Raw genomic sequence first — 72,089 nt, 5'->3', positions numbered from 1 at the left:
AGAGAAGATTCAGAAGAGGCCGGCATGAGGACTTTATGCAGACATTCCACTGTTTAAGGACATTTTTTAATGAAAGACGTGCGCGCAAATTCGCCGAGTCGTTTCCGTGACGACTCGGTGAATCTGTGTGCGCCGCGACAGGAAAAACACCTCTGTGTTGAAAACCATTTGTAAAATTCAGGCGGCTTTTGATGGCTTTCAACAAGTGAGTAACTGAGAAATTGTTTAACAGCTTGGGCATGTTCCAACTTGCCCGTTAAGGTTTCCAACTGAGGTTTTTCCTGTCGCGACCCCCCGTGGTCGGGTCCGGCCTGACATGCGACTCTGCCCGCACGTTCTTTCATTACAAAATGTCCGTTAACCATTGAATGTCTGAATAAACTCCTCATGCTGACTTCTTCTGAAAGTTCTCTGTTCTCTGACGACTTACTGGGTCAACAGAGCCTGAAATGTGGAAGTTTTCAACTTGAAATGGCAAGACGCTGCCGCCTCGAAGCGCAGATTGCCGTCAGGTGCCGTCCTTAAAGCGACACTACCAGACCAAAATCTCTCATCAGCCATTAAAATTTTTACTGAAAACCAGCTGAATTTATCGAATGTGTCCACTCAGTTGTGCCTTACAGGTTTTGAAAAATTTTTTATCAAACAAAGCAGCAGTCTCTGAGCCATTCCTAAACAATGAAAAAATCGACAAGAGGGTGGGCGACTCTCACTCAAAGACTGCCCACAGGCGAATGACGTAACCGACAGGCGTGAAAAAACTGTTGCATGCCCACGAGGGTTCAAGCATGTCTGATATAATCACACGTGATTCAAATCCATATGGTTTTTGAAAAAAAATAATAAGGTCCATTACTTTTATCACAGACCTCGTATACCTCCTACTTTTCCCTTTGAGCCAAAATGTACTCATCAGCAATGGTAGCTGCCTGAGACACAGTAGATTTTCCTCTTTCTGTAATATGAGTAGCCACATCAGGTGGAAGATGCTCAAGAAACTCCTCAAGTACAACCAAGTCACAAAGTTCTTCAAATGTTGTAACATTGAGGGCAGGACACCATCTGTTAAAACGTTTGCTCAAATCTTTGGCAATTTCAACACTGGACTGCCTTTCACCCTTTCTCCATGACCTAAACCACTGTCTATAGGCTTCTGGGACCAATTCATAAGCTTTTAACACAGCCTCCTTAACTGTTCTATAATCTCTGCTCTCTTGGTCACTCAGCGGCAAATATGCTGCTTGAGCCTTTCCAGTAAATACAGATTGTAGCATCACAACCTGATCAGCTTCAGGCCAACCTCTCAAATTTGCAACTCTTTCAGAAAGAAGAAAAAAAGGTGTCCGGCTCACTCTCTTCAAACTTCGGAACCAGATGCAAATTAGAAATTAAATCAAATTCCCTTCTTGGATCAGACCTCTCCAAAGCCATCCTTAACCTGTCCTGCTCCAGTTGAAGCCTTTCCCTCTCCAGGGCCATTTTCATTTGCTCCATTTCCAACATAAGTAATTCTCTCTTTTGTTCAAATGTGAAATCAGATTTTTTCTCACCAACAGTCACATCCTCCTTTTCAAACTATATACCTTTCTCAATCATCTGCAGTGTGAATTTCTGCACAAACTGTCAGAAACCGTCTCAGGGAAGCTCATCTGCATGCTCGTCATCCTCATCGGGGTCTCGACCTGACTCCAGTTCGTCGTTGTAACCGACTTGAGTGGGCAAATGCTCACATTCGCTGGCGTTTGGCACGTTGGAGAGGTGTTCTCTTCATGGATGAATCCCGGTTCACATTGTTCAGGGCAGATGGCAGACAGCGTGTGTGGCGTTGTGTGGGTGAGCGGTTTTCTGATGTCAGTGTTGTGGCTCGAGTGGCCCATGGTGGCGGTGGGGTTATGGTATGGGCAGGCGTCTGTTATGGATGAAGAACACAGGTGCATTTTGATGGCATTTTGAATGCACAGATATACCGTGACGAGATCCTGAGGCCCATTGTTGTGCCATACATCCAAGAACATCACCTCATGTTGCAGCAGGATAATGCACGGCCCCGTGTTGCAAGGATCTGTACACAATTCTTGGAAGCTGAAAATGTCCCAGTTCTTCATGGCCGGCATACTCACCGGACATCTCACCCATTGAGCATGTTTGGGATGCTCTGGACCGGCGTATACGACAGCGTGTACCAGTTTCTGCCAATATCCAGCAACTTCGCACAGCCATTGAAGAGGAGTGGACCAACATTCCACAGGCCACAATTGACAACCTGATCAACTCTATGCGAAGGAGATGTGTTGCACTGCATGAGGCAAATAGTGGTCACACCAGATACTGACTGGTATCCCCCCCCAATAAAACAAAACTGCACCTTTCAGAGTGGCCTTTTATTGTGGACAGTCTAAGGCACACCTGTGCACTAATCATGGTGTCTAATCAGCATCTTGATATGGCACACCTGTGAGGTGGGATGGATTATCTCAGCAAAGGAGAAGTGCTCACTGTCACAGATTTAGACTGGTTTGTGAACAATATTTGAGGGAAATGGTGATATTGTGTATGTGGAAAAAGTTTTAGATCTTTGAGTTCATCTCATACAAAATGGGAGCAAAACCAAAAGTGTTGCATTTATATTTTTGTTGAGTGTATATATATTCACTAGTGTGTTCATTTTTCCTTAACGTTTTTCCCATTGTGTTTTGATAATGGTGTCTTTGTTGGCTGTGGAGCATGATTACATTATTACATTGCTCTTATTAGTATTTGTTTTGGTTTATATTTGTATATTTGTTGAAGACCATCACAACATGTTTTTTTTAATTATGGGTTGATTGGTTTTTCATGTGAGGGCAATTGCTAATCACTGCTAGTACTTAGACACGTGTTTTTCACCTTGTGCATTGTCTGAGGAAGGGCGGCTTGCCTGAAATGTCATGTCTCTAAATAGCTTTTTTAAAAGCTTTTTTGCATGGGAGCGCTGTGGTGGTGTGGATCTTTCTATTTTTGGTATATTTTTTCTTGCTCCAGCTCACCCTTTATGTGTTTTAGATGTGCATGTTTTCTCTGCATCAGCTGTTCCATCATGGACATGGCAGCCATGCAGCTGTGCAAGCAGTGCTGACAGCGATCACACTGCACTGCAGCCACCGTTCGAGCTTTGGCAACCTCAGCCTCACCTCGACTATATGCTTGTGGGGTGGGCGGGGCACACACTCACATGCCATCTGTGTTGCGGGGAGTACACACTGCACACACGCATGCCATTTGTGTTGGGGGAGCAGGCACACTCACATGCCATTTGTTTTGCTGGGGGAGACTGCTCACTCACATACCATTTGTGTTGCTCCGTAATGGCACACTTGTGGGGCACTTACAAAATGTGGGGCTATTCGCGCAGCCAGCTCAAAAGTGGTCTGCCTGCTCTTTACTTTCATACTGGCTGTGTGATTGGCCCTGCCTTTTGTAAGTGCCTTGTGAATGGTGTTGGATGTTCGTGGGTAGCACCTAGACTCCAGCTGACTCCTGCCGAAAGTGGGTTGAATGGCCACTCGTACGGCATTCAGCATCAATCGGCCACTGATATGAAGGCTGACTCCACTGCGCCATTCGTCCACGATTAGACACGGCTGATGATTTTGTGCAGCCCCTCAGCCACAGCATGATATGTTCGCCCTGCGTTCGTCATGCCTTACGAATGTTGTGAACATGATCAGATGGCAGTGCGACATCATCTTGCCCGCCGTTCAAATGGGTTTCTGGCGGAAAGGGCATGTGCTGTGCCCGAATAGAAGTGGCAACTGTTGTACAAAGCATCCGTGTGCGGTTTCAATTTTTCATGAGTGCCATTCAAATCATCCTTCATGCGCCATTCGGCCTTAATTGTGTTATGTGTGAAGGGGCCCTTAGAGATGTCAGCTATCGAAATTATGAAACACAAACATGCACACACACACATGCACAGTTACACAAACATCATTATTCAGGTTTTCTATGTGATAATTCATTGACAAACTGCACCCTGTAACATTCTGGAGTGTACCATTTGACCACTCGCATGTGAAAACCGATGTCACTTTGAAAGGAAGCAATAAATGATGGAGTTGATTTGGATTGTTGCACTCAGACATGTATGTGGGTGTTTCAGTGATCCATCATTTTGACAGCCCTCTTGTCTGCTGGCTAGTTAGTGTGGAGGTTAGAGTTCCCACCTTCATGTGCTTTGAGGTTTGATCTGCTTTACCACCAACTTTTTTATCCTGCTGAGGATTTGTTCACCACCCCAGCCTTGAACTTGCTCCTCAGGGTCTATGTGGGGTGTTTGGGTCTCGGTCTAGATGGATGGGTGGCCATGTTCTGTCTCTAAACAGCACACCTTCGCCCTCTTGTTCAGTGATTAATGGTCTTTTAGTTGACAAATCACCCCTGAGACTCTGAGAAGGCGAGCACTGAGGCAGACATCGGCTGCAACACAATCAGCACTACAAGGTTTCTCTTTCAAACCTTTGAGTGAAAGCTGTTTTTCCCTGAGCTGCTGTTCATCTGTGTGCTTCCCTGTCAAGTTGGTTTTGCAACTTTTATTCCATCTGTTTGTGACACATTTTCTTTAAAATTTCAAATTTAACATGATAATTACATTTTGCAAACATGGAAGTAGCTGTGATCTTCCCAGTTTAAAGCCTCATTTTATGCAGTTAGAACAGTATAATTCAGCAACAAAAATAAATAGACAAATATACAGTTTCTATGCTGCTACATTCTGATTACAGCTGCAACAATTAATCAAGTATTGACTATTAAATTAATCAACTATTTTGATAATCTTTAATTATTTATATAAAAAAATACAGATTATCTGATTTCAGCTTCTTGAATGTGAATATTTTCTGTTTTATTATACATTTCTTTACTCCAAAACTGCATATCTCTGTGTTGTGGACAAAGCACATTCAAAGCCATCATCTTGGCTCCGGCAACACTGATTGACATTTTTCACCATTTTCTCAGTTTATGGATCAAACAACCAGTCAATTAATCTATGAATTATTTTCCCTGTTAATCGATTGTGAAAATTATCATTAGTTGCAGCCCTAATTCTGATGGTCCATCTCACACTGTGTCTTTCACTTACAGTTTTGATCAGAATTGTTGGTGCTCCCATATTTTAAGGCCAGAATTTAAAATCTTTTCATAAATAAATTATGCAAATAAACCAAATTTGTATGATTGGAATTCTTAATACAACCCCAATTCCAATGAAGTTGGGACTTGTGTGAAATGTAAAAAAAACAGATTACAATGATTTGCAACCTATAGTCAACCTATATTCTGAAACCTATATTCAACTGAATACACCACAAAGACAAGATATTTAATGTTCAAACTGATAGACTTTTTTGTTTTTGTGCAAATATTTTGTTATGTGTCGACGCGGGTTGAGGAGCGGACCTGCGTCTGACAGAACCCAGCGCTAAAATAACCAGAAAGCGGTTCCAAGAACAAAAACAATTTATTTTTTCACCTTCTGGTGCATAATAAAGTGTAAAAACTAAAACAGCGTCATTCTGGTGGAGTGAAGGCTGGCACGCTCTCCAGCGCCCAAAAGGATCGAAGCTCGGCACTTCTGGACTCACTGTTACCACCAAACACCCCCCAGGTGGACACGACAAACCGACTCTCTGCGAAGGATAGAAGAGGTGAGGTAAGTCAGCAGTTACAACCAATATCCTTCAAAAGACACACACCATCAGCAACACATTCAGGTCTGTATTTTAAGCTTTATGCAAATGAGCAGCTTCTCACAACAGGTGGAGGATCACTTGTCCGCATGCCACAGCAGTGAGAAGCGAGCTGCCCAATTCTCATCACAATTCAAATCTACTGCGTAACAAAATACCAAATTACTATCAACAAGTAGTCAAACAATTAATCACCTCTGATGTGTGCTGACAGCATGTGTCCCTCACCCTTCCTGCTTCACAGGCTCGATGTGTCAAACCCAGGCGCGGTCCTCAGCGTCTCACAAACGAACATCACAAGGTCGAGTTCCCGGCAATTCTGCTTGATTCACACATGGCTTAAATGCAGAACGCCATCCAATTATGTGCTTCAGCTGAAAGTCTTTAAGGTTGCATGTGAGCACCATCCACAGGTGCTACACATAATGTTGATGAGGGTGAAGGACTCTTCAGCCAGCACCGTCTCCACAGACAAATCAGTTTTCATGCCACCTGGAGAGCAAAGAAAAGAAAAGAACACCAAAATGTCCAGCCACACCCCCCCAACACACAACATATTTGCTCATTTTGAAATGGATGCCTGCAACACATTTCAAAAAAGGTGGGACAGGGGCACCAAAAGACTGGGAAAGTTGATGAATGCTCAAAGAATACCTGTTTGGAACATTCAATAGGTGAACTAATTGGAAACAGGTGCGTGCTATGATTGGGTATAAAAGGAGCATCCCCAAAAGGCTCAGCCATTCACAAGCAATGATGGGGTGAGGATCACCACTTTGTGAACAACTAGGTGAAAAAATAGTCCAACAGTTTAGGAACAATGTTTCTCAACGTTCAACTGCAAGGAATTTTGGGATTCCATCATCTACAGTCCATAATATAATCAGAAGATTCAGAGAATCTGGCGAACTTTCTACACGTAAGCGGCAAGGCAGAAAACTACCATTGGTCAGGAATGTGCCAGTCAAGCTTGAGCCGGGTCATGCCAGCTGTGTGGGATGGAATCATCTGAATGTCATCCAGGTACATCACGTTCCAACATTAAAGCTAATTTTGCATTGAGAGTCGGTTTCTCTAATGTAATCAGAGCTATTGACTACACACATATTGCTGTAAAAGCATCATCCAGTGGTGGGCACAGCTAACCAAAACATTAGCTTTTATAACTGGTAATAAGCTAACTGAAAAATTATCTTTTTAATGCTAAACCAATAAACTGCCTAAAACTAGCTACAGATAACCGATAACATTAAATTTTGCCTCCCATACACGATCAGCTACTAAGAAGCTGATTTTGAGTTTAAACGCTGCCAAAGCTCCTTATAGAACCAATGGCGAGCACAAACCCAAACAACCAATAAGCCAATGCTTGTCTTTGTGCACTCTGCCCCCTGCTATAGGAAAGCATCATTTACCCTCACAGGATACAGTGGTCCCACGATGAGGCAGAGGTCTTGAAATGGAAAGCAAGTTTGAATTATGGTTTTGCTTTAAAAATAAAATTATTCCAGGTAGAATAACTACATTAATGTAAACTCTTAAAATATACAAATTGATATATAATGCATATCTGTTCATTTTAAAATAATGCACTAATTCTGAAGATTTGAAAATTAACACACAGATCCCCAAAGGGGATTATGGGTAACTAAGCCTCCGCTCATACTGATTGGTTGATTCATTCTATGTAAAAAACAACGCAAGTGAATCAATGTAACGTGTTGGTGTTTACAAATAAATGTGCTTTCGTAAAATATGTATTTTTTTTATTTGTATAAAAAAGAAAGAAATTTTCAAGATCCCGCTAGACAGCGCCTAAGCGCACACATGATGACACAACTCTATCTGGTTAGGAAGGCAAGGTTTCTTTCAATAACAAGAACTGTCAAAAAACTTTCTCATGTGTGGTTGGAATTGTGTGACGATAGAAATTGCCTTTTGAATGCTTGAATAATGATGTCAGTCGCACAAAGCAATCAAATAATAGTGAAAACATGTTCAGTGCGGTGTTATAACAAATCAATCAGTCGCTCCGTGAGGCATCATAACATCAATCCTGGATCACATGGCAAGATAATTAGGCCGCTATCTGACCCGATCTTCCCCTTCCGACAATCTTAAGGATGCCCTGACAATTGTGATGACGCTAAATATAATCTTATCAGATATTCCTGCCGTGTGTGGTTTGTAAGAGCGCTCTGATCTGCTCAGAAATACACGAGGAGAGTAAATTTGACAATCAGAACGCGAGGTGTCTGACCTGGGAATGTTCATGTGTGAAATCTGTTCATGTGTGTTGTTTTTACCGTGTGGCTGACACCACACACTGTACAACTAAACTTGTCAGATTTTATCTGACAAGACAGATTTTATCAGTTTTTATCTCCACGTGTGTGGTCTCTCAGGTTTTGGAAACCTACAGATAATTTTTAAATCCTGCGGTTGACAACACTCTGATGTATCCGGTCACCAGTAGATGGCAGTGTTCTATGCATTTTGACGCCGGTTATATCACACGGCCTGAATCACAATTTCGGCTTTTGGAAAATCAACCTGGGCTTCTTCTGGCATTTTTACATAAAACAAACACAATAACAATGTCTGTAAACACAGAGAATATATTCGCGACAATTTTAGGCACAATATGTCAATTGTCTTTTTCTTGGTTCTCTCCCTCAGCCCCAACCAGTCCCATCAGAAGACTGCCCCTCCCTGAGCCTGGTTCTGCTGGAGGTTTCTTCCTGTTAAAAGGGAGTTTTTCCTTCCCACTGTCGCCAAGTGCTTGCTCACAGGGGGTCGTTTTGACCGTTGGGGTTTTTACGTAATTATTGTATGGCCTTGCCTTACAATATAAAGTGCCTTGGGGCAACTATTTGTTGTGATTTGGCGCTATATAAATAAAATTGATTGATTGATTGATTGACAATATACAAAGAGTTTAATACTGTTGTCAGTGTGGAGCCTGATCAGAGCATCTCAAATACATTTCTCCAGTCATGAACGTTTACCCATAATGCACTGCGCACACACCATGTCCACACTAAAACCTTCAAAATTAGTGCCTTATTTTAAAACTAAAACATATATCTGATATTTTCACTTTATAAAACTTCCAACATGATGTTAATTTAAATAACTTGTCCGAAATGAGTTTGGTTAAAATTCTAACCATAAGTTAAAACTCTATGCCTCTGGATGACATGGTGCTGTTGCCAGCATATTAGTATGGGGTCAAAAGAAATTATAATTTTTTTCTTTTTTCTTTTCTGTGACCAGTTCTCCTTTGCCTGCAGAGGATAGAGTGGTTTCCTCTAAAACCAGCTCTTCTCTACTTGTAGAGAATAGAACTGCGTATCTGCTACAAAAAGCTACGTCTGCAAAAATGTTAGTGGTCTAAAAATTATTGGACCAAAACCTATTGGAAGATAATTGGTCCGATGATGGTTTTCAAAGATATCTGAAAAGCTAATCCAATAATGAAAACATTATCTTCAATACTTAGCGCGTAAAGGAACTGTGCCTACCACTGGTGTCATCACATGATAAATTTGTTTTTGCTAATGGGAAACAATTTCATTTAATCAATGTTCAAATCATATGTGATGTGCAAATACGTCTAACTAACATTGTGGCTAGGTGTCCTGGTTCAACGCATGACTCATTCATCCTGACGAACAACGTGGTTTGGGCAGCCCAGTCTCATGCTTATTTTTTCATGCTCATGTCATGAAATGAGTGACATTTCTGTGTGCAAATATTTGATAATTTTGAAATGGATGCCTGCAGCACGTAGCAGTAGTATGTTTACCACTGTGTTACATCACCTTTCCTTCTAACAACACTCAATAAGTGTTTAGGAACTGAGGACACTAATTGTGAGTGTCATGATTGGGTATAAAAGGAGCATCCCCAAAAGGCTCAGCTGTTCACAAGCAAAGATGGGGCGAGGATCACCACTTTGTGAACAACTGCAGGAAAAAAATAGTCCAACAGTTTAAGAACAATGTTTCTCAACATTCAATTCCAAGGAATTTAGGGAGTCTATCATATACAGTCCATAATATAATCAGAAGATTCAGAGAATCTGGAGAACTTTCTACACGTAAGCAGCAATGCTGAAAACCAACAATGCCCGTGACCTTCAGGCCCTCAGGTGGCACTGCATTAAAAAAACATCATCGTGTAAAGGATCTTACTGCGTGGGCTCAGGAACACTTCACAAAACCATTGTCAGTTAACACAATGCTGAAAGCTACATCCAGGTTTTGGAGCAACACATGCTGCCATCCAAGCAAAGTCTTTTTCAGAGACATCCCTGCTTATTTCAGCAAGACAATGCCAAGCCACATTCTGCACGTGTTACAACAGTGTGGCTTTGTAGTAAAAGAGTGCTGGTCCTAGACTGGCCTGCCTGCAGTCCAGACCTGTCGCCCATTGAAAATGTGTGGTGCATTATGAAGCGCAAAAGCTGGAGTGGAGGATAATTCTCCTTCATTCGTGACCAACCCAGTCTCACACAAGTCGTGATTCAGCAGTATGAAATATACGAGGTCTGTTACAAAAGTATCCGACCTTATTATTTTTTTCAAAAACCATATGGATTTGAATCACATGTGATTACATCAGACATGCTTGAACCCTCATGGGCATGCAAGAGTTTTTTCACGCCTGTTGGTTACGTCATTCGCCTGTGGGGAGTCTTTGAGTGAGGAGTGGCCCACCCTCTCGTCGATTTTTTCATTGTTTAGGAATGGCTCAGAGACTGCTGCTTTGTTTGATCAAAATTTTTTCAAAACTGTAAGGCACAACTGAGTGGACACCATTCGATAAATTCAGCTGGTTTTCGGTAAAAATTTTAATGGCTGATGAGAGATTTTGGTCTGGTAGTGTCGCTTTAAGGATGGCCCACGGTGCCTGAGGGTGATCTGCGCTTCGAGGCGGCAGCGTCTCGCCGTTTCAAGTTGAAAACTTTTCAGGCTCTGTTGACCCAGGAAGTCGTCAGAGAACAGAGAACTTTCAGAAGAAGTCGGCATGAGGAGTTTATTCGGACATTCCATTGTTAATGGAGATTTTGTAATGAAAGAACGAGCGGGCAGAGTCGCATGTCGGGCCAGACCCAACCGCGAGGGGTCGCGACAGGAAAAACACCTCCGTTGGAAACCTTAATGGGCAAGTTGGAACATGCCCAGCTGTTAAACAATTTCTCAGTTACTCACTTGTTGAAAGCCATCAAAAGCCGCCTGAATTTTACAAATGGTTTTCAACACGGAGGTGTTTTTCCTGTTGCGGCGCACACAGATTTGCCGAGTTGTCACAGAAACGACTCGGCGAATTTGCGCGCACGTCTTTCATTAAAAAATGTCCTTAAACAGTGGAATGTCCGCATAAAGTCCTCATGCCGGCCTCTTCTGAATCTTCTCTGTTCTCTCATGACGTCCTGGGTGAATTAAGCCTTAAATTAGGATGTTTTCAGGTCAAAACAGGCCGACGACGGCGCCTGGAAGCGCTGCACGATGACCCGCTCCATGGGAAGTCCTTACAGCGACAGAAACACCCCATAATCTCTCATCAGCCGTTAAACTTTACACTGAAAACCATCTTAATTTCTTGAATAGTGTCCACTCGGATATTCCTCACAGGTCCCGAGCAGCGTGTGAAACAAAGGAATTCAGCCGAGAGGGCTGAACCACATCTCACTCAAGGCCTGCCCACAGGGAAATGACGTCACCGACATGCGTGAAAAAACTCACGCATGCGCACGAGGGTTCAAACATTGGTGTAATCGCACGTCATTCAAATCCATATAGTTAAAAAAAAAATAAAAGTGTCGGTTTCTTATCTAATAGACCTCGCACATTCATCTATTGGTTTGTGATATTGTGATGAAAAGCGCCTCATTTTCATCACGGCAGCACAAATTCATTCTAATTCATTCCGTGATGGCTGCACGAAATTAACAGTGAAGCGGGGGGGGGGGGGGGGTCGTGGTGCTTATGGTTAGGGTTGGGGGAAGGAGTAGGGTTAGGTTATGGTTAAAGTTAGGGTTGGGGGTAGGAGTAGGGTTAGTTATAGTGAGTTTAAAAAAAAAAACCCTGTCATGAAAATATGACTCATTTTGTGAGACTGGGCTGTTCATGACATATGTGGAGCACCTGCTGTGAGAGGGACTGGAGCGCCCGGCCACCTTTGAGCTATGAGTAGAATGAGCCGATCATGCCTTGATGCTGAAGCCACCCCGGGGAAGCCCCACCGATGTCCATTGTAGCTAAAATGTCAAGCTTCAGGATGAAAGAAGAGCTGTTGAGAATGGCCTGGGAAAAGAGAGGATTTTAACAATTCTGAGTTATTCTGGATCACAACTACGCACCTGATGTGTTAAAAAAAATGAAGGGAATAGGCTGAAGTGAAAGAGGTTGTAAAGGAGAACAAAATCCAGTTCCAGACACCATTCCCGGCCAGCTTAAGAGTTTTCTATCAGGAGGGCGTTGTGTACGGATCGGCGGAGGAGGCGACGGAAGATATGGCGAAGAGGGGACTCCCAGTGCACACCGGACTCGCTTTTGGAGCAGATCCAACAATTTACGTGGCGTACCGACAAGAGACCAGGGAACCGAGAGAGGGCAGGCTGGGCATTGGATTACAAAGAAAAATTACAGGCTTTTAGGTGCCAGGATCCAAGGCAACTGAAGACTGTGATTGTGAATATGACTAGAACAGAGCGGGTGAGTCCTCACTGTCTTTTTCTCCTCTCTGGGAACTCTCAGCAGAGAGGATTTTGTCTACAAGCAAGTTCTGCATATTAAATACACACTGTTTGGCATGTAACAAAGACTATAATGTAAAGACATGGAGAATTTTTCTCTAGCCAGGTGGAGAGACACAGACATAATCATGTCGGTGAATGGGCCTCCCACTTGTTAGGGGTGGAGGAGGGCCTCCTCATGCTGGTGTCAGTGCAGGTCCCTCGAAGGGAATCATTTTCGCATTTTCTGGTCATGTTCATTACTGGGTGCTTTCTGGAGTGACATTCATGAAGTGTTGCAAAAGGTTTTTCAGGCGGCCATTCCATTTAAGTTTAATTGTTTATATATGGGTGCTTTATCTTTAAAAAAAAACTTTGTCTTTGAAGAACAAATATTTATTTTGGATGCTTAGTGTGGCCTGCAGAAAAGCCATTCCTAGAAGGTGGTTAAAACCAGGAAAACCTACAGTAGAGGAGTGTATTGACATGATATCTTCAAGGTGGAAAAGATAACTTTTGCTTTGAAGCAACAACAGGGAAATTTCTTGAAAAAAATGGCAAAGATGGATATGTATGTAAGATCAATACAACCATCATTCATTTTTTTTTTGGTCCTTTTTGGTTTCTTATACATCCCCTTTTAAAAGGGATCTGTGCTGTTGCGGTTTACCCCAACAATCATTAGTATTATTAATGATTTTTTTTCTATTTTTCTCTTTCTTTTTCTTTTCTCTTAATTTCTAACATCATTTTAAAATGATACTGTCATGGTTTCCCCCTGCCTGGGCCTGTATAGTGCTTCATCCCCTTTCTGCAACTGTCCTCCCTTCTTTGATCATTGATAATCTTGCTTTAGTCTCCGGTTTGTTTTCTGTTTATCATTTATTTTCTGTTCATCGTACTTTAGTCATGTCTCTACTTCCATTCTAGTTTCTGCCCAGCCTTCGTTTTTCCATTGTGTAATCATTAGTTGTATCACCAGTTTGTTTTACTTTTGTCATATGTTGAATTTTCTATTTACTTTTTCTTTTGCCACTTGTAAGTTCCATTCTAGTTTAGTCTTAGCCTTTATTTATGTTGTTGATCTCTTTTCAGTACATACATTTGTTTTCTGGTCAATTCTTTGTTCATGTTGGGTCTTCTTAATTTTTTCTTATTTATTAGAACTTTGGTTTTGTTCATCTTTGGTTTTGGCATTTAATTTGCATCACTGTGGTTTTAGGTTCATCGTTTAGGGCCCCTTCACACATAACACGAATGAAGCCGACTAGCAGACGAAGAAAAAAGGAAAAATCGGAGCTGCACGAAGGAAAAATCGGAGCTGCCTTTAACACCTCATAGACCTGTCGCTACAACTATTCATGCACACCAGTAGCAGTAAGACAGAGATTACCCTGTGAGAGCCCATTTGATCCCTCTTGCAGCAGGTGTCGGCCAAATTCCAGGTGACACACACAAACATCTAACACCGCTCGCTGGACATTTAGAAAATGTGTGGTCATTTACACTGTCAGCATGAAAATAGTGAGCAGACAGCCACTTTTGAGCTGGATGTGAAATTTGTCTAAGTGCTCCCATGACTGTGGCGTTGCAAAGCAACACACGTGGCATGCCAGAGTGTCGGATCCCGTGCATGTGTATCGCACGTGTTGCGCCCCCCTCCATAATATATGTGGTGTGTATGTGCCCCCCCCCCCACCCCCGCAACTCGTGTGGAATGCTGAGAGGGAAGCACACTTGGTTGCACACTTGGTTGAGCTGCTGAGATCTCTGGTTGTGGACGTCACAGCTGGGGAACATGTACCGTGTTTTGATGGACATAACCTTACAATTGTCCACTGTGATGCACATCTGTGTGCTTGCGGTCCTCACGTAGACATACATAAAAACGTATCGCTTTTGCAACGGGCTGCAGTGAGCAAGCACACAGCGTGCACATTGACAGGCTGCCCAGGTGAAACGGACCATCAGATCATGTGGTCACACAGCAGGCAGTCTGAATGTCATGTCTCTCTGACAGGACACATGTGTGGGGCCGGACATGTGCACAACATCTGTGTCCTGTGAGCAGCACGCCGCAGGACTACAAGCCAACAGTGCGACAAATATACCACTTTCAGTCACGTATCACCAAAAATACACTGTAACAAATGCTGTTTTGTCAATAATTACGGCGCTTTTTTCTCCGTAATTCAAGACGACAAAAACATCCCTTTCTATACATTGTCTAATTTCTCTTTTTAACAAAATAAATTTATCTCCTTATTGATTTTGGGCATTTTGCGCTCCTGTTACAAGACAGCAATTGCAGTGCCGTGGTAAAGTTTCCGTAAATTGCAGGTTCGAATCCAGTGAGTGGCATCTCTTTTTTATTAAACCAGGATTATTTAACTGCAGGGTTCTGCATTGGGTCCCCTTGAATTTATTATTTATATCAACCCAGTGATTTTCACTAATTATACACCAATATCTAATCTGTCAGTGTCCAGTGATTGTAGTCATTATTTATATACCTGGCTGGACATAATAAGACATAATGAGAGTCATTTTATGACTGTACTGTATGTCTGTGATTATGGGTCATATACAAAGACAGAGAGGGATCACTTGTATTGTCCACTTAGAAAGAGGGATTAAATATTGGACATTGCGGTGGTGTTTTAATGATGTGTAGTTTTTATTTTTTGTTTCTCGACAGCAGTGTGCGATGTGGTTCCACACGTTCCAGCTTTTTTTTTCTCTCCACATCAGCGGCCCGATGTGGTTCCACACATTCACATTCCAGTTCGTTTTTATTTTTTGTTTTCTCCACATCAGTGGCGCGATGTGGTTCCCCATGCTCCAGCTGCTTGCATTGTGTTCCCGCTCGTGCATGTGCACCAAACTGTCGCAGCGGGATCGTTCACGCCTGCCCAACTGTGTGTCCCTCCCGACCTTGGGTTCACTCATTCAGGCTGTTTTGCTGTCATTCGCCCTGATTCCTACTCATTCGTGCTATGTGTGAAGGGGCCCTTAGTTGGGTCTGGTTCACTTTGCTTTTGTCTGACTGCACACTCTTGTCTGGTGTTCAGGGTTTTGTATGGGTGTGTCTTGTTGCTTCTGTTTGCCACACCCGCCTTCCAGATTGTTCTCCCACACCTATGTCTCATTCTCCAAATCACCACCTGTCCTATGTAAGCCACCACCCAGCCAGTTTGTTGCAATCGTTTGAATCCACGTTCCAGCTTTTTTGTCTAAGCCCTATTTTTGCCTTGCCATGTCTTGACCTCACTTTTTTTCAGATCTGCATTTGCCTCAGGCCTTGTTACTTTGTCTCTCCCCCCAATCTCAATTCTCTTTTGTATTCCCTTCCCCTTCCCCTTGGCCCTACCCCTACCCCTACGCCTACCCCTTTAAAACAAGGGGTAAGGTGAAGGGGTATGCCTCTAGCCCTATGAATTGAGACACCCCTCCGCCTTAGGAAAAAAACAAAAAACTGCCCGTGTCAAACTGCCGTCTTCACTGTTTGTTAACCCTCTGGGGCCGACGCCGTCATATACGATGGCTGGGACCAAGCTTTACTAAATTATAAATAACTTTTTAATTATATGAGATAGAAATGTACTTTTTTTGCTGAAAAGTTAACTCCACGGACTTTTGATCCACTGTTGGCCATCTTTGTACTCCTCATAGAAGCTGTGTGATGACGTGCGCAATGTGTGTGTCCAGTCAGAATTGGTTCACCGTCACATGGTTTTCCAAAATCCAATCGTAGGGCAGATTTCCCTCACGTGATAAACCAAAGATTGTTTTCAGGAGTGATATGTTACTAGTTGGCCCATTTGAATATCCCCCTAATTTCTCTAATGCACCCTGTGCCATTACGCACAGCGAAAGTGAAAGCAGACGGAGAGCCTCTCATGACAGTCTCACGTGCTCAAACAAAGAGTGTGTAAATTTGTTTGTTTAAACAAACAAATGTACACATTCATAAGCAGGTGAAGTGCTCAATATAGGAACATATTTGCATATTCACACCTACCACAAACATATCAACGAACACCCCTCCCCCTCCCATCTCAGCTCAACATGGTCACTCAGAAGAGAAAAAAAAAGAAAAAAAAAAGACATAACCACTTAAAACAAATATAACAATTCACAGGCACATACAACATTTAGTTAGGTAATTGCTCTAAGTCTGAAAAGTAAGAAAGGAAGCACTGCCATTTTTGAAAAAAATTCTCAGTACATCCCCTTGTGTATTTAATTTTCTCAAGTTTCAGCAAAAACATCATGTCCTTAAGCCACTGGGAAACAGAAGGATATTTAGCAGATTTCCAGTGTAACAATAAAGAGCGTCTAGCAACCAGGGATGTAAACGCTATAATATCTATCTGTACAGAATTCAACGCAAGTGAGGAGTCAGGAATCCCAAATATGGCAATCAGTGGACAAGGTTGTAAATTCACTTTAAGAACAGCTGACATAACCGTGAAATAACCAGACCAAAAAACATTTAGGCCAGGGCAATAAAAAACATGTGACTAAGGTGGCAAGGAGAGTTCTGACACTTATCACATTTGTCTTCTACATCTGGATAGATTTCACTGAGCCTCGACTTAGAAAAATGAACCCTATGCAAAACTTTGAACTGAATAAGACCAAGATGAGCACAGGAGGTTGTAGACCGTATTCTATCAGTTGCATCTTTCCAAAAATCTTCACTCAGCTGTATTCCTAATCCAGTTTCCCATGCTTTTTTTATTCTTGGTATTTGTATTTGACTGACTACGTAATGTCAGAATGGAATTGTATACCTTCGAAATCAGTCCTTTCTGATTAGGATCATGAATAAGTAAGTCTTCCCAAGGCAATTCAGAAGGCATTGAAGGAAAATCAGGAAAGCATTTGGAAACAAAATTGTGAATCTGAAAATAGCGAAACAAATGGGTACCAGGGAGATTATACTTAGAGGACAGATTAGTGAAACTATCAAAAACACTACTTGTATACAAATCCTTAAGATGTTTAACACCCCTATCACGCCAAACTGAGAACAGCGAGTCTGAAAGAGATGGAAGAAATAAGTGGTTGTTAGTTAGAGGCCTCATAGAAGAGTCAGCTAAAAACTTGAACTGCCGTCTAAACTGATACCAAGCCTGAAGAGTATTAAGAACCACCAGATTATCAGTGTACAGAGAAGGTTTCGCAGGTAGAGAAGAATAAAGCAAAGCAGGTATAGAGGACTCTCTACAAGCCAATAATTCTTATTTGCACCAAGGGGAGCTGGGAGATTCCAGCCAGCAACAAAGCTTAAGAATGTGAGCAGCCCAGTAGTAGAATTGAAAATTGGGTAGTGAAAGTCCACCACTGAATCTGCACTCATGCAAAAATGATTTACGAATCCTAGGTGGCTTCCTGTCCCACAAAAATGCACTCATTGTCTTGTCTAATGAGTCAAAAAATGTTTTAGGCAAAGAAAGAGGAACTGACTGAAACAAAAAAAAGGAATTTAGGCAAAATGTTCATCTTGACAACATTAATCTTGCCAATTAATGATAGCGGGAGACTATGCCACCTTTGAATGTCAGAGTTAATCTTCGAAAGAAGGGGGGTAAAATTAGCTGCAAAAAGATCAGATAGAGTGCGTGTCACATTTATGCCAAGATACTTGAACCCCGAGAGACTAAGTTTAAAAGGTAAGTCGGATTGTCGTAGATTACATGCCACCGTATTTACAGGAAAACACTCACTTCTCCAAATTTAGTTTGTAGCCTGAGAAGGAGCTATAATTTTCTAGAATACTCAAAACAGTGGGAAGAGAAGAAGCAGGATCGGTCACACATAATAACAAATCATTTGCGTATAACGACAATTTGTGTTTGATCCCGCTTCTTGTGATCCCCCTGAATAAGGAGGAAGATTGTAATGTAATGGACAAAGGCTCAATAACAATAGCGAAGAGCAAAGGTGAAAGCGGAAGAGAGAAAGCTGAGAGACCTTGTGTCAAAAAGTGATTAATGGCACTGTCAGCCTATCAGAATCGACTACGTCACTAAGCCCCGCCCCTAATCCCACCCCTTATGACATCACAGCCAATCAGAATCGATTACATCACTACATCCTGCCCCTAAGCCCCGCCCCTAACCCCGCCTCTAAGCCCATCCCTGGCTCCTCCCCTAGTCCCGCCCCTGGCTCCTCCCCTAGCCCCACCCCCAAGCTCCTCCCCTAGCCCCACCCCAAGCTCCTCCCCTAACCCCGCCCCAAGCGCCGCCTCCAAGCCCTACCTCCCCTCCCACCCGGGTCTAATATTTTAATGTCATTTTATTTCATGAATTAAAGAACGATTAAAAAATACCTAGATCTTTTTAATGTATTAAAGAATTAACTAATTCTGAAATAATTAAACATAAATCAGTGTCTATTATTTAATACCCCTTTAATATTTTTAATTCTTAAATTAAAGCGTGTCCTTTTATGGTTTTTAATGCCTCAATTAAAGAAGGAATAAAAAATACCGTATCTTATGCATAATTATGGGAGGTTTTCTTCAATTTAGTGATTAAACACGAATATTTTAATACGCCTTTAATATTTTTTAATTCTTAAATTAATGCGTCTCCTTTTCTGTTTTTTAATTCTTAAATTAAAGAAGGGTTAAAAATAACAGTCTCTCGGCTGCAACGGCTGTCTTTGCAGCAAGACGGTCAAATATCCACGCATAGAGCTCCTCAACCCCCGTGCATGCGGGGGAGGAGCTACGGCAGAATTTGTTTGTTTTTTTTGGTTTTTTTAAGTAAAAAGAGGGGCCAAGTTTTTTCGGACTTCGATCACGTCCCTCCAGGCCAGACACCTTGTAAAAAGGCCCGTAATCCTGTCGTTGCAGGTGTTGAACAACTCGTGCCAGCTCTCAGCCGCGGCTGTGACGGATCTGACGCGGCCGCTGGCACTAACTCGCTCCAATTTAATTTCACCCTCAGAGTCAGTGTCTGGAGGTCCCCGCTGAAATATCACCCTGTAGCGCGGCCCCTGGGTGCTGAGCCAGGTGAGTTGGAAGCGAGTTTTCCTCTTTTCCGGCGTCCGATCTCCTGGAGGCTCAGGGTTGACCGTGTCGCGAATCATCGACCCTGCAGCCGCGTCATGGTGTTTGTCGTCATGGTGATGTTGACGGGCGTCTCACAGATGTAGCGGAGGATTGGAGTTCGTCTCGCCATGGTGAATGCTGTATGTCACTCTGTCATCGAAAAGGGGATTTTTAAACCCCGTCTTTGCCTGCGGGGCATAATTCATCACCTCGGGGCGGCATCTCCGATCAGCGGGTGTCCCGCAGCCCATGATCGATCGGGTAATATCTTAAAAGAAACTGCATCTGGCGTGACTGAGAAGGGACTTTGTTTTTCCGTCTTCAAACAAGCCCAGCGAACGACCCCGTCATCAGGAAATCGGATGTAATAAAACATTCAAGCTTCAACCAAAGATTCAAGCTTCTCTACTATGTTATAAAAGACCATCCAGCATGACACCCCCGCTCTGCAGGTCTCACAGACACACACACACACACACACACACGCCTCCGAAACACACACACACACACACACACACACACACACACACACACACACACACACACACACAGTTAGCTCTATGCGTGGGTATTTGACCGTCTTGCTGCAAAGACAGCCGTTGCAGCCGAGAGACGGTTATTTTTAACCCTTCTTTAATTTAAGAATTAAAAAACAGAAAAGGAGACGCATTAATTTAAGAATTAAAAAATATTAAAGGCGTATTAAAATATTCGTGTTTAATCACTAAATTGAAGAAAACCTCCCATAATTATGCATAAGATACGGTATTTTTTATTCCTTCTTTAATTGAGGCATTAAAAACCATAAAAGGACGCGCTTTAATTTAAGAATTAAAAATATTAAAGGGGTATTAAATAATAGACACTGATTTATGTTTAATTATTTCAGAATTAGTTAATTCTTTAATACATTAAAAAGATCTAGGTATTTTTTAATCATTCTTTAATTCATGAAATAAAATGACATTAAAATATTAGACCCGGGTGGGAGGGGAGGTAGGGCTTGGAGGCGGCGCTTGGGACGGGGTTAGGGGAGGAGCTTGGGGGTGGGGCTAGGGGAGGAGCCAGGGGCGGGACTAGGGGATGAGCCAGGGACGGGGCTTGGAGGCGGGACTAGGGGAGGGGTTAGGGGCGGGGCTTAGGGACGGGACATAGTGACGTAATCGATTCTGATTGGCTGTGATGTCATAAGGGGCGGGATTAGGGGCGGGGCTTAGTGACATAGTCGATTCTGATTGGCTGACAGGGCCATTAATCACTTTTTGACATAAGGTCTCTCAGCTTTCTCTCTAGCGGACATCCTTGTCGAGTCCCACGACCAAGAGCAAAGAAATCAGAGAAAGTATCGTTAGTATGAATAGAGGCCTTAGGAGAAGAATAAAGGAGGTGAATCCAGGAAATAAATTTATCTCCAAATCTGAATCTCTTCAAAACTGCAAATAAGTACTCCCACTCCACCCTGTCAAATGCTTTTTCAGCATCAAGAGAAACTACAATTTCTGGAAGATGGGTCGAATGTATAGAATAAATCATATTGAAAAGAGTGCAAGTGTTGAAAAACAGTTGACGTCCCTTTATAAAACCATTTTGCTCCTCAGAAATGACTGAGGGAAGAACCTTTTCTAAACAAGAAGCTAACACGTTCGCTAACACCTTAACATCGACATTAAGTAGTGACAGAGGCCTATAAGACCCACATAAAGTTGGGTCTTTGTCTTTCTTATGGAGAAGAGCTATGGTTGCTTGAGTCAATGTTGGTGGTAAAAAACCCTGTTCTAGAGATTCATTAAACATAGCTAAAAGTAGTGGCGCCAATTTTCCAATAAACTTTTTATAAAATTCAATGGGAAACCCATCAGGGCTGGGGGCTTTATTAGATTGCATGGCTTTAATTGACTTAGACACCTCAACAAGGGAGAGTGGAGAGTCCATGTTCCTTGCAGTATCAAAACCAGTAACAGGAATTGCAAGGTTTTGGAGAAAACAATCCATATTGGTTCTGTCTGTAGGGAATTCAGATTTGTATAATGAGGAGTAAAATGATTTAAAAATTGCATTAATTTCAGAAGGATCTGCAGTAATTGTTCCACTAGAGTTTTTAATGCAAGGTATCAGTCGGGAGGCAGCTTGACGACGTAGCTGGTGCGCCAGTAAACGACCAGCTTTGTCACCATGTTCGTAATACAAACCACGACTATGTACAGTAGTAGCAAGCGTTCTGCCTCTTTGGATGAAATCAAATCAAATTCCACTTGTAAATCCATGCGCCGCTTAAGCAATTCCGGTGCAGGGTTCACTGCATATCTTTGATCAAGTTCACTAATGTCAGATGCTAAGTCAAGAAACCTAGAGTTTAGTCTTTTCTTAGAAAGTGAAGAGTAACAAATAATTTGTCCTCTAAGGTAAGATTTGAGTGTCTCCCATAACAATGAAGAAGAAGTAGAATCATTCTGATTAAACAAAAGGAATTCTTCTATTGAATTTGAAATAAAATCACAAAACTCTGTATCTGCCAAAAGAAGAGAATTAAACCTCCAAGGAGGCGGGCTAAAAGTCAAAGTCAAAGTGTCTTTATTTGTCTCCCTAAGGAGAAATTTGCCTTGGACAGAGTCTGCTACACAACAACCCATCCAGTACATGGCACCCATACATTAAAAACAACAACACAGTAAGTCAAAGGATAAAATATAAATACACAACATTATTAACATCTTTGTGCAAATTCCGCAATACATACCCTTAAGCTATCTTCCCTGAACTATCTGCTGATTTATGAGCTTCACTGATAATGGAATAAATGAATATTTATATCGATTATATTTACAAAGAGGAACCCTGTACCTCCTTCCTGAGTTAAGTAAAGTATATTCAGAGTGCAGAACATGAGACTCATCCGTTAAAATATTGTCAGCACATCTGAGAACTGCCTGTTCAAACAACTCTTGGGGAGTTACAGGTACCACCATACCCATGATTTTGCCAGCTATCTTAATCAGATTTAATATTTGAGTTTTTGATTTAACCGTTAAATTACAAAACCAGCTAGTACAACCATACTGTAACACGGACTCAATCGTTGCTCTGTAGAAAATCAGCATAATATTCCTACATACACCAAACAGTCGGAGTCGACGTAGAAAGTGCAAACGCTGGTGGATTCAGGCACAAACGCTTGACACTTGCATGTGCCAGCTTAAGTTATTATTGGTATAAACCCCCAGATATTTACACGAATCCACCTGTTCAATGTTACGTCCATGTATGGTGACCACACTACGGTCTCCAACAGCCCGAGGGTCCACCAACATCTCGACTGTTTTATTAACATTAATCTGCAATTGATGGACATCACACCAGTTCACAAACCTGTCCACTCCAGATTTGTGACAACTTGAATTAGTACTAGTGTTCAGCAGACTGAGTATTACAGTGTCATCTGAAAATTTAACAACATACTGGTTTGGCTGATAGCTGATGCAGTCATTGGTATACAGTGTAAATAAAAAAGGTGAACTAACACAGCCCTGAGGGGCACCAGTGCTACTTAATGCAATATCAGAGCAGACAGAATTGACCTTTACCTGCTGTGACCTGTTTGTCAAAAAAGAATGATACGTCTATAAGAGGAAAACTGAATATCCAATAGTAATGGTGCATGGTCCGATATAACTATACCCAAGTAATCAGAAAAAACTACACAAGAATCAAGAGCCCTATCAATAAAAAAAATAGTCAATCGTGGAATAGGAATTGTGCACCCAGGAGAAAAAAGAAAATTGTTGTGGGCTGGGGTGTTTGGCTGGCTTGGTTTTTGTTTTCTGTTTCTCCCACCAGGTGGTATGCATTCAGGACTGAGTGACTGAGCATTAGGACCTCACCCTGAACACCTGAGGCTTGTTTTCACATGCAGGTCATCAGGACTCACAGCTGTGGTGTATTTTGTCTTAATCAGAGATTGCTGCATTTAAACCTTGAATGCACAGTGTGTGATTGCCAGAGACTCGACCTTGTGAGCAGACTTGTGAGATCGACATCAGGAGAACAATCTCACCATCACGGACGCAGAGACCGCTCCAGGTTTGACGCCACAGTCTGTGAAGGAGGATTGGGTGAGGTCTCACGCTCTTCAGCACACTTCCTGAGGTAATTCGGTTTTTGGTGACTTTTATGAAGTAATGACAGTGGATTTGGTGTCCCTCACACCTTGTGTTAGTGAGCTGTCACGTTATGCTAATTGTCTAATCAGCTTCTGCTGCAGTGGAGATTTGAACTGAGTTGTTCCGTGTCTGCAGGGTAAGAAGCTGATGTATAGATTTAAGCCAGGAAGTGTTTGCTGATTGCGTGCACCTTTGAGTTGTGTCTCTCTGTGTGGAGTTGGACTCACCTCATGTTTTCTTTCTTCACAGACTTGGTTTGTCGCGGCCACCTGGGGGGTGTCGGCGGGGTCCCTGGGTCCGAACTGCTGTGGCTCCGGACCGTTTGCGCTGTTGAGAGCACGCCGTGTTTCCACCTCACCAGACCGCGGACTTTTTGGTTGTTTAGCACTGCACACTGTTATGTTTATTAAATTCTGTTATCTTTTGAACCGTGCTCTGCTTATTTTATGCTGGGTCCTTTCTAACGCTGGGTCGGTGCTCCGACCGCGTCCGAAACATAACAGTAGTCTCTGGCCATTTAACAACGGACCAGCGGAAGCAGAGACGGTATTTTTGCCGGGAAGGCTGCAGCAGATGTTGGAGTTGATCCGGGATCAGTTGCGGGTGCTCTCCGCCCGGGTTGTGCGCGTTGGTGCGCGCATGGCGGAGTTTACAGCTTGGGTCGCATCGCACCCCGCTGTTACGGCTGTAGCCCCGTCTCCTCCCGTGCAGCTGGCTCCGACGCCTGTTGTAGCAGCCCCAGTGGTATTTAGTTTGCACTTTAAGCTGTTTGTTATAACCTGCTGTCATTTACAGCAGTGTGAATTTTTTACTCTGTTACCACGGGGATTTTCTTATTTGGCACTTTGGCTCCCTCTGTTGGTGACAGAGTCACATTACCGTCCAGGTTCAAAGGATGGAAAACACAATGTTTTTCCATTCTTTGCACTTGACGATGTAGGCCAATGTTAGTTTTTTTTATTGGTCTATCATGCGTTTCTTGTTTTAGTATGAGGTGTTTTTATCAGGGCTTAATTTGTTGTTTTTGTGGGTTTTAAAGCACTGTCTGTGGTCTGGTGGAGTTGAAATGCAGGCTGTCTGGAGCATAGTTTGACCCAGGTGACTTTATGTTTGTCTGTTGGTCTTTCTTTTTTATTTCTTTTGGTTTCACCTCCCAGGGTTTGATGGGACGGTCCTCTGGGGGGTTATGGGGGGGGTAATTGGGTTGTTTTTTCTTTTTTCTTTTTTTTTTTTGTTTTTGTTGTTCCCTCTCTTCTCCTCTGGCTCCAGCCGTGTGAGCCGTACGTTGTCAGCGTTGCTGGAGTGGTGCAGTTTGGTTATGCTGGGCGTTTCCCAGGTAACCTCTGCACCCGGGGGGGTTTGGGGTATTTTTTTTTATTTTCTTTACTTCCCTGTCTTCTCCTCTGGCCCCAGCCGTGTGAGCTGTATGTTGTCGGCGTTGCTGGAGTGGTGCAGTTTGGTTGTGCTGGGCGTTTCCCAGATAACCTCTGCATCCGGGAGGGGGGGGTTCGGGGTGTTTTTTTTTTTTTTGATTCCCTGTTCCACCTCCGGCTTCAGCGCGCCTTTGAGCCGTATGCCATCGGCGTATCTGAGGTTTGGGGCAGTGGAATATACCCACAGCTGGTGGCTGGTTTAAAAGTCGGAGGGGTGGCGCCGTCTTGTGCCGTACGCCATTACCGCTGTTCCACTCCTCACGGTTGACTTTTGGGGTATAGTCGTGGTTGGTGACACTGGACGTACTTCCAGTTTCCACTCTGCTGAGGGGGTGGGGTTGGGGTTGTTGTTTTGTTTGTATATTTTTTTTTTCCCCCAGTTTCCGCCCTCAGAGTGTGACTGTGGTGTCCTCTGGGGGGGAAAGGGCGGTGGGTCCATCTAGCCGTAGACGGCCGGGGCTGGGTCTGTTAGACATGAGGGGGGGCGTCTCCTGGGGTTTGATGGAACGGTCCTCTGGGAGGCGCTGGGAGTCCCCGTGGGTGACTTTGGATCCCAGAGGGACCTCGGCTGTGGTTATTACTCCTGGAGCTGGCGGAATGTCCTCTGGGGGGTGTTGGTCCCTACATGTCGTCCGGGGGGGGGATGTTAGCTTTTTTTTTTGTTGTTTGCAAGCTTAAGTTTGGGTTGTGTTTTTTCTTTTCTCCTCTTCCCGGGATTTCATGTGACGGTCCTCTGGGGAGGGGGGGTTGGTATGGTTGTTTGCGTTTGTCTTTTTTTTTTTTTTATGACTAAGCAGACTTTAACACCCAGTCGGAAGAAGGCTGAGTGCACAGGTTCAAGAACTCCTGGCCAAAATTATGCAAAGTGAACAACTAAAGTAAGAGTCGAGAGGAATGAACGCAAAGCTGCAGTCAGAGGTGGAGACTCTAACAGGTTTGCTAAATGAAACAGAGGGCAAGACTATTAAAGTCAACAAGGGACATCTCTGCACTGGAGTGTCAGCTGCGGCGCAGTCTGCTGCAGACAGGCTCAGGGTGGGAAAGGATGAGCTCCAGGATGAGAGTGATGGTCTCGGCATGGAGTTCCCTGTTGACAGAGAAGAGGCGGCTGGAAGCGTGCGTTATCCAGCTGAGGGAAGAGCTGGAGAGGTTCAACATTGAGATGGTCAATGACTGCATGAAGAAATTAACATTGCAGGTGGAGCAGCTGATGATGGAGCTGTCGTCAGAGCACAGTAACGCACAGCTCCTGGAGACGGGCCTTTCCCAGCTGGATCGTCAGCACAAGGAGCTGAAACTGAAGCTGCAGGAGGTGTTTTTTGTTCCCAGCCAACATTCCAGCCATGGTCCCTGGAGGGGGGCTTTGTTTTTTCTGGCCCAGGTCCGTGTGGTCGCCAGGAGGCTTCCCGTGAGGGTGGGGTACTGTTGTGGGCTGGGGTGTTTGGCTGGCTTGGTTTTTGTTTTCTGTTTCTCCCACCAGGTGGTATGCATTCAGGACTGAGTGGCTGAGCATTAGGACCTCACCCTGAACACCTGAGGCTTGTTTTCACATGCAGGTCATCAGGACTCACAGCTGTGGTGTATTTTGTCTTAATCAGAGATTGCTGCATTTAAACCTTGAATGCACAGTGTGTGATTGCCAGAGACTCGACCTTGTGAGCAGACGTGTGAGATCGACGTCAGGAGAACAATCTCACCATCACGGACGCAGAGACCGCTCCAGGTTTGACGCCACAGTCTGTGAAGGAGGATTGGGTGAGGTCTCACGCTCTTCAGCACACTTCCTGAGGTAATTCGGTTTTTGGTGACTTTTATGAAGTAATGACAGTGGATTTGGTGTCCCTCATACCTTGTGTTAGTGAGCTGTTACGTTATGCTAATTGTCTAATCAGCTTCTGCTGCAGTGGAGATTTGAAATGAGTTGTTCCGTGCCTGCAGGGTAAGAAGCTGATGTATAGATTTAAGCCAGGAAGTGTTTGCTGATTGCGTGCAGCTTTGAGTTGTGTCTCTCTGTGTGGAGTTGGACTCACCTCATGTTTTCTTTCTTCACAGACTTGGTTTGTCGCGGCCACCTGGGGGGTGTCGGCGGGGTCCCTGGGTCCGAACTGCTGTGGCTCCGGACCATTTGCGCTGTTGAGAGCGCGCCGTGTTTCCACCTCACCAGACCGCGGACTTTTTGGTTGTTTAGCACTGCACACTGTTATGTTTATTAAATTCTGTTATCTTTTGAACCGTGCTCTGCTTATTTTATGCTGGGTCCTTTCTAACGCTGGGTCGGTGCTCCGACCGCATCCGAAACATAACAAAAATTTCTTAGTAGAGGGGTTACGAGATCTCCACGGGTCAACATAACCATTTCCGGCCATAAAATTTGAAAATGTTAGTGACATAGCAGACTGCATTAGGTTATGGTGACTAGATCGATCCAGAGTCGGGTCAAAAACACAATTCATATCCCCTCCAAAGATAAGCGAGTGAGTATTCAGAAAGGGCAGGCTGCTTATCAATCTATTAGCAAATTCAGCACTGTCAAAATTTGGAGCATAAACATTTACCAACAGAACCTTTTTCTGCATCAAAGTGCCAGCAACTACCAAATATCTACCATCCTTATCAGACATAACATTACTGGAAGAAAACTGAACCTTGTTACCAATCAAAATTGTAACTCCCCTTGCCTTAGAAATAAAATCTGAATGAAAAATTTGACCAACCCATGGACAGCGTAGCCTGTGATGATCATTAATTCGAAGATGGGTCTCTTGTAAGAACACTATATCAGGGTTTAAACGTTTCAAATGTGTAAAAACTTTAGATCGCTTGACTGGGTTGCCAATGCCCATACCTCTGATATTCCAACTTATAAAGCTACATTTTTTGATACCCTGTATATACATATATGTTCAGGGGGTGGGGTTTTTAGTCAGTCCAACGGCAACATGCAGAGAGATGTGTGTGATATCAGAAGGTTGCTGGCCTTACTGCAGGAATTTCATTTTTTCCCCCAGGATTTCAAAGAAATATTGGCTGGCATCAATCTTGAATATTGTGATATTGTTCCAGAAGAATGACAGTCTTTTGCTGAACAAACCAACTCATTGTTAAGAACAATTCACATTTTATTTTCAGTCATAAATTATTTCTACAGTAGTGTTCAGAATAATAGTAGTGCTATATGACTAAAAACATTAATCCAGGTTTTGTGTATATTTCTTATTGTTACATGGGAAACAAGGTACCAGTAGATTCAGCAGATTCTCACAAATCCAACAAGACCAAGCATTCATGATATGCACACTCTTAGGGCTATGAAATTGGGCTATTAGTAAAAAAAAAAAAAAGTAGAAAAGGGGGTGTTCACAATAATAGTAGCATCTGCTGTTGATGCTACAAACTCAAAACTATTATGTTCAAACTGCTTTTTTAGCAATCCTGTGAATCACTAAACTAGTATTTAGTTGTATAACCACAGTTTTTCATGATTTCTTCACATCTGCGAGGCATTAATTTTGTTTGTTTGGAACCAAGATTTTGCTTGTTTACTAGTGTGCTTGGGGTCATTGTCTTGTTGAAACACCCATTTCAAGGGCATGTCCTCTTCAGCATAAGGCAACATGACCTCTTCAAGTATTTTGACATATCCAAACTGATCCATGATACCTGGTATGTGTTATATAGGCCCAGCACCATAGTGGGAGAAACATGCCCATATCATGATGCTTGCACCACCATGAACTATGAACTGTGGCTTGAATTCAGAGTTTGGGGGTCGTCTCACAAACTGTCTGCGGCCCTTGGACCCAAAAAGAATAATTTTACTCTCATCAGTCCACAAAATATTCCTCCATTTCTCTTTAGGCCAGTTGATGTGTTCTTTGGCAAATTGTAACCTCTTCTGCACACGTCTTTTATTTAACAGAGGGACTTTGCGGGGGATTCTTGCAAATAAATTAGCTTCACACAGGCGTCTTCTAACTGTCACAGCACTTACAGGTAACTCCAGACTGTCTGTGATCATCCTGGAGCTGATCAATGGGTGAGCCTTTGCCATTCTGGTTATTCTTCTATCAATTTTGATGGTTGTTTTCCATTTTCTTCCACGTCTCTGTTTTTTTTTTGTTTTTTTTGTCCATTTTAAAGCAGTGGAGATCATTGTAGATGAACAGCCTATAATTTTTTGCACATGCGTATGTTTTCCCCTCTCCAATCAACTTTTTAATCAAACTATGCTGTTCTTCTGAACAATATGTTGAACGTTCCATTTACCTCAGGCTTTCAAAGAGAAAAGCATGTTCAACAGGTGCTGGCTTCATCCTTAAATAGGGGAAACCTGATTCACACCTGTTTGTTCCACAAAATTGACAAACTGAATGCCACACTACTATTATTGTGAACACCCCCTTTTCTACTTTTTTTTTACTAATAGCCCAATTTCATAGCCTTAAGAGTGTGCATATCATGAATGCTTGGTCTTGTTGGATTTGTGAGAATCTACTGAATCTACTGGTACCTTGTTTCCCATGTAACAATAAGAAATATACTCAAAACCTGGATTAATCTTTTTAGTCACATAGCACTACTATTATTCTGAACACTACTGTATATCACTGAAGTATCACACAGTCAATAAGAAGAAATATGCATCATTTATTTCAGTCAACACAAATCAAAGAAAATATGTGAAGCATCATGAAGGACCTGACACCTGCCTTCAGTCTGTTTCAAGCGGCCAAAACTGTGGAATAGTCATCAGCAAGGTTGTATGATTTAAACTGACATAAAAGTTTTGTAGTTTCAGAACTGGGCACATTGCTAGAGAAGAATCTTTGTCCTTGCATCATCAAGATGTCCAGGATATCTGGGAACAACAATGAGGGCGCACAGGCAGCACCTTACCAGACAGCGGCTGACAGGATGACGCAGGTGACCGCTGTCACTGGAGACCAACAACTGACCATGTAGCTGGCACTGCAGATGTTCACCAAACTGTTGGATGCTGAGTTGAGCAGCTCCCGGTCTGGCAACATGGACAGCCTTGTTAGTCAGATCTGAAGCCACACGTTTTTCCCTCAGATAAAATAGTATTTAGAATAAAATAGAAATCATCAATATTTACAGAATTGATCGAGTTAATTATGTAAAATCAATATAAACACATAAAGGTGAATCAACGATACACAGATAACACAATAAAGCATAAATGTACAGATTACAAAGACATTATAATCTCATCAGTTATTGTAAGTAGCAATAAGTGTATAGTATATATATATATACAGAGTGTCTGAAATGCATTTGTCCTGTCGTGAACATACTGAGATTAGACTATCCTACCCATAATGCACTGCTGGGCACAGCATGTGCTCACTAAAAAAACCCCCACCACCGGGCAACAACCAAAATCCAATGTTCCCCCCCCCCCCCCCCACACACACACCCTACCCCCAGTGTTCAATATCACTGCCCATTCATATATATATATATATATATATATATATATATATATATATCCATCCATTGGGTGATTTCCAGTCTGATATTTTCCCATATCTGACCCTTTACCATGACAATCAGTCCGAAACACGTATCCCTTTCATATACATGTACAGTGTATAAGTGTTTGAACACCTTGCCGGATTTGCAAGTTCTCCCACTTAGAAATCATGGAGAGGTCTGAAATTTTCATCTTTGGTCCATGTCCACTGTGAGAGACATAATCTAAAAAAAAAAAAAAATCAGGAAATCACAATGTATGATTTTTTTAATAATTTAAGTTGTATGTTACTACTGCAAATAAGTATTTGAACACCTACCAACCAGCAAGAATTCTGGCTCACACAGACCTCTTCATTTTTCTTTAAGAAGCCCTCTTATTCTGCACTCTTTACCTGTATTAAATGCACCTGTTTGAACTTGTTACCTGTATAAAAGACACCTGTTCACACAATAAATCACACTCCAACCTGTCCACCATAGCTAAGACCAAAGAGCTCTCTAAGGACACCAGGGACAAAACTGTGGACCTGCACAAGGCTGAGATGGACTAATGGACAACAGGCAAGCAGCTTGGTAGAAGACAACAACTGTTATGATTATTTATTAGAAAGTGAAGAAACACAAGATGACTGTCAATCTCCCTCGGGATGGGATTCCATGCAAGATCTCACTTTGTGGGGTAAGGATGATTCTGAGAAAGCTCAGAACTACACAGGAGTACCTGGTCAATGACCTGAAGAGAGCTGGGACCACAGTCACAAAGATTATATCAGTAACACATGATGCTGTCATGGTTTAAAATCCTGAAGGGCAGCAAGGTCCCCCTGCTCAAGCCAGCACATATCCAGGCCTGTTTGAAGTTCACCAGTGACCATCTGGATGATCCAGAGGAGGCATGGGAGAAGGTCATGTGGTCAGATGAGACCAGAATAGAGCTTTTTGGAATCAACTCCACTTACCATGTTTAGAGGATGAGAACAGCCCCAAGAAAACCATCCCAACCATGAAGCATGGGGTGGAAACATCATACTCTGGGGGTGCTCTTCTGCAAAGGGGACAGGACGACTGCACCGTATTGAAGGGAGGATGGATGGGTTCATTTATTGTGAGATTTTGGCAAACAACCTCCTTCCTTTAGTAAGAGCATTGATGATGGGTCATGGCTGGGTCTTCCAGCATAACAATGACCCCAAACACACAGCCAGGGCAACTAAGGAGGGGCTCTGTAAGAAGCATTTCAAGGTCCTGGAGTGGCCTGGCCAGTCTCCAGACCTGAACCCACTAGAAAATCTATGGCGGGAGCTGAAACTCCAAACTTGAAAGTTCTAGAGAAGATCTGTATGGATGAGTGGACCAAAATCCCTGCTGCAGTGTGTGAAAACCTGGTGAAAAACTACAGGAAATGTTTGACCTCTACTCTACCAAATATTAACATTGATTTTCATACATTGTGATTTCTGGATTTGTTTTTTTAGATTATGTCTCTCACAGTGGACATGCACCTAAGATGAAAATTTCAGACCCCTCCATGATTTCTAAGTGGGAGAACTTGCAAAATCGCAGGGTGTTCAAATACTTATTTTTCTCATATATATATATATATATATATATATATATATATATATATATATATATATATATATATATATATATATATATATATATATATATATATATATATATATATGTGTGTGTGTGTGTGTGTGTGTGTGTGTGTGTGTTGTGTATACATACATACATACATACCTCCATTTTTGCAGTGTATAGTAGCTCTGCAGGAACACCCCCTCCCCAATTTTGTTGTACCCCCCCCCCCCCCCCCCCGTACAGTGACAATAGACTATTCTATTCTATCTTATTCTGACTGAACTTCTCTGCCAGATGCAGAAACAGAGAAGAGAGAAAGCTGAATTTAAAGAAAGGAACCGTAACATTTGGAGGATATATTGTGGAGTGATTTAGCTGTCTTCATCATGATCGAGGTCTCACATAAATGTCAGAAGACCGCAGCTTCTTTAACTGGCCTTTCTTCTCTCTTGTGTCTCCTGTCATTAGCTCATCTGTCCTCCTGTTTTCTCTCTGAGCTTTCTTACCATTTGCATATTCAGGTCTGTGCGCTGTAATAAATGTCACAGTGCATCATTCAGTTTGACCTGGGGCTAATTTCAAAGGTGGCCCACTAAAGATGTCTTCTGTGAGTTCATGTGTCCTCTTCACTCAGTGTTCTTCATTCCTCTGTCTGCTTTATTCTGTGTTCTGTTTTACTTACATCTTTTCATTGTCATTTCTTGGATTTTTCTGGATTTCTTGCTCAGTTTTCCATGATGATCATATTTGTCTGGAGGATTGATACTAAAGGTAAAATGTAATAATATTATTGATTTGATTGTGTATGAGCTTCACTCATGAGTGGTGACATCATCATTACATCTGTGCAACTTCACCCCTGTCCTATATTTGGTTTTGATAAAGTGTGTGGATACGTCTGGTGAGAGTAATAGGTGGGTGGTACCTAAGAAGAAAATTGTTGTGAGGGTGCTTATTAAAAGGATGTTGGAGTATTCGGCTAGGAAGAACAGGGCAAATGGTCCTCCTGCATATTCTACGTTGAAGTCTCTTCAAATGGCTTATTTCCAACAGAGTGGCTCTAGTATCTTTGTTTCTGACTACAGTCAAGGAGCTGATGCAGAAATGTTAAGACAAAAAAACAGGTGAAAACTGCCTAAATCCAACCATATTCACTCTTATGGGCACTAATCAAACAAAAATGCTATAAACCAAACAACAAGATCAGCAGTGAATAGAACTGCTCTATACATGGGCACCTAACACAGGGAGACGGAGAGAGCCAGACCACAAGATGTCACTCACACTACACCAGCAGCAAAAATCCACTGCAAGTAAAAATATATAAACTGTAGAAATTTTGACCATTGGGTTAAATTTGCATTTAATTGGACCACTGCTAACCAAGCACTGAACTCCACCACCAAGCATTCCAACCCAGTCTCACGGCACGTCGTGATTCAGCAGCACGAAATATACAGTACATTAATCTATTGGTTCGTGATATTGTGATGAAAAGCACCTCATTTTCATGACGGCAGCACAAATTCATTCTAATTCATTCTGTGATGGCTGCACGAAATTAAAAGTGAAGCAGGGGGGTTGGTGGTTATGGTTAGGGTTAGGGAAAGGAGTAGGATTAGGTTATGGTTAAGATTAGGATTGGGGGGTAGGAGTAGGGTTAGTAATAGTGAATTAAAAAAAAAGCCCTGTCACGAAAATTCGACTCATTTTGTGACGAGAGCACAAAAAAAAAAAAAAAGTGAGACTGAGCTGAGCATTCTGTTTGGTTAAAACAGCTCAGTATGGCAGCTCACAATAAACAAACTGCATAATCATTTAACCAAATGATCTACAACTATATCCATTCCTTTTAATTGATTGCAGCTCTAGATTGGGTAGTGTTTATAAAAAAACAGCTGACATTTTTCAAGGATGGTAATAAATTCTGCAAAGTTTTTTGTAATGAGTTGGAATGGCATGTGAGTCCAGAATGTTTTAGAACCCTAAACCTTAGACCTCAACACCTTAGAACTCACACTTTTTTGTAAGCATTTATGAAATTTTTTAATGTCTTTATGTATTTATATATTGTTTAGGTTCTTGTTATCACATAGACACTATTATTATTATTATTATCATTGTTATTGTAACAGTGTGTGTGTGGGTGGGTGGGTGCGGGAATGCAAAATAAGGGAGCCACGCTGTTCCTGTGCTTGAACGGTTCACAGTCGTCCTGTATCTTTTTAATATTTAACATGCCTGTTCAGAACCCTTATCCAGATGGCTACATTGTTGGTAGCAGTGCTCACTCATGCAAGTTGTCGCACGTTTTGGAGTTCGTGCTGAATGGTTATTCTGAATTGAGCCATGCTAGCTTAGTTGTTTCAGTTTAGCTAACCTGCTAACGAGCACAGTGCTTCAGTGGCATGTGGTGTGAGGACGAGAACCCGTTGAAACCCTGCAAGGTGTGGACCACCAGGAGCTCACTTGGTGGGGAAGATAGAGTCAACCTGCTTGCTCCTTTTGCCGGTGTTGGGAGCCAGAGCTTCCACAGCTGGGTGCAGCAGCTGGAGGTGGCCGTTGGTGCGACATCTGTCGGCAGTAACTGCCATGATGAACTGGTGCGCATTCTGCCTACTCGCCTCAGTAAGTCGGCCTTTCTGCTGTGGGACAGTTTTCCCGTTGTGGTGAAAAGAGATTCTTCTGCTGTTAAAGACAAGCTCGGGGCAGCATTTGGCAGAGACAGCTCATGGACGGCTTTAGAGTCAGCCTCTCTGCTCGTGTGCGTGCTCCGGGGAAGAGCCTGGAGGAGTATGTAGCTGACATGAGCTGGCTAGTGTTCGAGACGTTCTCGGACTATGGTGGCAACGCACCACGAGAGGAGACGTTTTGACACTTCCTGGCTGGCCTGGACCCAGCATTGAAAGCTAAGTGTCTGGAATAGGGTGCGACGGATGTTGAGGAGGCCCCTTGCTGTGGCTGAGCACTGTGGAAATGCCAGGGAGGCCCTACAGACAGACATTGTGGGTTCATTAATGGGTGTTTTCTTGGGTCAGAGTGCAGCTGTCCAGTCTGTGTCAGCTACGGGTGGCCTTCAGAGGGCCATGGACAAATTAAATGAGGATATGTGTGCAATGAAAATGGAGATGAGGGAGTTGTACCATGAGAATCAGAGACTGAGAGCCAGAGACGCTGACAGGAGGGGCCATGGCCTTCACTCTCCATCTGGTGGGTGCTGTAGCTCTGCCTGCGGGGAGTCCAGATGTCAATCGTGAGGGTCCAATAACAAACACTCGGGAAGCTCTCCTGGCCGCTAGCTTCATGGCTATCCACGTGGCAGAGGCTTCTCTCCAGCAACCAAGCCATCCTGGGGAAGGAGTCCCAGTCCTGGTTGGAGGTCCAGCCGCGAGGAGGAGCCAAGGAGACGCGGTGTGTGTTTCTTTCCACGACAATCATCTACCAATGGCAGTCACCAGGGAAACGGACAGTATCTGGGGTTGAGGCCTGAACACCAGCTGCTCCAACCAAGGGCCCTGTACAGCATGACATGACTGAGGACATGGCTGAGAATACTGCTACCATGGACTATCATGACTGTCCCACATCTTACATCAGGGGTGTAGTGGTAGGTTGTGAGGTTCGTATACTAGTGGACTCTGGAGCTAATGTCTCATTGATTAATGCAGATTTTTGGTCCCTGCTTTAAGGAACCGGCTTTTGAAAAAGAATTATGTTAGCTCTCATGTGGTTAATGGACAAATACCGGATACACTGGGCTTCATTGAGGTTACATTCCGATTGGGTCTGACCTGCTGGCAGCACAACATCTATGTACTGAGGGAGTCTACTCTGAGTGTTGGGCTTGACTTTTTGACTAAGAACTATGCATTGCTGGACTTGGGGCAGGAAGTCCTGCAATTATGGGATGTCGCAGTGCCCCTGCTGCGAGGCAGGGAGCTCAGCCCTGACTGTTGTAACGTGTCGATGGCAAATGTTGTGACTATAACCCCCCCCCCCCCTTAACAGAGGACCTGGTGCAAGTAACTGTTGGTTCTCTCAGTGGTGCTATGTTGCCTGCTAAAGATTTTGAAGGGTATCGGGAACCCAATGTCCCAGACTCAAAAGGGCTAGTTGTAGCTCATTCGGTAAATAGCGTGAAAGATGGGGTCACATTAGCTTGGGTTCTCAATCCATCTGGGGGAGCCATCAAACTTCAGCAGGAGCTGCACCTCAGTCAACTCCACTCAGTGGGGAGAGATGACATGGTAACACTCCCCAGTATTGCTAATATGGGGGGTGACACACTGCCGACAGTGAGGGGCACATTCATCTTGGATGATTCACCCATCACAACACAGCAAAGGGAGGAGCTCTGGGAGCTCCTTCTTAGGTTTTCTGATGTTTCAACTTGGGACAGAGTTCAGTCGCCTGTCGATGGTAGGTGGTCTGTTGTGTCGAACTGTGTGGCCGACAGCAACAGGGGAGGACCAAATTCAGGTGATGGTCCCCTCGTCCATGGTGTCTGAGCTGCTGCAGCAGTCATATGGTGAGACTACTGTGGCACACGTCTCGGCAAAGTGAGTGTGGGAGATGGCCAGACGGTCTTACTATTGGCCCTTTATGTTGAGAGACATTAAACGCTGATGTGAGCAGTGTGATGCCTGCCAGACCCCTTCGGTGCCCTGTTCCCAGACCGAGAGCACCTATAGGGGGTCTCAGGCTGCCCGCCCACTACAGAGGGTGCTGGCAGACATTTTGGAGTTACCTTTAACCTCCAGGAGAAACAGATACATTCTAGTGGTGGAGAAGTACTTCTCCAAATTTGTTAATCTGTACGCCCTGCCAAATCAGACAGTGCAGATGGTGGCTCACTGCCTGTTTGAGGATTATGTGTTGGTGCATGGGTTCCCTGAAGTTTTTCATAGTGATCCAGGCCGTCGGTTTGAGGCAGAGGTGATTCAGAGCCTGTGTCAGTGATTGTGCATAAAGAAACTACGCACCACCGCATATAACCCCAGGTCTGATGGCATGGTGGAGTGTTATAACAGGACTCTGACTGATCAGATGGCTAAAATGTTGCTGTCGCATGGGGCGAATGGGACTCTAATGTGAAGCAAGTTGCTTTTGCCTACAACACCTCTAAGCATTCAAGTACCCAGTTCACCCCCTACTTCCTCATGCATATGCGTGAGGCGTGGGTTCCAGCTGACGTGCATGTTCCAGTGGGTATTCGAGACCACTGGGGCATCGCAGGGGGAGTATGTGTCCTCTATGGAAGAGTGGTTGGAGTCAACATTCAGCATGGCTAGGCTCAATTTGTCAGAATCTCATGGTCAACAGAAACTGTACTATGAGTTGCTGTCATTGTGCCTATGGTGTGGGTGCACTGGTGTGGCTGAATAATCCCACTGAAAACCGCACAAAGTTGGCGCCACACTGGAGAAGCCCCTATCGGGTCCCTCAGGTGTTGGCTTCAAGTGGGGAAGCTGCCCTGACATACCGCATTTTTAACCCTTTGGACTCTATGGCAGTGATTTTCAACCTTTTTTGAGCCGCGGCACCCTTTTTATATTTACAAAATCCTGCGGCACACCACTGTCATGTGTCACGTGTCACGCACTACTAACTCGACTGTCTCTACACGGTGCGTTAGCACATTAGCAACACGTGCGGTACAGATATGATGTAACATAGTATACTATAGTCATGGAGCTGTATATAAGAACTAGAGAGTGCAGTCCCAATGCTGCACATTAAACGAAAACGTCCCTTCACGGACAGCGACATGATGTCTCCTAACCGGGCAAAATATTGATGAAGTACCCGGATGTTAATGCATTTTCAATGGAGATTCGCGACTGAACACACTCAGAAAAATGCTCCCAAAATACGTGTTAAAATGCCATTTTGTCCTGGATATCGAGCCAGTAAAATTAAATTACATTAAATTATGTCAGGAAAGTATTAAACTTACTCTGACACCCACACATTCACAAATATTAGTGTTGAAAGTTACACGGATCTGCGCTGTTAAGCTGCGCTGCTCGGCTGAGCTGCTGCTGTTCAACGCAGCGCGGCTCCTAAAACCATCACAATACATTTATATATATTATATTTTTACACAATTATCCTTTATTGACCGGTTTCATTCATGAAGTCAGCGGTGTGTGTGTGCACATTTCTGTGTGTGTGGCAGCACAGCGCGGGTCATTAATCTCATTATTTTAAGGTGCAAAAAAAAAAAAAAACTCCCCAATCTTGTCGACAAGTTAGTCACTAACGACAAGAATTTAACTAGGCATTGGTCTAGCAGTGGAAAATATCAACTAGACATAAGTGAAATTAATGATCTGTGTCATCGGGTGACACAGGTACGGCAGGAGACTACAGCTGTTATCATCCAAATATCACGGACAAAGTGACAATAACCAAAACCACTTACTTATGGAAGGAAATATTGTCTCCCTTGTTCTTCCGTTTGTGACTTTGCCAACATGCACAGCTTTCCAGCAAATTCCACCTGTTTCTTGACGAGACTAAGTGAACTTCTACGCACACAAATCACTAACTTGCCCGGAATTAAAATGGCGATCACGCCTCCTTGTCGGCACACGGCTCAGCGCTACTGCGCGCCTTGCTGCCATCTACTGGAATAAAAGAGCATTACACCATCTACCACACTATTACAGCACATACACCCGATAATATTTGATAATTGCCCACGGCACCCCTGACAATTGATCACGGCACCCTAGGGTGCCGCGGCACCCCGGTTGAGAATCACTGCTCTATGGAATGAGCCCAGGTTGTTCACCATGACAGACTCAAGCCATACACTCTGCTATTGCTGACGCACACGCCTCTTGCTGCTCCTCTGTCCTGCAGTCCCTCTTCTGCTCTTATGGCTCTGATGTCTTTGCTTTATTTACTGTGAGGCTGCACAGGGTAATTTTGGCATTGTTGTGTGTTGCCATAGAACGGAAAGTGCGGAGAGACGTGCTCCTGCTTGTGTGTGTGTGTGTGTGTGGGTGGGTGCCGGAACACGCAATAAGGGAGCCATGCTGTTGCTGCGCTTGAACGGTCCACAGTCATCCTGTATCTTTTTAATATTTAACACGCCTGTCAAGAACCCTCATCCAGATGGCTACATCATCATCATCATCATTATTATTTTATTTACATCTTATTATATTATTACGTCTATATTTTGATTTGATTTTAAATGGACCACAATGAAAATACGTGTTTTCACTTTATGTCATCATCATTTTTAACATATTTACAATTATATTATGTACTTACATTGAACTTACTAAATAAAATCAAATGCATGCACTCAGGCTTTTAATATTTATATATATAAATAAATATATATAAAATAAATAAATTAATATAAAAGATAAATATAAAAGAATGCTAGCTAATAGCCGCATTTTCTCCAAAAATACTAGTCCTATCAACATTACACAAGCATACCAAACAGAAAATCTCAGCTGTCCTCAGTCTGCCCGTGGCTGAAGTTAAACACACACAAGCACACATGTACTCATGCACAAAGATATTTTTGTCTTCTCTGCCTTCTGCCGCAAGCAGGTACTTCATTTTTTAGACATACACAAACAGAGATGGTGGCGGATGACATCAAACACAATACACATTTCACTCACTGTAATGGCAAAATAACACTTAACTGACTACACTAATTGAACAACAACAACAAAAAATAAATAAGTAAAACTAACAACACTGTTAAACTTACATGAAACACAACATACACTGATTAACTGATTCCACCTGCTCAAAATCAATGAAATCACCTGCTGGAGTGAGTGGTTGCACAGAAAACCTACACTCTCTCAGCCCTTTCTGGAACCGGATTGAGACCTCTGGTGTACAGGGAGAAGAGTCGAGGAAAAAGAACACAGCCTTGGGGAGATTTTGTACTCATGGACCGTGTCTGGGAGATGTACCCTCCCAGCTTTATATGCTACCTCCTCTTGGACAGGAAGTAAGTGAGCCACCTGCAGGTGGAGTTGGGCATGCCAAGCTGAGACAGCTTGTCCTGCAGCAGGGATGATTGTATTGAAAGCAGAGCTGAAGTCCACAAACAGAATCCTGGCATAGATTTCTCGGGAGTCCAGATGATGGAGGATGAAGTTGAGGGCCGTGCTGACACATCGTCTACTGGCGTGTTGGCTGTGTAGGCAAACTGCAGGGGGTCCAAGTGGGGTCAGAAATGGCCTTGGGGTGTGTGAGGACAAGGTGCTTGAAAGTCTTCATCACCACAGAGGTTGGGGCGACAGGTCTGTAGTCATTAAGCCCGAAGTTCTTTGTTTTTTAGGGGATGAGGACGATGATGGAGGCCTGGAAGCATGCCGGCACCTGGCATGTCTCCAATGATGTGTTGAAGATGTCTGAGAACACCAGGGACAGTTTATCTGCATAGTTTGGGAGACAGAGCCAGGTCTGGCTGCTTTGTGTGGGTCCTATTTCTTGATGAGTCTGTTAACATCCCTATCATAAATGGAGAGGGGCGTGGTGGGGAAGAAGGTGCGGGTGGGTTGGAGCTGATGGTTGTGGTTGGGAATAGTAGTAGGACTGTCCCATTGTGTTTCAAACCTGTTCAAATAGTTTGCTAAAGGACGGCCCTTGGCAGAGTGGGGAAGGTTTGGCTTGTAGGTGGTGATTTGTCTGAAACCTTATCAGACAGTAGTGGATTCGTTAGCTGAGAACTCATGTTTGAGTTTCTCAGAGTACAGCCATTTAGCTTCCCTGACCACCTTCCCCAAACCCTGTACATTGACTCTTTAAGCCTGTCTTTGTCCCCACTCTTGAAAGCCTCCTCCTTCTTCATCCTCCACTGTCTGAGTTTAGGACTGAACCAGGGTTTGTCATTGCTATACCTCACCGTGGTTTGTGATGGAATGCAGCAGTCCTCCAAGATGCTGATGTATGAGGTCACAGCATCTGCGTACTCATCCAGACTATTTGTGGCAGTCTTGAACACATCCCGGTCTGTGTTTTCCAAACATGCCTGAAGATCCTCCACAGCCTCACTGCTCCACAGTCACTTCAGTTTTGCAGAGCTTTAGTTTTTTGCCTGTAGGTGGTAGGAATCAGGTGGACCATGGCATGGTCAGAGTGGCCCGAAGGCATGCTAAGCATTATTCATAGTTGTGTAACAGTGATCCAGACTTATGTCCTCTCTGGTTGGACATTTAATAAGCTGCTGAATTCGGGAAGTTTGTGGGAGAGGTTACCTTTGTTGATGTCGCCCAGGACAATAACAACATGTTAGGTCTCGCTTTCAAGCCTGTCCAAGTTCCAAGACTACTGCTCCAAAACGTTCACCAAGGTAAATGCTCCTCACTCATTCTGGTGGTGGTGGTGTAATTACTCTAATTGTGTATAACTTACTGTCTACGGAGGCATAGCACTGCTGCTTATGTTACTTATCTCAGCAGTGCTACAACTATGTATTGCTGTGCAAATTACGTTTGTCTTAGGCATGTTTCAGTAGAAACTTCCAGGTTTTATTAAATTTCGTAAGGTTACCCTGGACACTGGTTACCCAGGTAAGAGAACAACACGATTGCATTCGCCCATTGCATTCTTTTTCACTTTTAGTCTCTCCTCTCAGCCAGTGCTTGGGTTCAGTAAACCAAGGGGAGGTGATGGTTGGGCTTGAGACCAGAGATCCTCGGTTCAAATCCCAGCCTGACTGGAAAATCACTAAGGACCACTGGGCAAGGTCTTTAATCCCTTATTGCTCCCGATGTGTAGTGAGCACCTTATGTGGCAGCACCCTCACATCGGGGTGAATGTGAGGCATTATTATAAAGTGCTGTGAACATCTGATGCAGATGGAAAAGCTCTATATAAATGCAGTCCATTTACCATTTAAACCTTGTGGCTGTGTACACAGCAATTTTTCTCTCTCTCAGTACCTCCTTCTGTCTTTGTGTCTGTCCTCGGCTTGAGTTCAAGCTTGTAATAGACCATACAGATGACCCTGTACGCTGATAGCACAGCACACTTAATCTGGAGTGCCCTGGATGCCGGTGGCCTGGCAAAGAGAACAGCATGGTGGCCTGTTACGTTCTCTTTCACTCTCTCTATCCTGACACCTTTTCTCCACTCTCAGCTAGTGCTTAACTCAGAGAAATCAAGTAAGTGGTTCTGTACTCACCACTGGTGTTTCTCTCTGTCCTCTGGAGTCCTCAGCTGGTGGCCCAGCTTGCAAAATGACTCTGTAGGCTGATAGCCCAGCACTCTAAACATATCCAGCTGGCCCTGGATGCTGGTTGCCTAACTAAGTAAACAAAACTTCAGCCCATCAAAAGTTTCTCTTTCACTCTTCCTTCCCTCACTTCCTTTCAGGTTAACCCTCAAGCGGCCCAGTCCAATGGATGAATTGAATGAGAAAGGTTAGCTAACTGGATATTGACCACATACAAATTTCCACACTCACCCTTTGGTTCTCTGCTTTTTTTGCCTACTTGTTTTGGCCAAGTTGGAAGATATCAAATTGATAATATTTCCCTAACAATTTAACTTCTCTCTCTTAGCTCCCACAATCCAAACCCAGCTACCATGGTGGGTAAACTTTATTTTAGAGCTGTCAGCATTAATGTGTTAATCACGATGAGATGAACTGTGAAGTACAGCACCCTTACTTCTTGTTAAACTGCTGTAGCAGATACTTCCTCAGCTTCAAGCACCTCAGTCATGTAGGTAAACAATGCAATTCTGAATGGCTCATTTTAATTATAAAAAACTCCCAGCACATTGAATTTGAGCTTCCACCTACGAGCTAAGCACACAAGTGCAGCTGATCAGATTGACACTAATAGGCAGAGCACTATTTTGGAGAGTGCAAATCACTACACCACAGACCCGTGGATAAAGCTAAATCAAAGAAGTTAACTGTAGCACTTGCAAAATGCGTGTCAACTCACCATACACCAGTCAACATCATGGAAGATGATGTTGCAGTACATCTCTAAGTGCCCCTTCACACACAGTGCGAATTTGGTCGATTTGCATATAATGTGCGCATGAAGGAATCGCATGCAAAAGTGTAGAATCATAGATGCTTCTAACGCCTCGTACACCTGTTGCAACAACTACTTGCACACACCAGCAACTGAAAGATAGAGTGCACACTGTGCAAGCCCATTGAACCCTCTCGCATCAGGTGTTGCCCAAATTGTAGGTGGCATGCATCCACATCTAACACCACTCATTTTGCACTTAGAAAAATGTGTGGCCATTGGCACTATTAACATGACAACAGTCAGCAGACAATCACTGTCATGCTGGCAGTGAAATTTGTCTAAGTGCCTCATGAGTGTGGCTTTGGTGTTTGCGATGAACTGACAGGAGGTGTGGTCGCTGACAGAAGTAGCTGTGGAGATCTGTTGTTCTGGACATCCCAGCTGGACAACACATACTGTGTTTGGACAGACATGGACTAACAACTGCCCACTATGATGCACGTATGTTTGCTTGTTGTCATCATGTGGACATAAATAAAAACATATATGCCTGTGGCAATGGGCTGCAGTGAGCGAGCGGACATTGACAAGTTGCTCCCAGGTTGAAACAGACTGTCAGATCATAACATGCAGCGGGCAATCTGACTGTCACATCACCCACGTGAGCTCTTTTCCCATATGATGCAGTGTCAGTCCATGCATGTTGGACAGGACACGTGCACAGGGTGGCTGGACATGCACCAGCAGATGTGGACATGATGAGACGAGTGAACTGCTTCTCATTCATGTAATTTCATGACTGTATGCCTGGGGAAGACCCAGGACACACTGGAGGGACTACATCTCTCGGCTGGCTTGGGAACGCCTTGGGGTTCCCCCGGAGGAGCTGGGGGAGGTGTGTGTGGATCGGGAGGTCTGGGCGGCTTTGCTTGAGCTGCTGCCCCCGCGACCTGACTCCGGATAAAGCATAAGAAAATGGATGGATGGATGGATGGCTGTGATCATGGGTCATCTACAGAGGAACAGACAGATCATATTTGTATTGTCCGCTTGATAAGAGGGATTCAATATAATGCAATGTTTTTATACTGTATGATGTGTGGTTTTATTTTTTTAAATACATCTATGTCCTTCCTTATATAAGGCATTTTCCTGCACCTTTCACAGGCCAGCGATGGTAGCTCAGTAGTAAAGTTTCTGACTGGCAATCAGAGCTTTTGGGTTACATGGGAAACAAGGTACCAGTAGATTCAGTACATTCTCACAAATCCAACAAGACCAAGCAGTCATGATATGCACACTCTTAAGGCTATGAAATTGGGCTATTGGTAAAAAAAAAGTAGAAAAGGGGGTGTTCACAATAATAATAGTGTGGCATTCAGTCAGTGAGTTCCTCAATTTTCTGGAACAAACAGTGTGAATCAGGTGTCCCCTATTTAAGGATGAAGCCAGTACCTGTTGAACATGCTTTTCTCTTTGAAGGCCTGAGGAAAATGGGACGTTCAAGACATTGTTCAGAAGAACAGCATAGTTTGATTAAAAAGTTGATTGGAGAGGGGAAAACTTATACGCAGGTGCAAAAAATTATAGGCTGTTCATCTACAGTGATCTCCAATGCTTTAAAATGGACAAAAAAAAAAAAAAAAAACAGACATGTGGAAGAAAACGGAAAACAACCATCAAAATGGATAGAATAATAACCAGAATGGCAAAGGCTCACCCATTGATCAGCTCAGACAGTCTGGAGTTACCTGTAAGTGCTGTGACAGTTAGAAGACGCCTGTGTGAAGCTAATTTATTTGCAAGAATCCCCCGCAAAGTCCCTCTGTTAAATAAAAGACATGCAGAAGAGGTTACAATTTGCCAAAGAACACATCAACTGGCCTAAAGAGAAATGGAGGAATATTTTGTGGACTGATGAGAGTAAAATTGTTCTTTTTGGGTCCAAGGGCCACAGACAGTTTGTGAGAGGACCCCCACACTCTGAATTCAAGCTACAGTTCACAGTGAAGACAGTGAAGCATGGTGGTGCAAGCATCATGATATGGGCATGTTTCTCCTACTATGGTGTTGTATCATGGATCAGTTTGGATATGTCAAAATACTTGAAGAGGTCATGTTGCCTTATGCTGAAGAGGACATGCCCTTGAAATAGGTGTTTCAACAACACAGTGACCCCAAGCACACTAGTAAACAAGCAAAATCTTGGATCCAAACCAACAAATTTAATGCCTTGCAGATGTGAAGAAATCATGAAAAACTGTGGTTATACAACTAAATACTAGTTTAGTGATTCACAGGATTGCTAAAAAAGCAGTTTGAACATAATAGTTTTGAGATTGTAGCGTCAACAGCAGATGCTACTATTATTGTGAACACCCCCTTTTCTACTTTTTTTTACTAATAGCCCAATTTCATAGCCTTAAGAGTGTGCATATCATGAATGCTTGGTCTTGTTGGATTTGTGAGAATCTACTGAATCTACTGGTACCTTGTTTCCCATGTAACAATAAGAAATATACTCAAAACCTGGATTAATCTTTTTAGTCACATAGCACTACTATTATTCTGAACACTACTGTATGATGTCAACCATGGAAGTACATTTCCAGTAATCCCAAAATGATTCTCCAACCTATCAAGTAGAATATGGCGATCCACCATATCAAACGCAGCACTAACATCTAACAGCACCAGAACTGTAATGGTGTCTGAATCCAAGAAGATCATTTACCACTTTGGTCAGAGCTGCCTCAGTGGAGTGATATGTTGGAAATGCAGACTGCAATGGCTCAAAGAGAGTATTCTCAGTAAAGTGGTTCATGAACTGCTGTGAAATCAATTTTTTTTTCAAGAATTTTAAACAAAATGATAGATTTGCTCTTGGCCTATAATTTTTTCAATACATTAGCATCAAGATTCGATTTCCTATGTAACAGTTTAATCACTGCAGCTTTGAATAAATGTCAAATAACCAGGTTTTGCTTTTAGCAGACATTACAAGTTTTGTCAGCACACCCAGTGAGATACTATGAAATTCAGTTATTCTAGGTAATGTATCAGTGATGACGCCCACCTCGATAACAGGGTGTAGTGGCTGAATTAACACTAGGACTCCCAGAACTCTAACACAACAAGAACTGCCAAGGCCATCAATTTGACGGGTAGCATTCTGGTGGATGGAATGCGTGGGTGGTAATGGTGTCATCGCATTCCATTGGCCAGAATGCTAAAGGTTTTCTAAAACCTTTGCTAAAGGAGTGGGTGTGACTGTGTTTGTTTTTCTGTTTGTGGCCCTGTGACAGACTGGCATCCTGTCCTGGGTGTACCCCACCTTGCCCTCTATGACTGCTGGGATAGGCTTCAGCCCCCCGCAACCCTTGATTGGACTAAGCGGTTGAAAATGAGTGTGTGTGTGTGTGTGTGGGTGTGTGTGTTAGCTGTCTCCTTCTCAAACAGTGCGCCAGAGCAGTGCTTGCTAGGCAATGCTCGCGCCCACACTCAGCCGTGGGAAAAGAAATACATTGCAAATAATAGGGCCGTCAAAATAGTGGCTGCAGTAGTTAGAGGTAGAAATACTTATATCTCCTTTTTACTTTTTTTTTAAGGACACAGTAACAAACAGGACAAAGGCTTCAACAAAGTCAGGATGCCGGGAAGAGAATGGTTTTAATTAACCAGAGTTATGACAGGTCAAACTTTCAAAACCATTAAATTGACTCTCCTGGTGGTTCTAGTGTTTAAGGCATGCTGGGATATATTTAACCTAATGTCATCTATTTTCTTCTTGAGGTAATCTAAAAAATCTTGTGCTGTAAAAGGAGAACAACATACAGGTGGTTGTCCATGAATAAGTGTTTCCACCATGTCAAACAGGAACTTGGAATTATACTTGTTTTTTGGGATGAAATCAGAGTAGTAGGCCTACTTTGTAGCCAGTATTGCATGCTTATAGTCTAGAATAGCATTGCACCACAAAAGGTGGAATACATTTCAACTATGCCATTTTCGTTCTAGACCTCTAGCTTTACTCTTAAGACCAATCATGTAGGTGACGACTGAACCAAGGTAACTGTGCCTTGGGGGGAGCATGGTTGTCATTTGAAACAGTTTAACCCCCCAGGATAATTACAGGAGAATTACAAAGACTTTCTTGACAAGAAAATTTACAGATGTCCTAATGTTGTATCCAGTGGTGGGCACAGCTAACCAAAAATTTAGCTTCGATAACCATTAATTAGATAGCTGAAATGTTATCTTTTATGATGATAAACCAATACACTACTAAAAAAAAAAAAGATTTTTATTACAGATAACCAATAACCGATAACTATTAGTATTGATTTGGGCGCAGCCACATCAGATTATACTGTCGGCTTCTAATAAACCAGTTTCACTTTAAGCGCCGCAGGGGCTGCTGGACAGACTCAAGGATCACAAACACAAAGAACACATGAAAAATGAATAAATAAAAAAATAAAACCCCAAACACTATCATCGTCTTTCAAAAGTAGTAAAACACAGTATTAGAAGTCACAGTTTACCTTGGTATTAGATACACCGTCACATATAGACAAACAAAATACATTCATACCCACACGCACACCTATGGACAATTTAAAGTTTGCAATCAATCTAACCTGCATGTTTTTGGATGTGGAAGGAAGCACACGGGGAGAACATGCAAACTCCACACAGAAAGGCCACAGGTGGGAATCAAACCCATGACCTTCTTGCTGTGAGGCAACAGTGCTAACCACTAATCCACCGTGTTGCCGGGTGATGGCATCATGAAAAGTAAATTAATCTATAGTTCATGATACTGTTGCGAAAAGCACCACATTTCAAATCACCACATCGTGATGGGAGCAAAAATTCATGTTCTGACGGGAGCACAAAATGTAGGCTGATGTGGAGGGGTCTGTGGGGCTACTGGTTAGGGATAGGGGAAGGGAGAGGATTAGGTTATGGTTAGGGTTTGGGGAATGGGTAGAGATAGAAATATTAAATTAAAAAAAACCTGTCATGTGCCCATTTCGTGATGAGAGCATGAAAAAAAGGTGTGAGACTGGGCAGGCTCAAACCTGTGCTCTGGGCACATAAGGTCTGGATTCATGTTCCACATTATTCAAGGGCTTGATGTGGGCAGTTTGTAGGAATATCAGAACATCAACTAATCAGAGTGTTACCTGTCAACCCTTTTAAACAGGAGCAAAACGCACACAGAGCTGTACTACTGAATGGATGAAAGGGACAGGTGAGGTGTTGAGAGGATTTCTGGATAAGGAAACAGATCTGCATGGAGACAGTCATCTTGGGCTCAAACAACAAAGGTGACAAGTTGATGTGTTTGGTACTTGGTTTGTCCAGGTTATAATTGGGTTGCACTGGATTAAGTTTGTAAAATGAGCACTTGAGTATTCACATGAGTCATGTTGCTTGCAATACAAGGAAACAGATGACATACAACCCCAATAAGTATTTGAACACCCTGCAATTTTCTACATTTTGTTATGTTACAGCCTTATTCTGTCGCATACATCCCCTGACATCGGGGTGACTGAGAAATTATTGTAAAGTGCTTTGAAAGTCTGTTGCAGATGGAAAAGCGCTATATAAATGCAGTCTATGTACCATTTATTCCAAAATGGATAAATCTCCTTTTTTCCCCTCAAAATTCTACACACAATACTGCAGAATGAAGGTGTTGAAGCAGAGCAAACAGTGATTTCTGACATCTGCCAATCCGGCTCTGGATCACCTCCAAATTCAGTGGAGTCTTCCACGCCCTGATATCTACAATGAGGAAATAAGTATTTGAACACCCTGCGGTTTTGCAAGTTCTCCCACTTAGAAATCATGGAGGGGTCTGAAATTTTCATCTTAGGTGCATGTCCACTGTGAGAGACATAAAAAAAAAAAATCCGGAAATCACAATGTATGATTTTTTAATAATTTATTTGTATGTTACTGCTGCAAATAAGTATTTCAACACTGTGGAAATCAATGTTAATATTGGTACAGTAGCCTTTGTTTGCACACACTGCAGCAGGGATTTTGGTCCACTCCTCCATACAGATCTTCTTCAGATCTTTCAGGTTTGGAGTTTCAGCTCCCTCCAAGAGTTCTATTGAGTTCAGGTCTAGAGATTGGCCAGGCCACTCCAGGACCTTGAAATGCTTCTTACGGAGCCCCTCCTTAGTTGCCCTGGCTGTGTGTTTGGGTTCATTGTCATGCTGGAAGACCAGCCATGACCCATCTTCAATACTCTACTGAGGGAAGGAGGTTGTTTGCCAAAATCTCGCAATACATGACCCCATCCATCTTCCTTCAATACGGTGCAGTCGTTCCTGTCCCCTTTGCAGAAGAGCACCCCCAGAGTTATGATGTTTCCACCCCCATACTTCACGGTTGGGATGGTTTTCTTGGTGTTGTTCTCATCCTCTAAACATGGTAAGTGGAGTTGATTCCAAAAAGCTCTATTCTGGTCTCATCTGACACATGACCTTCTCCCATGCCTCCTCTGGATCATCCAGATGGTCACTGGTGAACTTCAAACAGGCCTGGACATGTGCTGGCTTGAGCAGGGGGACTTTGCTGCTCTGCAGGATTTCAAACCATGACAGCGTCATGTGTTACTAATGTAATCTTTGTGACTGTGGTCCCAGCTCTCTTCAGGTCATTGACCAGGTCCTCCTGTGTAGTTCTGAGCTTTCTCAGAATCATCCTTACCCCACAAAGTGAGATCTTGCATGGAATCCCAGACCAAGGGAGATTGACAGTCATCTTGTGTTCCTTCCACTTTCTAATAAATAATCATAACAGTTGTTGTCTTCTACCAAGCTGCTTGCCTGTTGTGCTGTAGTCAATTCCAGCCTTGTGCAGATCTACAGTTTTGTCCCTGATGTCCTTAGACAGCTCTTTGGTCTTGGCCATGGTAGACAGGTTGGAGTGTGATTGTGTGAACAGGTTTCTTTTATACAGGTAACAAGTTCAAACAGGTGGAATTAATACAGGTAAAGAGTGCAGAATAAGAGGGCTTCTTAAAGAAAAAATTAACAGGTCTGTGTGAGCCAGAATTCTTGCTGGCTGGTAGGTGTTCAAATACTTATTTGCAGCAGTAACATACAAATCAATTGTTAAAAAAAAATCATACATTGTGATTTACAGATTTTTTTTTTTTTTTTTTTTAGATTATGTCTCTCACAGTGGACATGTACCTAAGATCAAAATTTCAGACCACTCCATGATTTCTAAGTGGGAGAACTTGCAAAAACGCAGGGTGTTCAAATACTTATTTTCCTCACTGTATATATATATATATATATATATATATATATATATATATATATATATATATATATATATATATATATATATATACACGAAAGGGATACGTGTTTCGGACTGATTGTCATGGTAAAAGGTCAGATATGGGAAAATATCAGACTGGAAATCAGCCAATCAGAGCGCACATAGTGTCACAGCCATATAATAAATTTTTTTGATATTGCGCCAAAAGTTGCAGTAAACAATTCAGACTCAGGTTGAGTTTAGTTTATTTAAAGTTTGAAGTCCAGTAGTTTTTTAGACCATAGCATGTAAGACCAACCCAGTCTCATGGAAAGTCGTGATTCAGCAGCACAAAATATACATTAATCTGTTGGTTTGTGATATTGTCATGAAAAGCGCCACATTTTCGTCACAGCAGCACAAATTAATTCTAATTGATTCCGTGATGGCTGCATGAAATTAAAAGTGAAACGGGGGGTGGGGTGGTTATTGTTATGGTTGGGGAGAAGGAGTAGGATTAGGTTATGGTTGGGGTTGGGGGTAGGAGTAGGGTTAGTAATAACGTTTTAAAAACAACCCAGTCATGAAAATTTCGTGACGGGAGGACGAAAAAAAAAAATATGAGACTGGGCTGGTAAGACAGATTTGCAAGTGACTGATTATACTTGTTACAGATGTGACAGATATTTACATAAATTCTTGGTAGTCATGTTTGTCCATGTACTGTTTTTAAAACAAAACTGGATATAGAACACAGACTGTTCAAACAATCACAGATGTCCAGCAGCCATAATATAATTCATAAATCCAACATGAAGACCAGATGTTGCGTGTGCAAACAAATATTAGATGTCTGCAGTCGATCGGTGTCACTGCTATTATTACAATGATTTATTATCCAGTGGGAAAACAAAAGGTTACTTAATTCTCAGTGGACAGATGGCTGGTGTTTTCTCTCTTACACTATAAACAAATCAATGTGGCTCATGTGCACGAGTGGGTTCAGCAAAATCCTGAGACCCGCATTGGTCCAGGTATGCAGGGCAGTACCTTGTATGGAAGCTCCTTGTTTCAGTGAGACACCAGCTGTAAGTCACTTTCTGTTATGAAACAGGGAGACTGGTGAGGACACAAAATGCAATGTGGCAGAATGGCCTAAAATGCAGGTTTATTGTCCAACAAGTAATGATAATTGCAATGTTGACTGGTGAAGCAGTGGAGGAGAACTCTGGAGAAGTGGAAGGTCGAGAGTAGAAACCAGGTGGGCCAGTGGAGCTGCTGGTAGCTGCAGAACTGCAAAGCAGCAAAAACAAAGTCAAACCAAGTGAACAGGACAAAATCAGAGCAAAAGCACAGAACACGCAACAAGGTGACTGAGGCCAACTTTAACACATGGTGAGTGGAATAATCTGGTGATGACCTCCAGCTAAGCCAGGTCTTAAGGAGACACTACTAATTGCAGCTCCACTGGAGAAAAAAAACAAAAAACAGGAGGTAGGAGAGGAAACCAGGAATCCAACCCCAACATTAAACCACAATGCTTTCAGTGAGTCATCGTAAATGTTTCATTTCCCTAAAGTGCTGCTATCAAACCTTTACCATTTCTTGTACTACTACTACTACTACTACTACTACTACTATACTACTACTACTACTATTACTACTAGTAGTAGTAGTAGTAGTAGTAGTAGTTTGGTAAATATTTTCAGCTCCTTCCAACAACTCGAAAGGCGAGGTGATGAGAGGCAGTGGATAACGATTCTTAACGATGATGTCATTTACCCCACAAAAATCAATACAATGGCAAAGCGACTTGTCTTTTTCTCAAACAAAGAAAAACCCCGCCCCTGCGGGCACAATGAAGCACGAATCAAACTAGCTGCTAAGTACTCTTGCATATATTCATTGATGGCGTTGCCATCAGGAGCTGACAGTGAAAAGAGCTTTCCCGAGGGGGGCTTGCACAATCATGGGGCGGTAGCGATTTAGCCTTGCTCAGATCAGGTTGGAATCTGGCCGAGAACAAGCAGATTTAGAAAGACAGGACTTTTTGCAGGCTGAACCCCACAAAACAATATCTCCCTTAGACCAATTCAAGTTTGGACTGTGTTGTTGTAAACAGGTTTGCCCCAGAATAAGCGAAACCATCATATTATCAAATATGTGACACTGTCATGGAAACGGACTAAGTACGGTGAGAAATACAACCCAATTCATGGCCATCCACAGCGTGCACCACCAGAGGGTGCAAGAGCTTAAACAATTTCAGGTGCAGGGACCTGGCAAGAGAAGACAAAATCAAGTTAGCATCAGAATCGGAATCGACAATTGGCTATTATGTGACCAGAATGTCCACAGCAAAAACAAAGTCTGCCTTCTCAGCATCACCCCCTCTCGGCAGAAGAAAGACGAGTGCGACCCAGTTGCATGGGTTCCTCTGTGCTGCGGTGTGGAGGATCCGTGGTGACATGGCTGGAAGAGGACATACGGACGAGAGAGGTAGCAGAGCGTCGGTCAGGTAGCCGGGCAGCACGGCGAGGATGGTCTTGAGGACGCCGGTCGGTCAGTATGGCGAAAGCGATGAGCTCATCGAGGTCTTTGGGCAGATCAACGGCCACCAGCTGATCCTGGATATTCTCGTCAAGCCCCTGGAAGAAGACATCATGGAGCGCCGCAGGATTCCAATCACTCTTGGCTGCCAGAATGCAGATGTCCACGGCATAGTCAGTGACTCGGCGTCCGCCCTACCTCAACCTCATCAGGGTACGGGCCACTTCTTGCCCTGGAGAGGTATGCTGGAAAACCAATCACAGAGCAGCTGTGATTGGTTTTCCAGTGCCAACCACACTCAGCTGTTGCCCATGCCGCAGCATGACCAGTCAGGTGAGTGATTATGTAAGCTATTTTCGCCCTGTCAGATGGGAACTTGAATGACATGAGCTCAAAATTTAACTCACTCAGTAAATCAGTCACCAGACTCGCCTGCGAAGCATTCAGGTGGACACAGCAGATTGCAGTAGTCAGGTTCAGGTACAGAAGCTGGTGCAGGTGCTGATGGCCCCGGTGGAGGCGCACAATCTCGCTACTGCTGAAAGCGATAGCTGGTAAAGAAACAAGCCATGGTACCAGTTGGTACCAGTTGGTTGTGCATCTGGTTCCAAACACTTGCTTGATAGTGCAAACGCTTGATATGATATTTGGCAGATCCAAAGTTGACGGCAGATTTTCTTACGATTTTCCCTGCACAAAAGAGTTTCACTCGTGCTTTGTCGCATGTGTCCTCATTGATTGTGCCATACATTTTACAGATGAATCGCTCTGCTGCTCTGACCATGTATTCAGTGAGGGTTGTTTTACCAAGTTCAGTTAAATCCTTGTGATGTTCCTGGAACAGATTCCAAGCTTTTTTCTTACTATGGCCACTGAATTGTGACACAGTATCACTACCTGATATGGCACGGAAAGCGAATATTGCATCAAATTCACTTTTATTATGTTCAAAAGCCAGGAAGTTTGACCAGTCAGACAGAAGCAGGACTGGTGCATCTTCTGCTCTGCAATGAACTGGTCTGTGCCCTTGCTTCCATTTAGCTCTGGTGCCTGGCTTGATGGATTCTTACTATTACCGTCAAAGACTACCGTATTTTCTGCACCATAAAGCGCACCGGATTATAAGGCGCGCCCTCAATTATCGGGTACTTAACCCTTACAAAAGGCGCACCGGATTATAAGGCACGGCCTCAATTAGTGGGTACTTAACCCTTACAAAAGGCGCACGCTAAAACATATAGTCTACAAAAAAAAAAAAGGTCACGGAAGCAAAATGGTGAGTTTATTTGAACTTTTTAACAACTTTGAACTACTGGTATTTAACAATATGGTACTCACATTATTTTTTATTATGGTTCTGTCACAAATCCATCGAAGTCTTCATCTTCTGTGTCTGAACTGAACAGCTGGTCTTCTAGCTGTGGCCACCTCGCTTTGTTTCTGCGGAAACTCCGTTTGGTCTTTTTAACTTGGCGCAGTTCATTTTCTTGTGTCCTCTCGCAGCTGCTCTATTCCCATGAACAACCGCGTAACTGATAGCCTGCAGGTTGAATTGTGCCTCGTAAGCATGTCTCTTCGCTGGCGCCATTTCTGGGGGTCCTTAGACAAACAAATGTTGTTTTGCAGGATACCTGTAGTATACGGTAACTACCGGAGGAGTGGCGGAGGTAAGTGTACGTACCACGGACTCTTCTCTGATTGGTTTATCGCTGGCAGCGTACGTACTCTACGCTACCAGCGTACGTACTTTACGTATTACGTAATGTTCTCCGATTGGTTTATCGCTGCCAGGGTATGTACTCTACGCTGCTAGCATACGTACTTTACGTATTACGTCCTTGTGTCAGCGTGAAATGGTCCGATATTCTGACGGTCAAAGACAACGTCGGTCGTTTTTACAGATTTTGGAATTCAGTGCGCACATAAGGCGCACCGGATTATAGGGCGCACGGCTGATTTTTGTGAAAATTTAAGGCTTTTAGGTGCGCCTTATGGTGCGGAAAATACGGTACGTCGATCCACTGATATCATGCTCCCATAGCCAGAACTGTATCAGCAAACGTGTTTGCGTAGTCTCCAAATATTTTTCCATGTCAAGATTTCCCTAGCACCATTATGAGTGGTTGGCTGTCAATGAGCAAACAACTCAAACCAACAAATGTGATATCTTCAGGAACCTGTAGCGCTTGTGTCAAAATATCAGCCAACATGGACTTGTTGGTTGCAAGCAGACTGCCACTGATCATGGCCAGAGAGAGTGGGACAGGCATCAGCTCATGATGCAGAATATTCTCCAGGTTTACTTGTTGTTCTGTCCTGTAAGTGGTTATGAGCCTTTGTAGAATGTTTGTATCAACTTTGATAGAGGTTTGTTTTCCTTTCACATTTCATATTATATGTGGATGACCACATATAATGCAGAAAATGTCGGTGCCTTATTCTTTGGAATTGGGGTCTCTAGTGTGACATGTTTGTCAGAATCTGGATTTTCACACAAATGCATGATCAATCAATCAATCAATCAATTTTTTTTTATATAGCGCCAAATCACAACAAACAGTTGCCCCAAGGCGCTTTATATTGTAAGGCAAGGCCATACAATAATTATGTAAAACCCCAACGGTCAAAACGACCCCCTGTGAGCAAGCACTTGGCTACAGTGGGAAGGAAAAACTCCCTTTTAACAGGAAGAAACCTCCAGCAGAACCAGGCTCAGGGGGGGGCAGTCTTCTGCTGGGACTGGTTGGGGCTGAGGGAGAGAACCAGGAAAAAGACATGCTGTGGAGGGGAGCAGAGATCGATCACTAATGATTAAATGCAGAGTGGTGCATACAGAGCAAAAAGAAAAAGAAACAGTGCATCATGGGAACCCCCCAGCAGTCTACGTCTATAGCAGCATAACTAAGGGATGGTTCAGGGTCACCTGATCCAGCCCTAACTATAAGCTTTAGCAAAAAGGAAAGTTTTAAGCCTAATCTTAAAAGTAGAGAGGGTGTCTGTCTCCCTGATCTGAATTGGGAGCTGGTTCCACAGGAGAGGAGCCTGAAAGCTGAAGGCTCTGCCTCCCATTCTACTCTTACAAACCCTAGGAACTACAAGTAAGCCTGCAGTCTGAGAGCGAAGCGCTCTATTGGGGTAATATGGTACTACGAGGTCCCTAAGATAAGATGGGACCTGATTATTCAAAACCTTATAAGTAAGAAGAAGAATTTTAAATTCTATTCTAGAATTAACAGGAAGCCAATGAAGAGAGGCCAATATGGGTGAGATATGCTCTCTCCTTCTAGTCCCCGTCAGTACTCTAGCTGCAGCATTTTGAATTAACTGAAGGCTTTTTAGGGAACTTTTAGGACAACCTGATAATAATGAATTACAATAGTCCAGCCTAGAGGAAATAAATGCATGAATTAGTTTTTCAGCATCACTCTGAGACAAGACCTTTCTGATTTTAGAGATATTGCGTAAATGCAAAAAAGCAGTCCTACATATTTGTTTAATATGCACTTTGAATGACATATCCTGATCAAAAATGACTCCAAGATTTCTCACAGTATTACTAGAGGTCAGGGTAATGCCATCCAGAGTAAGGATCTGGTTAGACACCATGTTTCTAAGATTTGTGGGGCCAAGTACAATAACTTCAGTTTTATCTGAGTTTAAAAGCAGGAAATTAGAGGTCATCCATGTCTTTATGTCTGTAAGACAATCCTGCAGTTTAGCTAATTGGTGTGTGTCCTCTGGCTTCATGGATAGATAAAGCTGGGTATCATCTGCGTAACAATGAAAATTTAAGCAATACCGTCTAATAATACTGCCTAAGGGAAGCATGTATAAAGTGAATAAAATTGGTCCTAGCACAGAACCTTGTGGAACTCCATAATTAACTTTAGTCTGTGAAGAAGATTCCCCATTTACATGAACAAATTGTAATCTATTAGACAAATATGATTCAAACCACCGCAGCGCAGTGCCTTTAATACCTATGGCATGCTCTAATCTCTGTAATAAAATTTTATGGTCAACAGTATCAAAAGCAGCACTGAGATCTAACAGAACAAGCACAGAGATGAGTCCACTGTCCGAGGCCATAAGAAGATCATTTGTAACCTTCACTAATGCTGTTTCTGTACTATGATGAATTCTAAAACCTGACTGAAACTCTTCAAATAGACCATTCCTCTGCAGATGATCAGTTAGCTGTTTTACAACTACCCTTTCAAGAATTTTTGAGAGAAAAGGAAGGTTGGAGATTGGCCTATAATTAGCTAAGATAGCTGGGTCAAGTGATGGCTTTTTAAGTAATGGTTTAATTACTGCCACCTTAAAAGCCTGTGGTACATAGCCAACTAACAAAGATAGATTGATCATATTTAAGATCGAAGCATTAAATAATGGTAGGGCTTCCTTGAGCAGCCTGGTAGGAATGGGGTCTAATAAACATGTTGATGGTTTGGATGAAGTAACTAATGAGAATAACTCAGACAGAACAATCGGAGAGAAAGAGTCTAACCAAATACCGGCATCACTGAAAGCAGCCAAAGATAACGATACGTCTTTGGGATGGTTATGAGTAATTTTTTCTCTAATAGTTAAAATTTTGTTAGCAAAGAAAGTCATGAAGTCATTACTAGTTAAAGTTAATGGAATACTCAGCTCAATAGAGCTCTGACTCTTTGTCAGCCTGGCTACAGTGCTGAAAAGAAACCTGGGGTTGTTCTTATTTTCTTCAATTAGTGATGAGTAGAAAGATGTCCTAGCTTTACGAAGGGCTTTTTTATAGAGCAACAGACTCTTTTTCCAGGCTAAGTGAAGATCTTCTAAATTAGTGAGACGCCATTTCCTCTCCAACTTACGGGTTATCTGCTTTAAGCTACGAGTTTGTGAGTTATACCACGGAGTCAGACACTTCTGATTTAAAGCTCTCTTTTTCAGAGGAGCTACAGCATCCAAAGTTGTCTTCAATGAGGATGTAAAACTATTGACGAGATACTCTATCTCCCTTACAGAGTTTAGGTAGCTACTCTGCACTGTGTTGGTATATGGCATTAGAGAACATAAAGAAGGAATCATATCCTTAAACCTAGTTACAGCGCTTTCTGAAAGACTTCTAGTGTAATGAAACTTATTCCCCACTGCTGGGTAGTCCATCAGAGTAAATGTAAATGTTATTAAGAAATGATCAGACAGAAGGGAGTTATCAGGGAATACTGTTAAGTCTTCTATTTCCATACCATAAGTCAGAACAAGATCTAAGATATGATTAAAGTGGTGGGTGGACTCATTTACTTTTTGAGCAAAGCCAATAGAGTCTAATAATAGATTAAATGCAGTGTTGAGGCTGTCATTCTCAGCATCTGTGTGGATGTTAAAATCGCCCACTATAATTATCTTATCTGAGCTAAGCACTAAGTCAGACAAAAGGTCTGAAAATTCACAGAGAAACTCACAGTAACGACCAGGTGGACGATAGATAATAACAAATAAAACTGGTTTTTGGGACTTCCAATTTGGATGGACAAGACTAAGAGACAAGCTTTCAAATGAATTAAAGCTCTGTCTGGGTTTTGGATTAATTAATAAGCTGGAATGGAAGATTGCTGCTAATCCTCCACCCCGGCCCGTGCTACGAGCATTCTGACAGTTAGTGTGACTCGGGGGTGTTGACTCATTTAAACTAACATATTCATCCTGCTGTAACCAGGTTTCTGTTAGGCAGAATAAATCAATATGTTGATCAATTATTATATCATTTACCAACAGGGACTTAGAAGAGAGAGACCTAATGTTTAATAGACCACATTTAACTGTTTTAGTCTGTGGTGCAGTTGAAGGTGCTATATTATTTTTTCTTTTTGAATTTTTATGCTTAAATAGATTTTTGCTGGTTATTGGTAGTCTGGGAGCAGGCACCGTCTCTACGGGGATGGGGTAATGAGGGGATGGCAGGGGGAGAGAAGCTGCAGAGAGGTGTGTAAGACTACAACTCTGCTTCCTGGTCCCAACCCTGGATAGTCACGGTTTGGAGGATTTAAGAAAATTGGCCAGATTTCTAGAAATGAGAGCTGCTCCATCCAAAGTGGGATGGCTGCCGTCTCTCCTAACAAGACCAGGTTTTCCCCAGAAGCTTTGCCAATTATCTATGAAGCCCACCTCATTTTTTGGACACCACTCAGACAGCCAGCAATTCAAGGAGAACATGCGGCTAAACATGTCACTCCCGGTCTGATTGGGGAGGGGCCCAGAGAAAACTACAGAGTCCGACATTGTTTTTGCAAAGTTACACACCGATTCAATGTTAATTTTAGTGACCTCCGATTGGCGTAACCGGGTGTCATTACTGCCGACGTGAATTACAATCTTACCAAATTTACGCTTAGCCTTAGCCAGCAGTTTCAAATTTCCTTCAATGTCGCCTGCTCTGGCCCCCGGAAGACAATTGACTATGGTTGCTGGTGTCGCTAACTTCACATTTCTCAAAACAGAGTCGCCAATAACCAGAGTTTGATCCTCGGCGGGTGTATCGTCGAGTGGGGAAAAACGGTTAAAGATGTGAACGGGTTGGCGGTGTACACGGGGCTTCTGTTTAGGGCTACGCTTCCTCCTCACAGTCACCCAGTCGGCCTGCTTTCCCGGCTGCTCGGGATCTGCCAGGGGGGAACTAACGGCGGCTAAGCTACCTTGGTCCGCACCGACTACAGGGGCCTTGCTAGCTGTAGAATTTTCCACGGTGCGGAGCCGAGTCTCCAATTCGCCCAGCCTGGCCTCCAAAGCTACGAATAAGCTACACTTATTACAAGTACCATTACTGCTAAAGGAGGCCGAGGAATAACTAAACATTTCACACCCAGAGCAGAAAAGTGCGGGAGAGACAGGAGAAGCCGCCATGCTAAATCGGCTAAGAGCTAGTAGCTACGCTAAGCTAGCGGATTCCTAAAAACACGCAAAGCGAATAATGTGTAAATAATTTAGAGGTGATTCAGCAGAAGGAGTGCTTTAGTTAAGGCACGTAAAGATTACACTGGGAAACAAATCGTAATCTAGATAACTAGATCAATCTAACTGCGCAGATCAAACAGCTAACAGATACAGAAAAACACCGCTGTGCTCCGGAACAAGAAGTGATACAATACCGCAGTGAGAGCCGACCACCAGTAGAGTCAAGTAAAAAGTAAAAAAAAAAAAAAAAATAAAAAGGTAAAAAAGTAAAAAAGTCTTGAAAAAGACTATTAGTTCAAAGTCCAAAGCAGCAGGTAGCAGTCTCTGTGTAAACAGTCCCAACAGAGAGCCAAAATTAACAGATGATGTTGACAAATGATGACAAAAGAAGCCAATTGCTTCTGCCCCAGGTGTTCGGACTGAAGGACGGATTCTGGTACCGATGGTTTTGCTCCATCCTTGTTGACTATGTTTTGCATTGTGTTTCCACTGTGCTTGAACATGCCATTCTATTGAAGCACCATTCTAAGAGGTGCAACCAGTTGAACTTCAGTGGTCTCATCTGCTGCCATCCTGCTCTTTGTACACTCATTGGGCACATATTCATCATCGCCATCATCCGTAGAGAACTTAAGCATCATTTTGGTGTGGTGAGTGATGATGGTCCTGAGGTTATAGGAGAGTGTCCATCTACATTGTGCAGAATGTATCCTTGTTATACCTATGAGGCCTCCGCTCTTCTTTCCATTTGCATTCAGTCATTAAATCCTTTGGTCTGCTGAAATCTGGTTGAATTATCAGTCAGACTGCTTGACCACAAAGTTGCCAAGCTGGAACTCGTTATGGACTTCAGATGGAAGGACAGACATTTCTGCCAGAATAGACTGATTTGACAGTTTGATTAATCAACACAGACACATTAGAAGTTTTTTATATATGAATAAAAGAATACTCGTGCATTTTTTATTTTAAGCAAAGGTCTTTCCTTTTACTTTGACCTAAAGATAATAGCTGATTTTCCAGGCCCAAAGTTTATGACCATGTCTTATCATGGGGGAAGATGTTCCTGCAGTCTGGAGAGGTTCTGGCCTTGGCGTGAGGCCATAAAGGTGGGTTTTTCAGGCCTGGGGAAGTTCAGATTTTGATGTGAAGCAATAATAATGTCTTGTAATTCATAGTGACTGAAATTTAACCGATAACAGGCAAGGGCTCCTTTGAAGAACTTTGAGTTACAGTTCTGTTTTTGCTGTGAAGCAGTGTTGAGGCCCAAAGGAGGGGTCTCAGGCTTATCTCCAGATGAACACAGGAATTTCGCAACTGGGAGTGAAAACACAATCTCTGTCCTGAGTTCCAAAACCTCAGGTTTTGTTGAGACACCATTAATGTATTTATTTATTTATGGCGAATCGAGGCCATGTGCTACACTAACAAATTATACTCTAATTGTTGTCTTTCCAATGCCTTGTTCTGTTTTTTTTTTTTTTCTCTCTGTTTGAAGTGCTGTTCCATCCCGAGATGGGTGTGGTGTCTACTTCTGGAACCCTCCCATCCTGTGGACTGGCAAAATTTCCTGTATATTCTTTTTTTGTTGTTGTTTGTTTTTATTTTTTTTTCAATTATGGCGGGAGCATGGCCCAAGAAGAGGGTCACCCCTTTGAGTCTGGTCTGCTTGAGGTTTCTTCTTCAAATCATCAGATGGAGTTTTTCCTTACCACTGTCGCCTGTGTGCTTGCTCTGGGGGTTGGTAAGGTTTGACCTTAGTTGTGTGAAGTGCCTTGAGGCAACTTTGTTCTAATTTGGTGCTATATAAATTAAATAAATTAAACTGAATTGAATTCATTACCCCTAAAAAACCTAACCATAAATTAACAGAAAATGCTTCCAGGATGAGCATTTTTTTTTTTTTTTTCAAAACTGACCTAGTCTATTATAATCTTTTGGTAAAACCAGTGTTAATTGTAGCTTTTCACACTGCAGGTGGCATTTCTAGATTTTTCAACAAACAAAAACTAGAAAATATGAATTAAAAAACTTTTCCTCACTCATCATTTCTATTCCGTGTTGTGTGTCCACAGCAACAATGATCTGTACAATATGCTAGGTTATTAATAAAATGTGTATGACCATGAAGTAAGTTGTACACGTCTGTGCCAAAACACCACAATTAATTTGACTGAGAATTTCCATTAATATGCATATGTTGTGGACATGAATGAGCGAAGCTCTTCAGCATCTCACCATGTCATTTAGGTTCTTTAGACTGTATTTTGAGTAAATGCTTCAGGGGAGTACGGAGCCCTGGAAGTGTCATCGCAAAATGTTTTGGATGTAGAGAGAATGGGCCTCATGTATCAACGTTGCGCACTTGTGGCGTAAATTTACGGTGTAAATTTGAAGTACACCAAAGTTGCCGTGACATGTATTAAGCAGTGCGCACCTGCCCATTTCCAGCGTACGCCTGACGTGACCTTGATAAATGCGGCGGGTGAAAACAATCGTCATTATAATAAACACGCCCATAAATATTCAGACTCCGCTTCAGACACACCCTCATTTTACGACATGGAAGCCAGGAAGACGGCAAAGAAAAAGAACTCCACCAATCACGACGCGTGCCAATAGAGCGTCAAAGCGGCCGTTGTATCAATTGTTTTGTAGTATAATCAAAAAAGTGTTACAGTGGTCCCTCGTTTATCGCGGGAGTTACGTTCTAAAAATAGCCCGTAATATGCCAAACCACGACGTAGTCAGCGTTATTTTTTTTTACAATTATTATAGACGTTTTAAAGCTGTAAAAACCCTGTAAAACCACTTTATACACTTTTCTCAATCAGGCATGAACATTTTCTCATTTTTCTCTCATGTGTAAACACTCTCAAAGTTCAAACCTTATTAGAAAAATAAGACCAAACTGTTTTCAGGCCCAAACATTTGTTTGAGAAATAAAAATAGAACATTTTCCTATAAATAATTATGATGGCTTTTAGAACTAACAAATTTAATTTTAACGATCAACGTACGAGGTTGGACACATAAGAAATTATTAATAGTGACTGACCAGTATTTCACAGATCGCGCCTCTGCGTCCTGACGCCGCGCCTTTTTCCACTCACACCTGGCTGCAGGTGTCTGTTTCCGAGTGACAAACACAGTTATGAGTAGTTGTTGGCGCTCTTTTTTCTCCTGGGCAAGAAGATTCTTATAAACAGACACGCAGAACACAGAACACTGTAAAAAAAAGCATGCAAAATTGGACTAAAAACTCTGTGAAACGGCGAGGCCGCGAAAGGTGAACCGCGTTATAGTGAGGGACCACTGTATTCTGTTTTCACGTCAATAATTCTTGACGTGGATATTTGCTCGCTCAATTAATAAGACACGCCTAATCTGTCAGATTTCTTTATTCTTAAGATGTATTTATTTATTTATTTATTTTATTGTGACAAACGAATGGAGACGACACAACCTGATTGCAGCACGGGTGAAGGGAATGACAACACTATAGTTGTAATTATCAATTTCATTGTCTAAAATGATCACACCAAATAAAGTTAAGCTCAGCGCTGCTCTGGCTCCAGGCTCTGGAGAAAAAGGTGCACAACGCTTTCTTTGCGGTCAGCGCTGTGGCCACGGATCATGCTCGGTAGACCAGCAATCCCGCAAAAGCGGGATTTGTATTGATTATTATGTAGTATAATCAGGAAAGTGTTATTTATGTAACATATGCATTGATTTGTATAATGGCACTGTTTATCATGTTGATCAGTTTTATTTTTATGTGGATTCCAGCGCTGGTTCATTTTGGTGTATAATTTATGCCACCTCTCGACCTGGTGTATATTTTCAGCGCAGCGTACGCCAACATCCACATTGATAAATGCCAAGTAGCGCAGCCGTTTTGGCGTACACCCCATATACGCTCAAATATCGCCGTACGCACGTTGATACATGAGGCCTAATGTGTGCATGTTTTATTATATTGTGCACGTTTTATTATATTGTGCACTCATTTTATTATATTGTGCGCTCGTTTTATTAGATTGTGCGCACGTTTTATTATACTTTGCGGTTGTTTTATTATATTATGCACTCATATTATTATATTGTGCGCTCGTTTTATGATATTGTATGATATTCAATACTCCCAGGATGACCCGAGAGGGGGAGAGAATGAGTCATCTACCGATATGGATTTTGGTTTTTGACCCGGAACTGTTTCTTGTTTGTTCTGTAGGAGAACGTTTGGTTTGGTGAAAGGATTGAAGATCCACCAAGCTAAGAAGCAGCGTTTTGTTCATCAAACATGTAATGCGCCTGATAGTCATGGCCCGGACAACCCCCACAGTGTCACGAATGTCTCCGCTTCAAAGCTTCCAGAAGATAATGCTACAAGAAGAGCATGAGTTAAGTGGCCGCCCATGGCCGATAAAGCCGAATGGATGAAGATGGATGAGGAGTTAGGTCTGTTGTTAGGATATGAAATGAAAGGGAGCGTGAAATCCAAATTGGCAATTTTGAACAATGCAGTATACGAATACGGAGTGGAGAAATTTGGAACAGTGGAAAGTAAAGTCAACCCAGGTCGCGAAGAGAAGCTGACGCCAATCAATCAATCAATCAACTTTTTTCTTGTATAGCGCCAAATCACAACAAACAGTTGCCCCAAGGCGCTCCACATTGCAAGGCAAGGCCATACAATAATTATGAAACACAGTCTACGTCTAAAGCAACATAACCAAGGGATGGTCCAGGGTCACCCGATCCAGCCCTAACTATAAGCCTTAGCGAAAAGGAAAGTTTTAAGCCTAATCTTAAAAGTAGAGAGGGTATCTGTCTCCCTGATCTGAATTGGGAGCTGGTTCCACAGGAGAGGAGCCTGAAAGCTGAAGGCTCTGCCTCCCATTCTACTCTTACAAACCCTAGGAACTACAAGTAAGCCCGCAGTCTGAGAGCAAAGCGCTCTAATGGGGTAATATGGTACTACGAGGTCCCTAAGATAAGATGGGACCTGATTATTCAAAACCTTATAAGTAAGAAGAAGAATTTTAAATTCTATTCTAGCATTAACAGGAAGCCAATGAAGGGAGGCCAACACGGGTGAGATATGCTCTCTCCTGCTAGTCCCCGTCAGTACTCTAGCTGCAGCATTCTGAACCAACTGAAGGCTTTTTAGGGAACTTTTAGGACAACCTGATAATAATGAATTACAATAGTCCAGCCTAGAGGAAATAAATGCATGAATTAGTTTTTCAGCATCACTCTGAGACAAGACCTTTCTGATTTTAGAGATATTGCGTAAATGCAAAAAGGCAGTCCTACATATTTGTTTAATATGCGCTTTGAATGACATATCCTGATCAAAAATAACTCCAAGATTTCTCACAGTATTACTAGAGATCAGGGAAATGCCATCCAGAGTAACGATCTGGTTAGACACCATGCTTCTAAGATTTGTGGGGCCAAGTACAATAACTTCAGTTTTATCTGAGTTTAAAAGCAGGAAATTAGAGGTCATCCATGTCTTTATGTCTGTAAGACAATCCTGCAGTTTAGCTAATTGGTGCGTATCCTCTGGCTTCATGGATAGATAAAGCTGGATATCATCTGCGTAACAATGAAAATTTAAGCAATACCGTCTAATAATACTGCCCAAGGGAAGCATGTATAAAGTGAATAAAATTGGTCCTAGCACAGAACCTTGTGGAACTCCATAATTAACTTTAGTCTGTGAAGAAGATTCCCCATTTACATGAACAAACTGTAATCTATTAGACAAATATGATTCAAACCACCGCAGCGCAATGCCTTTAATACCTATGACATGCTCTAATCTCTGTAATAAAATTTTATGGTCAACAGTATCAAAAGCAGCACTGAGGTCCAACAGAACAAGCACAGAGATAAGTCCACTGTCCGAAGCCATAAGAAGATCATTTGTAACCTTCACTAATGCTGTTTCTGTACTATGATGAATTCTAAAACCTGACTGAAACTCTTCAAATAGACCATTCCTCTGCAGGTGATCAGTTAGCTGTTTTACAACTACCCTCTCAAGAATCTTTGAGAGAAAAGGAAGGTTGGAGATTGGCCTATAATTAGCTAAGATAGCTGGGTCAAGTGATGGCTTTTTAAGTAATGGTTTAATTACTGCCACCTTAAAGGCCTGTGGTACATGACCAACTAACAAAGATAGATTGATCATATTTAAGATTGAAGCATTAAATAATGGTAGGACTTCCTTGAGCAGCCTGGCAGGAATGGGGTCTAATAAGCATGTTGATGGTTTGGATGAAGTAACTAATGAAAATAACTCAGACAGAACAATCGGAGAGAAAGAGTCTAACCAAATACCGGCATCACTGAAAGCAGCCAAAGATAACGATACATCTTTGGGATGGTTATGAGTAATTTTTTCTCTAATAGTCAAAATTTTGTTAGCAAAGAAAGTCATGAAGTCATTACTAGTTAAAGTTAATGGAATACTCAGCTCAATAGAGCTCTGACTCTTTGTCAGCCTGGCTACAGTGCTGAAAGAAACCTGGGGTTGTTCTTATTTTCTTCAATTAGTGATGAGTAGAAAGATGTCCTAGCTTCACGAAGGGCTTTCTTATAGAGCAACAAACTCTTTTTCCAGGCTAAGTGAAGATCTTCTAAATTAGTGAGACGCCATTTCCTCTCCAACTTACGGGTTATCAGCTTTAAGCTACGAGTTTGTGAGTTATACCACGGAGTCAGACACTTCTGATTTAAAGCTCTCTTTTTCAGAGGAGCTACAGCATCCAAAGTTGTCTTCAATGAGGATGTAAAACTATTGACAAGATACTCTAACTCCCTTACAGAGTTTAGGTAGCTACTCTGCTCTGTGTTGGTATATGACATTAGAGAACATAAAGAAGGAATCATATCCTTAAACCTAGTTACAGCGCTTTCTGAAATACTTCTAGTGTAATGAAACTTATTCCCCACTGCAGGGTAGTCCATCAGGGTAAATGTAAATGTTATTAAAAAATGATCAGACAAAAGGGAGTTTTCAGGGAATACTGTTAAGTCTTCTATTTCCATACCATAAGTCAGAACAAGATCTAAATATGATTAAAGTGGTGGGTGGACTCATTTACTTTTTGAGCAAAGCCGATAGAGTCTAATAATAGATTAAATGCAGTGTTGAGGCTGTCATTCTCAGCATCTGTGTGGATGTTAAAATCGCCCACTATAATTATCTTATCTGAGCTAAGCACTAAGTCAGACAAAGGTCTGAAAATTCACAGAGAAACTCACAGTAACGACCAGGTGGACGATAGATAATAACAAATAAAACTGGTTTTTGGGACTTCCAATTTGGATGGACAAGACTAAGAGTCAAGCTTTCAAATGAATTAAAGCTCTGTCTAGGTTTTTGATTAATTAATAAGCTGGAATGGAAGATTGCTGCTAATCCTCCGCCCCGGCCCGTGCTACGAGCATTCTGACAGTTAGTGTGACTCGGGGGTGTTGACTCATTTAAACTAACATATTCATCCTGCTGTAATCAAGTTTCTGTTAGGCAGAATAAATCAATACGTTGATCAATTATTATATCATTTACCAACAGGGACTTAGAAGAAAGAGACCTAATGTTTAATAGACCACATTTAACTGTTTTAGTCTGTGGTGCAATTGAAGGTGCTATATTATTTTTTCTTTTTGAATTTTTATGCTTAAATAGATTTTTGCTAGTTATTGGTGGTCTGGGAGCAGGCACCGTCTCTACGGGGATGGGGTAATAGGGGGATGGCAGGGGGAGAGAAGCTGCAGAGAGGTGTATAAGACCACAGCTCTGCCTCCTGGTCCCAACGCTAGACAGTCACAGTTTGGAGGATCCCAAAAAATTGGCCAGATTTCTAGAAATGAGAGCTGCTCCCTCTAAAGTGGGATGGATGCCGTCTCTCCTAACAAGACCAGGTTTTCCCCAGAAGCTTTGCCAATTATCAATGAAGCCCACCTCATTTTTTGGACACCACTCAGACAGCCAGCAATTCAAGGAGAACATGTGGCTAAACATGTCACTCCCGGTCTGATTGGGGAGGGGCCCAGAGAAAACAACAGAGTCCGACATTGTTTTTGCAAAGCCAAGAAGAGATTCATCAGCTGCATGTAGAGCTACTGCAAACAATGAAGAACTGGAAGGCTGCAAAGAGAGGCGATGATGGGATCGAGATGGTTGCACTGGACCAGTTGCGTTTACATTTGAAGAGGAGGCTGAAGGTGCTAAGGAAGGCTGAAAGGCTGAGGCTGAAAAAGAAAGAGCATATAAGGCAGCGGAAGAGTTTCTTTAAGGATCCGCACAAGTTTACTAAGAACTTGTTTTCGCAGGCAAAGTCGAGCAGTCTTGATGTTGGAAAAAAAAAGAGCTAGAAGAACACCTTAAGACCACATACTCTGATACAAGGCAAAAGGAGCCTATTCCGCATCTGGGAGGTTTGGTTAGACCCACGGAGCCATCTGTCGAGTTTGACGTGTCTTTGCCAAAACTGTCTGAAGTTGAAGCTTTTTTGAAGAAGGCATGGGCTGCATCAGCACCGGGACCAAATGGTGTATCCTACAAAGTTTTCAAGAATTGTAAGAAGTTGAGGAGGCGGTTATGGTTACTGCTGCGACAAGCTTGGCAACAGGATATTGTTCCGGAAACCTGAAACAAAGCAGAAGGTATTTATATTCCGAAGTGTGAGAATGGCAAAGGAATTGGTAATTTTTGTCCGATATCACTTCTGAATGTTGATGGTAAAATTCTGCTTGGTGTTTTAGCGTCTAGGCTAATGGAATTTTTACTGGCGAATGGTTACATTGATACCTCTGTGCAGAAGGCTGGAGTGCCCGGATTTTCTGGATGTGTTGAGCACTCGGCGATGATATGGAATACAATTCAAGAAGCCAAGAAGTCTAAATCTGACCTGGCTGTGATTTGGATGGACCTTGCAATTGCATATGGATCTGTACCACACAAGTTCCTAACGTTCGCAATGGATTTCTTCCATGTGCCGGAGAAGTTGACATGATATGTGAAGTCATATTATGAGCGCTTCAGGATGCGGTTCAGTACTGCTTCGTACACAACGGGCTTCCAGCCTCTGGAAGTTGGTATACCGATGGGATGCACAATATCCCCGGTGTTGTTGTATTGGCAATGGAGCTAGTTGTTCGAGGTGCAAGAGGTGAAGGTCATGGTGTGGAGTTGGCTCCTGGACAAGAACTTCCACCAATTCGAGCTTTCATGGATGACTTGACCTTGCTGCATCTGAAGGTTCTTGATGCTGAGCGTACCCTGGAAAGACTGGCAGTTTTGATCAGATGGTGTCGTATGAAGTTTATAGCCAAGAGGTCTCGCAGTTTGATGTTAAAAAAGGGGAAAGTTACTAAAGTATAGTTTTATCTGAACGGTGAACCAATTCCGACGGTCGAAGAGGAACCTGTGAAGAGCCTAGGAAGGTGGTACACAAAAGCCTGAATGACAGCGAGAGGGTGCATGAGGTTCAGAAACTACTGAAAGACAGTCTAGAGCATATTAATCAATGTCAGTTACCAGGTCGGTTGATGTTATGGTGTTTCAAGTTTGGGTTAATGCCCAGGTTACTGTGGCCGCTGATGGTCTATGAGATCAGTTTTACATATGTTGAAAGAATGGAAAGACAGATCTCAGTACAGATAAGGAAATGGCTTTGTGTGCCCAACTGTTTGACCAACATCAGTTTCTATGGTCACAAGGCCAAACTATCCTTGCTGTTGCCGTTTACAGCTTTGTCTGAAGAATTCAAAGTGGGAAAGAGTTGGTTGTTGATGACCCTACGTGATTCTAAGGACCCCCTTGTTAGGAACACTGCACCAGACGTTAGAACAGGTGTCAAGTGGTCTGCATCGAGTGAAGTGGACAAGATGGAATCGAGATTGAAGCACAAGGACATAGTTGGTGTTGTTCAAATTGGGCGTGCTGGGGTTGGTGCGAACGTTATGCAGTTCTTCACTTTTGCTGTGGATGCCGAAAAGAGGAGTCTGGTTGCTGAAGAAATCCGTTCGAACGAAGATCAGAAGAGGTTAGCACGAGCAGCAGGTATGGTGCAGCAGGGACTGTGGACATCATGGGAAGATATTGAATCAAGGAAGCTATCCTGGAAAGAGATTTGGGGAATGGAAGAGTTGACCCTGAGATTTCTGATTAGTTCGACGTATGATGTGCTGCCTTCACCTCACAACCTAAAGACGTGGCACAAGTCATTGAATGATAAGTGTGTTTGTGGCAAAGTTGGCTCACTGAGGCATGTGCTATCTGGTTGTAAGAAAGCGTTGGATTCCGGACCGTATAATTGGAGGCATAATCAGGTTCTGGGAGCAATTGCAGGTGGCCTTAGAGTTAGATTGGTAAAGTTAACTCTATCACTGAAATTACAGATGCCAGAGTTGATGTTCCATTTGTGAGGGAAGGCTTCAGGTCAAAGACTGCGAGTTTGAAGATCACTGGGAAAGGAATCTTGTCCTGTGCAAATGACTGTAAGCGTGAGGTTGATATTGGTGACCAATTGGTTTTCCCTGTAAGTGTAGCGATGACAAATCAGCGTCTGGACCTGCTTGTCTGGTGAGAAGAGAAGAAGATAATGGTGTTGGGCGAGTTGACAGTTCCCTGGGAAGAGAACATAGAGTGTGCCCAAGAATTTAAAAAGTCTTGGTATGTTGAACTGGTAGAAGAGTGTCATAGCAATGGGTGGCGTATGCATCTTTTCACGATTGAACTGGGTTGTCGCGGTTTTGTTGGAAGGTCCTTGATGAGTTTTCTTTACAAGCTAGGGATCAGCAACAAGATAAAGAAGATCGTAAGTTTGGCGATAACATCAGCCGTCAAATCGTCCATCTGGATTTGGCAGAAGTTTAAGGCAGACAGAGGTGGTGTCTGACGAGACACTGCTGGCCCGCCCTCACCATGTAGGCCGTATTAGAGGTAAAGGGCCGAAATGACCTGGTGAGGTACTCTACACTGACGAGCTGTCTGCGTGCTAAGCGTTTCGTTTCTCCTCCTCCGCATGCTTTAAGCATCGTTTGAGTAAAACAAGGGCACGATCTACTTAAACATGGCCACAATTTGTAAAACGTGCACTCAGTGTTGTCTTGACACATAAATGTTGGCTATTAGTCAACAAACCAGGAGACATTGTAATATGGATCTGGTCAGGGTATATCATGGTTTGGGCACACAAGGAGATATAGAATATAGAGAACTCTAGCTACCCAGCATGGCATCATCTGGGGTTTAAGCACATTAAAAAGGATGCTGAGGGCAAAGCATCTCCCTGCCATGAGGATGACAATTTAGGTCATATTATGGAGTTCATTTTGAACGAAAGGAAAATGTGCGCCCGTTTTATTAATTTGAGGACTCAATTAGAGGAAAATGTGTGCACGAATTATCACAGCCATTACAATGTGTGCACGAATTATGAGGGCCAGGAAAACGTGCGCATGTTTTATTAATTTGAGAGTATGTTGTATTAATTTGTGGGCTCAATTAAAGGAAAACGTGCACACAAATTATCATGGCCAGAAAAAAAAATATCACTTTAAGTGACCTCTCCCGGGTTCTGTAGCGGAGCATTAGCATAGCACCCCCCCCATTTTCCTTATTTTGCCTTTCAGCTTCTGGAGGGGCTCTGCCCCCCAATACTCTCTACCTTTTAAGCATTTTTCTTTTTTGCTTTTCAGCTGCCCCCCCCCCCCCCCCCACACACACACACATTTACAGCCCTCTTAACCCCCTGCCACTTTAAGCATTTTTTTTAATGTAGATGTAAATTAATATTCAAAGTTTTCAGCTAGTTGGCAGTAGGGCTGTACAATATGGTCAAATTATCGTATCTCAATATTGTCATATAAAATGTCATTTATATACATACTGTCCATATTTTTGAGCCACTTAGGTGGGTAGGGAGAGTTCCCATTGGATAAAAAACGTTTCAACCTACCATCCCTGGTTCTCAAGACCAGGCACCTAAGTGGCTCTACTCTCTCTCTTTTTTTTCTTAAGCAAAACAGTAATAATACCACACTCAGTTTGCACTCATCATAAGGTTAGGATACTGTACCCTCCAAAAAGTATTGGAAC

The sequence above is a fragment of the Thalassophryne amazonica genome, chromosome 1, assembly GCF_902500255.1.
Source record: "Thalassophryne amazonica chromosome 1, fThaAma1.1, whole genome shotgun sequence".
Classification (NCBI taxonomy): Eukaryota; Metazoa; Chordata; class Actinopteri; order Batrachoidiformes; family Batrachoididae; genus Thalassophryne; species Thalassophryne amazonica.
This window is presented reverse-complemented; position numbering follows the sequence as displayed.